This window comes from Jaculus jaculus, chromosome 7, assembly GCF_020740685.1.
Source record: "Jaculus jaculus isolate mJacJac1 chromosome 7, mJacJac1.mat.Y.cur, whole genome shotgun sequence".
NCBI classification, from domain to species: domain Eukaryota; kingdom Metazoa; phylum Chordata; class Mammalia; order Rodentia; family Dipodidae; genus Jaculus; species Jaculus jaculus.
This window is the reverse complement of record NC_059108.1, coordinates 119,267,469-119,338,851: the sequence shown is the minus strand read 5'-3', so window position 1 is coordinate 119,338,851 and position 71,383 is coordinate 119,267,469. Positions and strand designations below refer to the sequence as shown.

The 71,383-nt window shown below is 45.0% G+C and overlaps 1 protein-coding gene across 5 annotated transcripts; it reads right to left on the bottom strand.

The window, feature by feature from the left end:
* Positions 1-41,432: 41,432 nt before the first annotated feature.
* On the bottom strand, positions 41,433-71,079 carry Ppp1r36 (protein phosphatase 1 regulatory subunit 36). Of its 5 annotated transcripts, none has more exons than XM_012949502.2 (11): positions 70,981-71,079; positions 70,349-70,413; positions 61,114-61,200; positions 59,965-60,062; positions 59,806-59,872; positions 55,773-55,871; positions 46,390-46,524; positions 43,612-43,654; positions 42,676-42,854; positions 42,247-42,435; positions 41,433-41,686 (listed from the first exon to the last, which is right to left on the bottom strand). In XM_012949502.2, the coding sequence occupies exons 1-11, from the start codon at positions 71,047-71,049 to the stop codon at positions 41,506-41,508; spliced, it is 1,212 nt and encodes a 403-aa protein (XP_012804956.2). In that variant the 5' UTR covers positions 71,050-71,079; the 3' UTR covers positions 41,433-41,505. The 5 variants fall into 5 exon arrangements, with proteins under 5 accessions (XP_012804956.2, XP_045010723.1, XP_045010726.1 ...); XM_045154788.1 differs by having other exon boundaries at positions 42,322-42,435; XM_045154791.1 differs by lacking the exon at positions 42,247-42,435.
* Positions 71,080-71,383: the final 304 nt, after the last annotated feature.

Below are 71,383 nucleotides of genomic sequence, written 5' to 3'. Positions count from 1 at the left end.
AACAAGGCTCCTTAGAAAAAAAAAGTGAAAACTGGGCTGGAGAGATGTCTTAGCCATTAAGGCGTTTGCCTGCAAAGCCAAAGGACCCAGTTTGATTCCTCATTACCCACGTTAGCCAGATGCACGAGGGGGCACATGCATCTGGAGTTCGTTTGCAGTGGCTGGAGGCCCTGGCATGCCCATTCTCTCTCTCTTTCTCTCTCTACCTCTTTCTCTGTCAAATAAATAAATAAATAAATAAATATTTTTTAAAAAGTAAAAACCTTGATCCATTGTAAAGGTGAAACAAAAAGGAAGGATCCTACAGCACCCAAGAGGCCACCATCAGCACCCACGTTCTGTTCTGAGTATCACATCAAAATCAAAGGAGAACACCCTGGTTTAACCATGGGTGATGTTGCAAAAAGACAGCTGTAAGAGCTATGGTACACACTGCTGCCAAGGACCTGCAGCTTAGGGAAAGACGGCTGCTGAGCTGAAGGGAAATGACATGGATATTGCTGGCTCCAGGAAAGATTCCCCCAATGTAGCAAAAAAGAGACTTGTCATGGATGAAAAGAGCAAGAGAAAGAAGGAAGAGGAGGAGGACGATATGCTGGTTCTAGTGGTCTTTTTTCACATCTATAAAACAGTTAACCTCCCTGCACCCAACTTCCTTTAATATTTTATTTATTATTTAAAGGGGAGAAAGACAGAGACAAAGAGAGAAAATGGGCAAGCCAGAGCCTCTAGCTACTGCAAACAGAACTCCAGATACATGTGTCACCTTGTGCAGCTGGCTTTATTGTGGGTACTGGGAAATCAAACCCGGGTCTCCAGGCTTTGTAAGCAAATGCCTTTAACCGCTGGGTCATCTTTCCAGCCCCACAACTCCTTTTAAAGAAAAAAAAAAAAAAGAAATGTATGGATGTGCAAGATTTGTTTGTAAACTCTACAGTATCTTTTTGTGTAGTTAATACACTACCAAATGTATTTTAAAATTTTGAATACTTTATTTATTTGAAAGAGAGGCAGATCAGAATGGGTGTGCCAGGGTCTCCAGCCACTGAAAATTCCAGACACATGTGCCACCTTGTACATCTGGCTTACATGGGTACTGGGGAATCTAACCTGGGTCTTTATGCATCTCAGGCAAATACCTTATCATTAAGCCATCTCTCCAGCCCAAATGTATCTTTAAAAAATTTTTTTATTCATTTATTTATAAGCAGAGACAGCGAGAATGAGAGAGGGAATGACACACCTGCAGGGCCTTTTTTTGCCACTGCAAACGAATTGCAGATGCATGTGCCATTTGGTGCATCTGGCTCTATGTGGGTACTAGGCAATCTAACCTGGGCCATCTGACTTTGCAGGCAAGGGCCTTTAACCACTGAACCATCTCTCTAGACCCCCAGATTTATCTTTAATTAACCCTGTCCTGGTGGTATTTTCCTTAAACAAAATGTGAGAGACAGAAAGAATGGGTGTGTCAGGTCTTCCTGCCACTGCAAACAATCTTCAGGTGTATCTGGCTTCACATGGGGACGGGGAAATAGATCCCAAGCCATCAGGCATTGCGGGGAAGCACCTTCAACCTTTTAGCCATCTCTCCAGCCCCCTGGCAGTACTTTTCATTTGTTTGTTTTTGGTTTTCGAGGTAGGGTCTCACTCTAGCCCAGGCTGACCTGAAATTCACTATGTAGTCTCAGGGTGGCTTCAAACTCATGGTGATCCTCCTACCTCTGCCTCCCAACTGCTGGGATTAAAGGCCTGCACCACCACGCCTGGCCCTGGCAGTATTTTTTTCTTTTTTTAATTTGAGAGCGACAGACACAGAGAGAAAGTCAGATAAGGGGAGAGAGAGAGAATGGGCGCGCCAGGGCTTCCAGCCTCTGCAAACGAACTCCAGATGCGTGCGCCCCCCGGTGCATCTGGCTAACGTGGGACCTGGGGAACCGAGCCTTGAACCGGGGTCCTTAGGCTTCACAGGCAAGCACTTAACCGCTAAGCCATCTCTCCAGCCCCCTGGTGGTATTTTTAATAACCACTAAGCTTGCTTGGTACAATGTAGGGTTGTAAATTAGAATGGAAACATAAAACAGCTCTTGTTGGTGCGCAGAGTAAATTAGTTATATGTTGTTGGTAGTTTTCCCCCCCCCCCTTCATCATCAGTTGTCTCTGATGCAGCTGATACAAAATAATTGTTCAGTTAACTGAAGTTAACTGTAATTGCAAAAAGAATTGCAACCATTTTGTTGACATTCTGAAGGCTTCCAAGTAAATATAATTGTTTTTAGATCAGGGGGTGTAGCTTAGTTGGCAGAGTGCTTGCCTATCTATCATGTATGAATCCCTATGTTCAATTTTTAAAATTTATTTTATTTTATTTATTTGAGAGAGAGATTGAAAGAGGCAGATAGAGAGAAAGGACATGCCAGGGCCTCCAATCACTGTAAACAAATTCCAGACACATGCACACCATGTTATGCATCTGGCTTTCATGGGTCCTGGGGAATCAAACCTGGGTCCTTTGACTTAGCAGGCAAATGCCTTAACTGCTAAGCCATCTCTCCAGCCCCCTGTGTTCAACTGTTAATACCACATAAACTGTGAGTGGTCACACACACCTGTAACCCTAGTACTTGCTGGAGGCAGGTGGATCAGAAGTACAAAGTCATCTTTGGCTAAAAGTGAGTCTCAGACAAGACTGGACTACATAAGACTCAGTCTCAAAAAAACAACAACAACATAAAGAAAATCCTGGGCTGGTGATATGATATAGTGGTTAAGGTGCTTGCCTGCAAAGCCTAACGACCCAGGTTTGATTCCCCAGTACCAATGTAAACCATATGCACAAGGTGACACCTGTGTCTGGAGTTCCTTTGTGGTGGCTAGAGACCCTGGCACACCCATATTTATCTTCTGCTCTCTCTCAAGTAAATAATTTTTTCTTAAATCCCTTAACTGGGCTGGGTGTGGTGGTGCTTGCCTTTAATCCCATTACTTGGGAGGCAGAGGTAGGTGGATTGTGCTGAGCTCAAGGTCACCCTGAGATTACATAGTGAATTCCAGGTCAGCCTGGGCTAAAGCAAAACCCTACCTCAAAAAAAAAAGGGGGGGGGGCTGGAGGGATGGCTTAGCGGTAAGGCGTTTGCCTGAAAAGCCAAAGGATCTTGATTCGATTTCTCAGGACCCACATAAGCCAGATGCACAAAGGGGCCCATGTGTCTGGAGTTTGTAGTGGCTGGAGGTCCTGGCATGCCCATTCTCTCTCTCTCTCTCTCTCTCAAATAAATAAAAATAAAGTTTTTTTTTTAAAGTCCTTTAAGCAACTTAATTTAAATAATAGTTGATGGGGTGGAGAGATTGCTTAGTGGTTAAGGCATTTGCCTGCAAAGCCAAAGGATCCTGGTTCAATTCTCCATGACCCACATAAGCCAATGCACAAGGTGGCACATGCATCCGGAGTTCATTTACAGCAGCTAGATGCCCTGGTGTAACCATTCTCTCCCTCTCTCTCTCTCTCTCTCTCTCTCTCTTTCTGCCTCTTTCTCTCCTTAAATAAATAAATAAATAATATTTTTTTAAAAGTTAGAGTAGATTATTGTATGGACATAAGCATTTAAAAAGTGCTTACAGGGCAGTTTGGTGGCATAATATATGCATTTAGCCAGACAACAGCAGGTGTTACTTCCCTAGGCTCAAGACCTCCTCCACTATAGGCTTTTGACTAGGTTTTCAGTACCAGGCATGTATTCCCTCCCTTGGAGCAGACCTCCCAGTCCAATTAGAGAGCAGCTGGTTTACCCCATAACAGACATGCCACTATTGCACTAGTTGACACATTTGGCCTAGCTGTCCAGTCTTAAGGCCTGCACGGTCCACTGCAGTTTACCACCATTGATGACTTCTCTCCCACTCCCATAGGGCTGCATGCAGCATAGCTTTTTCCAGCTTTCTGACAGCTGGTCAACAGGGAGGAAGCTTCCAGCTCAGCTCCAGCTAGATTTCTTAGTGACCTGCAGCCCAAACATGTGAAGTCTTCAGCAATAGGGTCTTACTATCTAGTTCTGGTGGGCAAACAAGAGCTTGGCAATGGCCTATAATGTTTTGGGGCATCAAGGATTTGAATTGTTTTTAAAGATAGGGTCTACAATGGCCGAGGCTTCCTTTGAATTCCTGATCTTCTTTTCAAGTCCTAGTATTAAGAGTCATGTGATACCAGGCCCAGCTCTAACTATTTCATTTAGTCACACTGCAAGTAATATTAACATTTTTTTGTTTTTTGAGGTACGGTCTCACTCTAGCCCAGACTGACCGGGAATTCACTTTGTAGTCTGAGGCTGGCCTTGGACTCACCTCTGCCTCCAGAGTGCTGAGATCAAAGGCGTGCGCTACCACGCCAGGCCATTCCTTTATCCATTCACAAAATTACTGCTACAATCAAGATATAAAATATTTCTATTACCCTCAAAAGCTTCTTTTTTGTTGTTGTTGTTTTTTAAATGTTCTAGATTGTGAAGCTTTCTAAAAAAAAAGTTAAGGAACTTTATTTATTTGAGAGAAAAAGAGATAGAGGCAGATAAAGGGGAGAGAGAATAGGTATGACAGGGTCTTCAGCCACTGCAGATGAACTCCAGATACATGAGCCATCTTGTGTATCTGGCTTATGTGGCTTCTGGGGAGTTGAACCTGGGTCCTTTGGCTTTTCAGGCAAGCACCTTAACCACTGAGCAATCTCTTCAGCCCCCCCTCAAAAGTTTCCTTAGCCCTTTCTTAGTCAATTCCCTCAATCCTTAGCCCCAGGCTGCCCAAGGCCCCTTTTAAAAAAATATTTTGACTTATTTTCCAGCAGAGAGAGAGAGAGAGAGAAAGACAGAGACAGAATGGGTGTGCCAGGGACTCTTGCCTGTACAAATGAACTCCAGATGCATATACCACTTTGTACATCTGGCTTTACATGGGCATTGGGGAATCGAACCCAGGACATTAGGTAAGTGCTGAGCCATCTCTCTAGTCCCCAAGGACCCTTTCTAAACAATTTGGGTACTAATTAGTGTTGATAAGAATGTCCAAAAACCAAAATATATTATAGTTGTCAACTTCAGCCTTGGTAATTCCTGATTTAAAAAAAAATTTTTTTGGCCAGGTGTGGTGGCACACACCTTTAATTCCAGCACTTGAAAGGCAGAGGTAGGATAATCGCTGTGAGTTCAAGGCCAACTCCAGAGTAAGTTCCAGGTCATACTGGGCTAAAGTCAGATCCTACCTGGAATAAAACAAAAGAAAATGTAAATTTTTTCAGGCGTGGAGAGATGGCTTAGTGGTTAAGGTACTTGTCTACAAAGCCTGTGGACACAGGTTTGATTGCCTAGGACTCCTGTAAGCCAGATGCACAAGATAGCACATGCATCTGGAGTTTGTTTGCAGTGGCTGGATGCCCAGGCGTGCCCATTCTCTCTTTCTATCTTCTTCTTTCTCTCTACAATGCATAAATACATAAAATATTTTTTAAAATTTTAAAAACTGGGGCTGGAGAGATGGCTTAGCGGTTAAGTGCTTGCCTGTGAAGCCTAAGGACCTTGGTTTGAGGCTCGATTCCCCAGGATCTGTGTAAGCCAGATGCACAAGGTGACACATGCATCTGGAGTTTGTTTACAGTGGCTGGAGGCCCTAGCATGCCCTTTCTCTCTCTCTCTCTGCCTCTTTCTCTCATAAATAAATAACTAAATAAAAATTGTAAAAAGTTTTGGGTTTATAAGTAACAACAACACAAAAAGGCATTACTTGAAGAGCCTTTACTTAAAAGTCCCAGCCATACTCTGTAATTAAAATAGCCAGAATGCTCATAAACTCTCCTAGCCTATAGTAATGTTCTAAGGCTACAGGAATAGCTTTGAAGCATTTCCAAAATTAAATGTAAGTCCATCATATGTAGAAACAGAGAATAAAAAAGCCACTCTGTGAGGATATGACTAATAGAGTCATTAAGATTTTGTTAACCTAAATAAATTTAAGAAATAAAGAACTTCATGACTAACACCACCAGAAAAGATAGATGTGAACTATCTAGTCAAAAGTCTATAGCAGAGGAGGGGGCAGACTATCAATTCTGCTCAATAGGCAGAAAGTAAAACTAAGCCTTCTTCTACTGCAAAGGACTGGCACCCTGCAAGGAGCCAGGCTGGGGTGGGGAGGATTGACAAGCGGATTGTATTCAAATGCTTCCCTGTCAAGAATATACATACAGGGCTGGAGAGCAGTTAAGGCACTTGCCTGGGAAGCCTAAGGACCCAGGTTTGATTCCCCCGTACTCACGTGAGCCAGGCAGCACAAGGTGGGGCATGTATCTGGAGTTTGTTTGCAGTGGCCAGAGGCCCTGGTGTGCCCATTTTCTCCTCTCTCTCTTTCTCTTAACTTAAAATAAAACATACATACAGGGCTGGAGAGATGGTTTAGCCGTTAAGCGCTCGCCTGTGAAGCCTAAGGACCCCGGTTCGAGGCTCGGTTCCCCAGGTCCCACGTTAGCCACATGCACAAGGGGGCGCACGCGTCTGGAGTTCGTCTGCAGAGGCTGGAAGCCCTGGCGCACCCATTCTCTCTCTCTCCCTCTATCTGTCTTTCTCTCTGTCTCTGTCGCTCTCAAATAAATAAATAAAATATTAAAAAAAAACATACATACATATTTACTGATGTTTGCTGACACCTCCTATGGATGGATAAAGGTCTTTCCTACTCTGAGTAAAAAGGGATGGCTTGTCGGTTAAGGCACTTGCCTGTAAAGCCAAAGGACCCAGTTTTGATTCCCTAGGACCCACGTAAGCCAGATGCACAAGGTGGTTCATATGTCTGGAGTTTGTTTGCAGCGCCTGGAGGCCCTGGCACACCCATTCTCTCTGTCCCTCTCTCTCTCTCTCTCTCAAACAAAGATGTGGAAAAAAAAAAAAAAAACCTCAAGAAGCTAGTCTCTAAAATTAAACTCCCCGGAGTCTCCACAGCCTTAAGAGCATTTTAGGGGCAAAGCCACTTCAACTTATGAGTCATTTAAAGACTTAAAAGTTCTTTTCAAACAAAAAAGGAAAAGAGTATCTTCTTAAATGCAAAGATGATTCCCATTTCTAAACTTAGCAGTACTCGTCACTTTTGTGTTTCTTCCCTTTCTCTCTCACTCTCACTTTTTTTTCCAGTGTATTTGAGGGAGGGTCTTACTATAGCCCAAGCTGACCTAGAACTCATTCTGTAGTCGAAGTCTATACTCTATAGGAACACAGTAAGGATTAAAGAGACAAGACTTGTAACCCAGCAGGCAGTGCACAAGTGCCATTATTGCTATTAAGAACATGTGACCTATAATCCCGACACCTAGGCTGCCTTTTTCGGTGGTCTAAGCCCATCTGGCTTCTCACCTATGAAGTGGGATGAACCTCACACAGGCCTCAGATTCTCTTCGGAAGTTTGCAACAGGGGCAAGATCAAGCTCAACCTTGTCATATATAGGTATTTAGGAGGCAGGAAAGGTGGCTCACTTGTTAAAGGCACTTGCTTGCAAAATCCTGCCAGCCCAGGTTTGACAGGGGTTCAACTCCCCAGTACCCATAAAGTGGCACATGAATGTGGAATGCATTGGTAGCTTGAAGAGGCCCTGGCATGCCCATTCTCTCTCTCTCTCTCACACACACACACTTTGTTTCTTTCTCTCAATAATTAATAAATAAAATATAAAAAATAATAAAATAAAAGTAAAATAAAAAATAATACTAATAATAGAGATGTTTGTTGGGTATGGTGGCACATGCCTTTAATCCCAGCACTCGGGAGGCAGAGGTAGGAGGATTGCCCTGAGTTCGAGGCCAGCCTCAGACCACATAGTGAATTCCAGGTTAGCCTGGGCTAGAGTGAGACCCTACCTCAAAAAACAAAAACAAATAAAATAACAATAATAATGATAATGATGATGATGTTCAAATCCAGGCCAGAGACACAGCTGACTCCTGCTCACTGAGAGGAAGGCCTCTTGTCTGCGGGTCACAGCAAGGCCATTGAGTCATGGGCAAGATGCCTTCTCAGGTGTCCCTAACATCAAGGTGGTGTCTGGCGTGAGCTTCCATCATGACTGGTCACAAAAGCACACTTGTGTTCTGAAGCCAGGCGCGTGGGAAGAGGGGCTGGAGGGCGTCTGCTTTCAGCACCCGTCCGCTCTCCATGCGGAAGACATAGGAACGCTGTGTGCTTGCTTCTGTATTTTAGTAAACTCTCTCCAGTGTACACTGCTTCATAACCTGCACACAAAGCATACTAACTCGAACCAGGTGGACTTTACAAGCTGTTAGTATTTGAGATTATTTCACTCATTTCCAAATGTTTTCTAATTTCCTTGGTGGTCTCTTCTTTGAATCATGGGGTATTTAGAGATAAGTTGCTTAATTTCCAAGTTAGGGATTGTCTAATCTATTTCTTTTATTTATTTCTAGTTTAATTCCATTGTGGTACGAGAACATATTTTAATTCCAGTTCCTTTAACTTTTATAACTTTTTTTTTTTGGGGGGGGGTTTTCGAGGTAGGGTCTCACTCTAGTCCAGGCTGACCTGGGATTCACTATGTAGTCTCAAGGTGGCCTCAAACTCATGGCAATCTTCCTACCTCTGCCTCCCAAGTGCTGGGAAACTTTTATAACTTTTGTTTTTGGCCTGTTATAAAGGGAACTCCTGCATGCACTTGAAAAGAATGGGTGGCTACTGGGGCTCGGAGATGGCTCAGCAGTTAAGGTGCTTGCCTTAAAAGCCTAACAACCAAGAAAGGAAGGGAAGAGGGTACTTAATAGGTTGGTATTGTATATATGTAACTACAATGATTGAGATGGGGAGGTAATATGATAAGAATGGAATTTCAAAGGGGAAAGTGTGGAGGGGGAGGGAGGATATTACCATGGAATATTTTTTTATAATTATGGAAAATGTTAATAAAAATTAAAGAAAAAAGCCTAACAACCAGGGTTCTATTCCCCAGTACCCACATAAAGCCAGATGCATAAAGTGGTGCATGCATCATCTGGAGTTCATTTGCAGTGGTTAGAGGCCTTGATGAGCCCATTCTCTCCCTCTCTCTTATCTATACCTCACTCTGCTTAAAGAAAAGAAAGAAAGGGCTGGAGAGATGGCTTAGTGGTTAAGCGCTTGCCTGTGAAGCCTAAGGACCCCAGTTCGAGGCTCGATTCCCCAGGACCCATGTTAGCCAGATGCACAAGGGGGCGCATGCATCTGGAATTTGTCTGCAGTGGCTGGAAGCCCTGGCGTACCCATTCTCTCTCTCTCTCCCTCTATCTGTCTTTCTCTCTGTGTCTGTCGCTCTCAAATAAAAAAGAAAGAAAGAAAGAAAGAAAGAAAGAAAGAAAGAAAGGAAGGAAGGAAGGAAGGAAGGAAGGAAGGAAGGAAGGAAGGAAGGAAGGAAGGAAAGAAAGAGGACTACAGATATGGCTTAGCGGTTAAGGTGCATGCCTTGAAGCCTAAGGACACAAGTTTGATTCTCCAGGTCCCACATAAGCCAGATGCACATGGTAGCACATGCATTTGGAGTTTATTTGCAGTGGCTAGAGGCCCTGGTGTGCCCATTCTCACACACACACTCTCTCTCCCTGCCTCCCTCTCTTTGTCTCTAATAAATAAATAAATATAAATAAAATCTTTAAAAGAAAGAAAGAAAAGAGTGGAATGTGCCACACGTGTCAGTTGATATAGCTATTCAAGTCTGCACAAGCTTTCTGTTGGTTCTGTTGAAATCTCCATTTTTTTTTTTTTTTTGAGGTAGGGTCTCACTCTAGTCCAGGCTGACCTGGAATTCACTATGTAGTATCAGGGTGGTCTTGAACTCACAGCAATACTCCTATCTCTGCCTCCCTAGTGCTGTGATTAAAGGTGTGCGCCACCACGCCCGGCTTTCTATCTACTTTTTTTTTATTTTACTTTTTTCTCCTCTATTAGATATTATATATTTTTTATTTATTTGCAAGCAGAGAGAGAGAGAATATGGGTGTGCCAGGCCTCTAACCTCTGCAAACTAACTCCAGATGCATGTATCACTTTGTGCATCTGGCTTTACATGGGCAATAGGGAATCAAACCCAGGTCATTAGGCTTTGCAGGCAAGCACCTTAAGAGCCATCTCTCCAGCCCTAGATACTGTGTTATGTATTTTAAGGTCTGTGTTGTGTGAACTTTGCCTGGGGAGACATGAGCAAACATCTACTCACCCCAGGAAGGACACCAGTGTCAGGTGGAAAGAACAATTCCAACTGGGAACCAATGAGTTAACTGAAGTGCCTTACGGGAGCACAGTGAGTGGTTAGTTGCGGAAGTGCAAGTGGCCCCCAAACAGCGGCATCACTAGAAAGTCCTACTCCAGCACAGGTGACGACCTCCTTATAGCCGCATGGATGGATCCCTCCCCTGCAGCTCACCTTCCCGCTGACCATGTACTACCCCCTCCCCAGACCGCCCGGAAACTGGAGAAGAATTACATACAGTTGGGAGGGGTGCAGGAGGAAGGGTCTGGAATCTCCGGTGAGGATCTCCTGACCTCCCCACCCCCTCCTCCTAAGCGGCTAACCTCAACAGGCCTGATCTTGTTGAGGCTTCCCGCCGGCAATCATAGCTGCTCTGATGAAAATGGTAAGAGCTGTCAGATGCAGTTAAACTTGCAATTGTTGCTACTCCCCTGTCAAAATGTCAGGCCAGCTCTTATTTTGAAGTCTACTTCAGTATTTTTAAAAATAAGATTAATATAATTTACACTACTCTTATCATCTTAGTTGCATTTTATTTATTTATGTTTAAATATTTATTTATCTGAAAGAGAGAATGGGGGCACCAGGGCCTCCTGCCACTGCAAATGAACTCCAGATGCATGCGCCACTTTGTGCATCTGGCTTTACATGGGTACTGGGGAATCGAAACCCAGGGCTGTCAGACTTTGCAAACAAATGCCTTTAACTGCTGAGTGATGCCTCCAGCCCTTGTTATTTATTTTTATTTTTTGTTTTGTTTGGGGTTTTTGAGACAGAGTCCCAATGTGTACCTGGGCTGCCCTCAAACTCCTGATCCTCCTTCCTCAGCTTCCAGAGTGCTGGGTTTACAAGTCTGTGCCACCATGCCTGGCTCCCGCTGGCTTTTAATCTAGTTGTTTAAAGTATGTTTGTTATAGCAAATTAGAGTTGGTTGCAGCTTTTTCTTTTCTTCTTCTATTTTTTTAATTTTTATTTTTATTTTCAAGGTAGGGTCTCAAGATAGCCCAGGCTGACCTGGAATTCACTCTGTATTCTCACGGTGGCCTTGAACTCACTGCGATCCTCCTATCTCTACCTCCGAGTGCTGGGATTAAAGGTGTGTGCCACCACGAACCAGCCTTGGGCAATAAAGTGAGTTTTAAGTCATCCTTGGCTAGAGTGAGACCCTGTCTTGAAAAAGAACCAATAAATACATAAGTATTCAGTCTGAAAACCTCTGCCTTCAGAGTCTATGGAGTCTAGACTGTTTACATCTAACATAATTACTGATATTTTGGGCTTTATCTTGATTGTTGTTTTCTACTTGATCTTTTTGGTTCTTCCATTTCTCTCCTATCTTTTGCTACTTATTTATTTATTTATTTTTAGGTAGGGTCTTGCTGTAGCCCAGACTGACCTAGAATTCACTATGTAGTCTCAGAGTGGCCTTGAACTCACAGCAATCCTCCTACCTCTGCCTTCCAAGTGCTGGAATTAAAGGCGTGCATCACCACACCCAGATGTTTTTATTTTATTTTTTTACAAAACATCTAATTTTTATATTATTTATTTGAGAGAGTGAGAGAGGGAAAGAGGCAGACAGAAAGAGAGAGAGAGAGAATGGGCCTTTAGCCACTGCAGACGAACTTCAGGTGTGTGCGCCCCCTTGTGCATCTGGCTAACCCACGTGGGTCCCTGGGGAATCGAACCAAGGTCCTTTGGCTTTGCAGGCAAACACCTTAACCACTAAGCCATCTCTCCAGCCCCACAAAACATTTATTTATGTATTTATTTGAGAGAGAGGCGTAGAGAGAAAGACTAGGCCCTCCAGGGACTCTTGCCACTGCAAGAAACTCCAGCCACATGTACCATTTTGTGTATCGCTTTCTATGGGTCCCGCGAATCGAACCCAGGCCGTCAGGCTTTACAAACAAGTGCCTTTAATCATTGAACAATCTCTCCAGCCCTTGTCTTATTTTCAAAATAGGGTCTCGTGTATTCCAGTCTGGCCTCAACTTGCTATGTAGCTGAGGATGACCTTGAACTTATGATTCTCCTCTTTCTAACTCCCAACTGTTGGGAGTACAGGCATGTGTCACCATGCCTGGTTTATGAATTAAGACACATTTACAATTCTATTATATTTCCACCTAAACTATTTTTTTAAATTTTTTTGTTCATTTTTATTTATTGAGAGTGACAGAGAGAGAGAGAGAGAGAGAGAGAGAGAGAGAGAGAGAGAGAGAGAGGGAGGGAGGGAGAGGGGTAGATAGGTAGAGAGAGAGAGAATGGGCATGCCAAGGCTTCTAGCCACTGCAAACGAACTGCAGATGTGTGTGCCCCCTTGTGCATCTGGCTAACGTGGGTCCTGGGGAATTGAGCCTTGAACCGGGGTCCTTAGGCTTCACAGGCAAGCGCTTAACCGCTAAGCCATCTCTCCAGCCCCACCTAAACTATTTTATTGTGTGTGTGTGTGTGTGTGTGTGTGTGTGTGTGTGTATGTGTGGAGTAGATGCAGTGTGGTGTGTGGAGTTTGCACATGTGTATACCATATGCACACATCCTGTGTGCACGTGGGCGGAGGTCAGAGGAGAACATCAGGTACCCTCCAATATTGCTCAGCCACATATTTCCTTAAGACAGAATCTCTTTCTCAACCCAGAGCTGCCGTTTTGGGGTCAGAGAGTCCCAGGGACTTTCCAGACTCCACTCTCTCCACCACCTACTGGAATTACTGATGTGGGGGGCTACACCCAGCTCAGTATGTCAGTGCTGGACAATCAAAGTCATGTGATCTGAGGCCCTATCAGGTCCCGTGCTCACGCAGCAGGCGCTCTTACCTGCTGAGCCTTCTCTCTCCCCAGCCGCTGTACTGCTCTAGTCTGGGGCTGACCTTGAACTCACAGCGATCCTCCTACCTCGGCCTACTGAGTGCTGAGATTAAAGGTGTGCGCCAGGGCCTCTAGCCACTGCAGATGCATGCACCACTTTGTGCATCTGGCTTTATATGGGTCCTGGGGAATCAAACTCATGTTGGTAGGCTTTATGGGCAAGCGCCTTAACTGTGGAGCCATCTCTCTGGCCCCCTGAGTCCAGTTGATGGTGATTCTCGTGTCCGTGTATTTGCCAGCCCTTTCTTGGAAGGTTTTGTGAAGGCCAGACAGCAAAGGAGGGAAGACAATGCAAGCAGAGGAGCGTGGGCTGGTCTGGGCAGGGCCTGGGCGGTTTCATCAGTTCTCATTTCAGAACGGGATCCAACCTGTGATGAGGGTGTGGTGTCCTGTGACAGGTACCAACCATGCCTCCCCGGACCTGGGGTATCCTTTAACTGGAGAAGGACAAAAGAAGATCTGTCTTGCTTGGAACAAAAGCCTTGACCTTGTGTCAGAGGAAAGCACTGAGGACTCTTCATTCAGCGGCCTCTTTCCAGCCCAGCTCTGGCTTCAAATGACTTCCTGTGAGTGACACGGGCTGTTTGCCCTTCCAGAGACTTGCTGGTGCCCCGAGCATCCATGCGGCTTTGCGCCCTCGGAATCTTCAGCCTGCTGGCCTGGGACTGGCCTTATCAGTGGCGCCACTGCTGCCGTCCTGGTGACCCCAGGACAGGCTGACAGAACAGCTTTCACTCCTTATTATTTAGGAAAACACCTGTGAGAGAACAAATGGGCCACCCGAAGAGAAATGAAAAGCAATCCCTGTCTGCTGCCAGCTCGGATCTGCAGGGACACCTGGCGTCCTCCGGCTGCAGCTCATCCATCCCTGCCTCCTCCTGGTTCTCCGCTGTCTCCCCATCTTCCCTGTTGTGGACACTTGACAACATTCAGGGGGTGGGAGCTTCCTGAACTTAGCCCGCCACCAATTCAGAACAGCAACTGGAGCGAGTACCTACTTAAAGTATACTTCTCTGATTTGAGGTCTCTAGAATAGGGCTTAAGGCAAGAGTCTTGTTGTACTCTGTCTCAAACAGACATCTGCTGTTTTACCATCTAGAAAATGGTGGCACATGCTTTTAATCCCAGGAGACAGGGGGTGTGAGGATTGCTGTGAGTTCAAGGTCAATTTGGGACTACAGAGTGAATTCCAGGTCAGCTTGGGGCTAGAGTGAGACTCCACCTTGAAAAAAATAAATTAATTAAAAAGATAAAGAGAAGGAATGATAAACAGTGACTATAACTGGGCATAAACACTTACAGATGCACGCGGGGACCTACTCTGACATCTTTCTTCAAGGCAGGGGTATAGCCAAAACCCCTGGCTCCTGACTCCTCATTGCCTCATAAGAACGTCACAGCTCTGTGCAAGCCTTGCTTTGGCAAAGTAGTGATGGTAACAACAATAAAAATCCTCCACACATTACATCACATACAAGCCTCTGCTTTATGTGACCTGCTCTCATGCCACCCTCACCACAGCCTATGGGCTGGGTGTTAACAAGCTTCTGCTCAGACAGCTGACGTGCCAACCACTGCCCTACCCAGGGTGAGGCAGCTGGTACGTTGCAGAGCTGGGACACAAGAGCAGGTCTGGCACCTGATTCAGTCCTGCTGTGACTGTTCCTAATACATACAGAGGTGGCTCTTCATCTCCCTTGGTCACAGCTGTGACATACGGGGATGTTTTCTTGACCAAAAACTTCCTGGGCTGGGGAGATGGCTTAGTGGTTAAGGTGCTTGCCTGCAAAGCCAAAGGACCTAGGTTAGATTCCTCAAGACCCACATTAGCCAGATGCACAAGGTGGCACATGTGTCTGGAGTCTGTTTGCAGTGGCTAGGGGCCCTGGCACTCCCATTTTCTCTGTCTGTCTGTCTCTCTCTCTCTCAAATAAATAAATAAAAATAAAAATAACTTTTTAAAAACAACAAAAAATAACTTAAAAAAAAAGCAACAAAACTTCCTGACCCAGCAGGTTTGGGAAAAAGTAGGGACCCTAAGATATTACATAGTCCAACCCTGGAAGAGTAGGTGCTAACAGTCTGGAGGTGTAGCCTGCTGCCATCAGAAGTGGCCCTTGTGTCTTCAGCATGCCTATGCCTCCAGCCCTACTGTGTGCAGAACCTGGACCTGCTGGAAATATTAAGTCCCAGCCTTCCATACAGCTTCACCTCAGGAAGAGATCTCCTCCCTCTCTCTCTCTCTCTCTATCACCAGTGCTCACTGAAGTGTCTGGGTTTTCCCCCAGGTAGAAGCCATCAGCGAAGCCCTATGCTTCCATAGTAATTTGTACTTGGAACACAGCATCGATCACATGATATATATGAAACTATTTCTGTTACTTGTTAGATCATGACATCTAAATGCAGAGAACAAAAGTTATTTGTCTTTCTAAAGACATCTCATAGATAGATCCCTCAATAAGGGTTAGTTGAGCTGAATAGAATTTCAGTTGAACTAATTGGCTTGCTAACACAGAATTCAAACATGAATAGATTCCATGGTACATTGTGAATATTATTCGTCAGTAGCACCAAGTAAAAGCTCTTATTGTTGAAGACACCACATGCTTTGGCTGCAGGACACTGAGAAGTCAAGCTGGAACTGAACTGGAAGCCTCCTCTGGGCTGGTCGTGCAGGCTGCTGAGGGAGAAAAATCATCAATGGTCTCAGCTAGTAGGGGACTCTGCAAGCCAAACAACCAAGCAGCCAAGCAACCAAGCAACCTGTGCTCACTAGTGCAACCGTGGCATGACTGTTACGGGGGTAACCAACTGCTCTCTGCTTGGATTTGAGTCCTGCTCCATAGAATTCATGCCTGCTACCAATATCCTCGTCAAAAGCTCATGGCGGGCTGGAGAGATGGCTTAGCGGTTAAGCGCTTGCCTGTGAAGCCTAAGGACCCCGGTTCAGGGCTGGACTCCCCAGGACCCATGTTAGCCAGATGCATATGGGGGCACATGCGTCTGGAATTCGTCTGCAGTGGCTAGAAGCCCTGGCACGCCCATTCTCTCTCTCTCTCTCTCTCTCTCTCTCTCTCTCTCTCTCCCTCTCCCTCTACCTCTTTCTCTGTCTGTCACTTTCAAATAAATAAATAAAAATAAACCAAAAAAATTAAAAAAAAAAAAGCTCATGGCTGTGAAAGTCATAAACTCTAGGAGGGAAGCTACTACTGCTATTTGGCTAAAAGGATATGTTGTGCCCATCAAATTGCCCTCTAAATATGTATGTTTATGCCCATAGCTTAGTGCTTCTTTTACCTTTGGTCAGAGAAGCTCCCCTCTGTAGTTGGCAGTGACTGCTGGGGAGACTACGAACTTGTCAAAGTACTGAGAAGAAGTGACTGTTGAGTGCTCAGGGCCAAGTGAGACATCTCTACCATGCCCTGCAAGGCTCAAGGAACATTGTGGAGGAAGGGACAGAAAGAATGTAAGAGCCAGAGGCTGGGGAGGAGAGCTAGGACATGCCGTCTTCTGGACACAAAGTGGTTGCTGTGTTCATGGTCTCACAGGGACTACTGTCACCTGCACAAGACCTACACGATATTGAACTCATCAACAGTCTGTCATGGATGATGGAGGAGGGAGAAAAAAGGATATCAAAATAGGAGGACTAATTATAAGAAGTTTAATAAAAGAGGAATGGTGAAGGGGGGGAAGAAGGTAATAGGAGGGAATTATGATCAAAATACAATGCATACATGTATAAAAACTCAATAAAAAATTAACAAAACAGCCAGGAACAAATATCCTCACAAGCCATATCCACACCCAGGTTTTATTGTTATTATTATTATTTTTTATTGACAACTTCCATGATTGTAAACAATATCCCATGGTAATGCCCTCCCACTCCCCACGTTCCCCTTTGAAACTCCACTCTCCATCATATCCCCTCCTCCTCTCAATCAGTCTCTCTTTTATTTTGATGTCATGATCTTTTCCTCCTATTGTGATGGTCTTGTGTAGGTAGTGTCAGGCACTGTGAAGCCATGGATATCCAGGCCATTTTGTGTCTGGAGGAGCATGTTGTAAGGAGTCCTACCCTTCCTTTGGCTCTTACATTCTTTCCTCCACCTTTTCCACAATGGACCCTGAACTTTGGAAAATGTGATAGAGATATTGCAGTGCTGAGCACTCCTCTGTCACTTCTCAGCACCATGGTGCCTTCTGAGTCATCCCAAGGTCACTGTCATCTGAAAAGAGAAGGTTCTCTAACCAAAAGTGAGAGTAGCATTAATACAAGGGTATGAACATTAAAAGAAGTGCTTACTAGGAAGTTTGATAAGCACAGTGTATACTTTTAGCCAGACAGCAGCAGGTGTTATACCCATAGGGCTCATGACTACTCCTGTTTTCACTATCAGGGAGGTATTCCCTCCCATGGAGCGGGTCTCCAGTCCAATTAGATGGCAGTTGGTTTCTCCCATAACAGACATGCCACTATTGCACCCGTTGCCTCATTTGGCCTGGCTGGCCAAATATAAGGCTTGCAGTATCCGCTATTGAGTATCTTCACTGGTGACTTCTCTCTCTCCCATTAAACTGCATGCAGCATGGCTTTTTCTAGCTTTCTGTCAGCTGGTCTACATGGAGGAGGTTATCAGCTACATTCCAGCAGGATTTTTCAGTGGCCTTGCAGCCCAAGTATGTGGAGTCTTCAGCAATAGGATCTTACCGTCTATTCCTTGTGGGAAACCAAGAACCTCGGCAATGGCCTGTATTGTTTTGGGGGCATCAGGGACTTCCCTGGCCAACAACTCACTGGAAGATATCCCATCCCTGGCACTGAAAATTTTCTAGTAACAATCTATGGCTCCTGAGTATTCCATTGTCCAGAAAAGTAGGTTTCCATATGACTTATTTATATCCTGTTAGATTTTAATTAGCTCTCCCTCCATCTCTCCTTTACTCAATCTCTTCCCCTGACCTCACCTTGGGCCTTTTCACCCCCATTAATCTGTTCTTCTACTTACATATATACAATACCATCCTATTAAACTCCCTCCCTTTCCATTCCATTTATATCTCCTTTCTAGCTTACTTGCTAGAAAACCCATCTGGTTGAGCTGGACAATGCACAGATATGCAATCCCAGCTACTAGGGAGGCTGAGGGGGAACATCACAAGTGCAAGGCAGTTTGTGCTATATAGTGAGTTCAAATCCAGCCTGGTCAACTTAGTGAGACCCTGTCACAAAAAAAGGACTAATTCAGCAGTTAAAAGTGCTTGTTTGGGGCTGGAGAGATTGCTTAGTGGTTAAGGTGCTTACCTGCAATGACAAAGGACCACAGTTCAATTCCCCAGTAGCCACATAAGCCAGAGGCACAGGGTGGCACATGCATCCGGAGTTCGTTTGCAGTGGCTAGAGGCCCTGGTGCATCCATTCTCTCTCTCCCTCTTTCTCTGTTCCTCAAACAAATACATTTTTCAAGTTGCCTTTTAAAAAAAAAAGTGCTTATTTGCAAAGCCTGTTAGTCCAGGTTCAATTCCCTAGTACCCAGGTAAAGCTAGATGCAAAAAGTGGCATATTTCCAGTTGTGTCCTCTGTAGAACAGAATAAAAGATATTCAACACTTTTCTAAAAAAAAAAACAAAAAACTCATCATGAATATTTGAAGATAGTTTTTAAGTTGCTTCTGTATTTTTCTTCTGCTGTTTAAAAAAATACCAAGTAGCTGAAAATTCCCCCAGGAGCTCTACTATTCCCATATTTTGGGAATCCACATTTTTCAGGGCATACTTTCATGTTTTTGGATAGACTTCCCAAATTATGAAAGCCCAAAAGTAGATAGGAGCATTGTCCAGCTAATGCCTGATGAATACCATCTATGGGAAAAGGATGCTGGGAGTTTTGCTTATCTTTTCCTCATTAACATTCCAGCATAAACTGGTTGTGGTATATGTTTGTCATCCCAGCACTTGGGAGGCTGAGACAGGAGGATCGCAAGTTTAAGGCCAACTTGGGCTACATTGTGAAACTTTGTCTCAAAGACTAGACCAGTTTTCTATGTTGTTGTTTTTTTTAATTTATTTTTTGTTTATTTATTTCAGAGCTACAGACAGACAGAGAGAGAGAGAGAGAGAGAGAGAGAGGGAGAGGGAGGGAGAGAATGGGCGCACCAGGGCCTCCAGCCACTGCAAATGAACTCCAGACACATGCGCCCCTTTGTGCATCTGGCTAACATGGGTCCGGGAGAAGCGAGCCTTGAACCAGGGTCCTCAGGCTTCACAGGCAAGTGCTTAACCGCTAAGCCATTTCTCTAGCCCTGTTGTTGTTGTTTTTCAAGGTCAGGTCTCACTCTAGCCTAGGCTGACCTGGAACTCACTCTGTAGCCAAGGCGGGCCTTGAAACTCAGCGATCCTCCTACCTCAGCCTCCCAAGTACTGGGATTAAAGGCATGTGCCACCATGGCCGGCTGCGACAGTTTTTAACCCTGCCTCTTAGCAAGCCAGTTTTCACTTGCACTGTGATAGGGCCCTTGTTTTTCACTCACGGTGTCGAGGCCAGGCTAAAAGGGCCATGGCTAGTTTAGTCCTCACTGGAATGTTAATAACCCCACCTAATTTGGTATCATCTACCAAACACAAGACACTTGCTCTCAACTCTACCATGTGGGTCACTGAAGAAAGTATTTATATAAGCCTCTTTTCCCATAGATACACTTTCCTGGCTTTCAGATCGCTTGGGTGTGGGCGCCAAGCTCACATTTTAATCCTTTTCAAGAGCTGCAGTTGGTTATCAGAACTTATGCCTTTTCATGAAGAAACAATCGGGATTCATTTCCAAATCTGAAGAAATACTGACACTTGGCCACAGCTCGGCTCCTGGAGGGCAACCAATGCTGGATTTATTCTAAATACAAGAGGACAGCCACGTTCCTTGGAAGCCAGGGCTTGGCCTGGCTATGTGGACACCGCAGGGAGGCCTCCACCCTCCCCATGCCTGCTCCGACAAGCCTTTTCCTTACTGCCAAACAGGGCAAAGTCGCAATCTGGTAGCCTGACAGGGCGGCTATAAATGGAAGTGCTGGGCATCTCTAAACACAGGTTGCTAGTGTTTCGTTGTCTTTTGTCTCCTAGAAAAGTAAAGACAAGTTTTGTTTTGTTTTGTTTTTTTCTTAAGAAATGTCTGGGATTTTTGTTTGTTTTCATTTTGTTTTCTTTGGGGGCGGGGGGAAGAATGTTTTGAAGCAGGGTCTTGAAGTCCAGGCTGAGCTGGAAATCACTCTGTAGCCCAGGCTGGTCTCGGACTCAGCATTTCTTCTACTTCAGCTACCCTAGTGCTGGATGTAAAGGTGTGCGCTGCCTCTCCTGGTCGGCTTGCGTGTGTGTAGGGCAGTCTGGTACTGCTATGTGAGTTGGTCTCACAACTGCTTGATGATTGGATCCAGGAGTGGGGGGGGGGGCGTGGAGTTTTGGGAAATGTATCTGATTAATCCTCCCTAGATTCATGAATCTCCAACACGGTGATGCTGTTGACAGGTGGAGGCAGGACATTATTATCATTATCATTATTATTTTATTTGCAAGCAGAGAGTGAGAGAGAGAGAGAAAGAGAGAGAGGGAGGATGGGTGCACCAGGGCCTCCGGCCGCTGCAAATGCACTACAGATGCATGCACCACTATGTACATCTGGCCTTTAAAATTTTACTTTTAGAGAGCGAGAGAGAGAGAGAGAGAGAGAGAGAGAGAGAGAATTGATGCACTAGGGCCTCAGCCACTGAAATTGAACTCCAGATACTTGAGCCACCTAGTGGGCAGGTGCAGCCATGTGCTTGCCTCACCTTTGTGCATCTGGCTTACATGGAATTTGGAGAGTTGAATATGGGTCCTTATGCTTCGCAAGCAAGCGCCTTAACCACTAAGCCATCTCTCCAGCCCACATTTGGCTTTATGTGGATACTGGCGAATCAAACCCTGGTGGCTAGGTTTCGTAAGCAATCATCTCCATGGCTGAGCCACCCCTCCAGATCCTATGACTTTATTTTAAATCCTCAAGCTCGATATATTCATTATGGTTAAAGCTATGTAGCAGAATACCAAACAGCTGATTTAGAAATGAAATAAATCTCTGTGTGTGTATTGGTCTAGGTGCTTCACTACAATAAGCACCAATCAGAAAAAAATGCCACCTGTAGTGCCAGAGCACCCGTGCCTGTCTGGTAGGCACAGTTTACAGGAGAGAGGATCCCGGGGCGGGGGTGGGGGGATTGCTTATCTTTTCCTCATTAAGTGGTTGTGGCGCATGTTTGTCATCCCAGCACTTGGAAGGCTGAGACAGGAGTCAGCAGTGTTTTAAGCAGATTTTTGTTTGTTTGTTTGTTTGTTTGTTTGTTTGTTTCAAGGCAGAGTCTCGGTCTAGTCCAGGCTGACCTGGAATTCACTCTGTAGTCTCAGGGTGGCCTCCACCACTCATGGTGATTCTCCTACCTCTGCCTCCCAAGTGTTGGGATTAAAGGTGTGCGCCACCATGCCCAGGCTTTTTAGTTGTGTGTTTTTATTAAAGCAGATATATTTTTTTAATATTTTATTTATTTATTTATTTGAGCAAGAGAGAGAGAGAAAGTCATATATATAGAGAGAAAATGGGCACGCCAGGGCCTCTAGTCACTGCAAATGAACTCCAGACATATGTGCCCCCTTGTGCATGTGACTTACATGGGTCCTGGGGAACTGAACTCGGGTCCTTACGCGTTGCAGGCAAGTGCCTTAACCACTATGTCATTTCCCCAGTTCTTAAGCAGATATTTTTATTAAACTGTGGTGCCATGCACTGATAGCCTGAACTTCAACTTAGATCCAGATGAAGTGTGACTAAATCTGAATCACTGGCCTTAAGAGGATTATTTTCCCCTTTCCAGTGCTGATGACTGAACCCAGGGCCTTGTGCACATGAAGTGAGTGCATTCCCACTGGACTACATCTCCAGCTCTGAGATTTTTGTTGTAATTGACTATCCATGTCAAGGAATTCCAATCACATATGTCAGCTTCCTCTAAGCAAGCAACTTGAAACATGGTATGGTTCACCAAGATTCTAGAGGAAAAAAACAAATACCTAAAGCAAACAAAAACCAAAGTTAGAATTGCAGTGGTTTTCCTAACAAGTTAGGCATCACAAGCATATATGAGAATTTGAGCCCATTGAATCCACCAAGATGTCACGTAGCATTTGCAAGTCTCGCTGGCTTCTTCTGGGCCACAGAGGAGTTTGTGATGGGAAGTGAAGGAAGGAGAACAGAGTGTTAACAACAGTATGGTGAAAGGAGGTGATCTTCATTATGATTATAGACTATCCAACTATACTTCCTAGAAAAGGCAAAAATTCAGAGGAATGAAAACTTATGTTCACACCAAAACCTGTGCACGAACATTTGCAGCTTTACTGGCAAATAGCCACACACTAAAATCAATTCAGATGATCTTCAAAGGATGAATTTAACCATCTGTGGTCTATCTATGTCACGGGACACTATTCAACAATAAAAGTGAATAAATTGGGCTGGGGAGGTGGTTCAGTGTTGAAATAAGGCACTTGCTTGCAAAGCTTGATAACCTGAGTTCAACTCCCTAGTACCCACATAAAACCAGACTTACAAAGAGGCGCATGTGTCTTGGAGTTCATTTGCAGTGGCAGAGGCCCTGGTGTGCCCATACTTTTTCTCTCTCTTAAATAACTAAAGTATTAAGATATGCAACAACATAAATAAATTTCCAGGAAACGCTGTTGAGAGAAAGCCAATCTCAAAGCAAGTGTGATGGCTCACATCTATAATCTGAGAACTGGGGAGGCTGAGGCTGGGGGATCAAGAGTGTGAGACAAGCTTGGGTTGCATAGCAAGACTCTGTCTCAAAAACACCAAAAAAAAAGAAAGAAAGAAAAGAAAAGAAGAAAGCAAAATAAAGGGAGAGTGGGGGAGAAGATGAAGGAGGAGGAGGAAGGGAGAAAGGGAAGGAGGGAGGATGGAAGGGAGGGAGGAAGAAGCGGGCATGGTGGCACATACCGTAATTGCAGCACTCAAGAGGCTGAAGCAAGAGGATCAGTGTGAATTTGAGACCAGCCTGAACTACACAGTGGGGCCCTTCTTGAAAGAAAACAAAAATTAAAAAGCTCAGTGTAGTGGAACACACCTGTAATCTCAACACCCAGGAAGGCGAGGCAGGCGGGTCACTGTGAATTCAGAGACACTCCGACTTACATAGTTCACAAGAGCCTGGCCCAGACTAAGACCCTGCTTCAACCCTTCTCCACCCCCATCACCCCTAAAAAAAAGGAACACGAGAAAGAAAAAAGGTATTAGCAACAGAAGCATGTAAAAATAGACTAAAAATGGAGTGATCACCTCTGATGGTTGAACATTAGCTTTATCTTTGTGCTTCCTTGGGGCAAAAGTAAAGAAGCAGGGCTGGAGGAATGGCTTAGAGGTTAAGGCATTTGCCTGCAAAGCCAAAGGACCCAGGTTCCATTCCCCAGGACCCACGTTAGCCAGATGCACAAGGAGGCACACGCGTCTGGAGTTCGTTTGCAGTGGCTGGAGGCCCTGGCAGGCCCATTCTCTCTCCCTTTCTCTTTCTCTCTCTCTCCCTCTCTCTCTGTGCCACATAAATTAATAATAATAATAATAAATTAATAAAAATAAAATATTTAAAAATACAGTAAAGAAGAAACCATGGCAGTATATATTTTTGTTCCCTGATGAGATGATCACAATACAATTTTAAATGAGATAATCTTTCCCTTGGAAGTCAGTTTTGAGAGAGAGAGAGAGAGAGTGACTGAGAGAAATAAACCTTTTCAAAATATGACCCACAGAACACAAAGCGAGGTCCCCATGGCTAGGCAGGACAGAGATCTGGGTGTTCCATTTAATGCTTGATAATCTGTGACTTGGTTATTTTAAATCCTAGAGAAAAATCGACAGGATACAGCTTTCAGGCCTGGCTAGACCCCTAAGTGGAATAGGTCATCACTCAGAAAAAGTGGCTTCAAGGACATCAGAAAAAAACACCAGAGCTCAGCTGTCTTTCCTATGTGAGGCATCAGATCCCCCCTTCGGGGACTCACTTGTTTCTCTTAAGAATGCTTACTCTCTGGGATGCTTCCATGGAAAGAGAGCTCGAGGACGAAGTTGTTCCGGTGCTGCATAGAGAGGGGCCTCTGGACAGCCAGGAGCCTCTGGAGAACACAGGAAGACTGTCACAACTGCCTCAACCTGTGCTTCCCATTCAACCCTGTTACCTCTCCAAGCCTTCGCCTCCTAGAAGTACCCTTTTCCTGCATATCAGTATTTCCCCAGCCACATGCAAATGTGTTCTAGTATCTCCTACTTCTTTTATATGAAGTCTTTATTGTACAACTTTTTATATTCATTTATTTATTGTTTGGGAGACAGAGGGAATGGGCATACCACGGCCTCTAGCTACTGCAAACAAATTCCGGACACATGTACCACCTTGTGCATCTGGCTTTACATGAGTCCTGGGGAATCAAACCTGGGACCTTAGCCTTTGTAGGCAAGTATCTAAACTGCTGAGCCACCTCTCCAGACCCCTTATACAAACTTTGATTGGGGTCTTTAATGTATGATTATTATACTGCAAGTTGGTCATATTCCCAACAGGTTATCCTCTTTTATCCCCTCTCCTCAGTGAGGGTCTCTGTGCCCTCTGTGGAGTCATGACTGCACCAGTTAATTCCAGGGAGGAGGACCCTGCCTCACAGAACACCTTCCCACCCTGTGGCTCAAACATTTTTTCTGCCCCAATTCTGCAGTATACCCTGAGCCTTGGAGGGGGTGTTGCAAGTCTACCCTAGTGTGGAGCCACCTCTAATTTTCTGCTTCGATGAATTTTTGAGTCTCTTCAGTGTCTAGTGTCATCTCCCAGGAAAAGATTCTCTGGTTAGCAGTGAGAGCAGCGCTCATATCTAACCCACCACCCCCCTGCAGTGTCTCCCGGGGCCCTGGTGGGTGTGATAGAGATGACTCACCCAGTGCTAGACACTCGGCTTTCTCCTGTCATTTTGACAGATCGTGGTTCTCTCTGGTATTCATCACTGTCTATAAAAAGCAGATTCTCTAACCAAGAGTGAGAGCAGCATTGATCAAAGGGGATAAACATATAATTAGAAGACTTTTTAAAACTTTGTTTGCAAGTAGAGAGGGAGAGAGAGAATGGGTGCGCCAGGGCCTCTAGCCACCACAAAAGAACTCCAGATGCATATGCCACTTTATGTGTCTGGCTTTACATGGGTACTGGGGAATTGAACTCAGGTTGTTAAGAGTTTGCAGGCAAGTGCCTTAACTGCTCACTCCTTCAGGCCCCTTGAAGGCTTTTGGCTGTGCATAATCGCTCCATTCTGCCAAACAACAGGGGAGGCTTCACTCTAGAGCCCATGACCTTCCAAGCCATAGACTTCTGACTTGGTTCTCAGTGCCAGGCGCGAGTTCCCTCCCACTAAGCAGCCTCATACCCAACCAGAAAGCACCCATTAACTTTTGTGCCGCAGTTGCATCACTGGTGCATCTTGCCTGGCTAGTTGATTTCGTAGCTTGTAGGATCCACCCCTTGTTCACACTATTGATGACTTCTCCCTCCCCCTACCCCGCAGCTCTCCCCAGTACTGTGACAGCTAGCCAGCAGGGAGATGGCCTCCATCTCAGTTCCAGCTTGATTTCTCAATGTGCTGTGACCACAGCCTGGGGTGTCTTAAGCAATTGGTCTTACCATCTAGTACTGGTGGGTCACCAAGTGCTTTGGCAATGGCCTGCATCGTTTAGGGGGTCTCGTAGGCTTCTCTGACCAACAGCTTACTGCCAGGGGATGACCCTCTCTGGCAACAGGATTTACCAGTAACAACCTATGGTTTCAAAGTAGAACTTTCTCCTCCTCAGCAGAGTACTTCTGCCCAAATTATCTCCCCCTCTCTTTGTAAGAGTCTTTTTTTTGGGGGGGGGAGGTTGAGGTAGGGTCTCACTCTAACCCAGGCTGGCCTGGAATTCACTCTATTCTCAGGGTGGCCTCGAACTCATGGTGATCCTCCTACCTCTGCCTCCCTAGTGCTGGGATTAAAGGTGTGCGCCACCACGCCCCACTAGTTACATCTTTTAATTAACTAATGAAGTTACTTTCCATAGGACTTATTCATACCATCTTTAGTTCCTTGTATCCCTCTCCCTCCCTCCCTCCCTTTGCCTTATCTCCCCCCAAAACCTTTCTAGCCCTATATTCGGTCCTTCCACTTGCCCATCTACCATATCTTTCCCTAATCCCTCCCTGCTTCTCCTCTCTATGCCTCATTCTGGCTTTCAGACCAAAACTGCTTATGCTTATGACAACTTATAAACAAATCAAACTATTGCAAGTTAGGATCTTCATATGAAGACAGCACTTGTGGTGTGTGTCTTTCTGAGCCTGGGTAATGTAACTTAGTAGAAGGTTTTCTAGGTCCATCCAAATTTTTTCTGTGAAGTTCATTTTTTTCTTACCATTGACTAGAAGTCCATTGTGCACATGCACCACATCTTCATCCACTGATGGGCAGGTAAATTTAAACTACTTGGAGGGCTGGAGAGATGGCTTCGCAGTTAAGGCACTTGCCTGCGAAGACTAAGGGCCCAGGTTCGACTCTCCAGGTCCCACATAAGCCAGACGCACAAGGTGACACACACACGTGGTCGCACATGCACACAAGGTGGTGGACACGTCTGGGGTTCGAGTGTGGTGGCTGGAGGCAAACCAATTCTCTTTCTCTCTCTCTCATAAAAAATTACAAAAAAATAAAACTACTTTGAGATTCCATCTTGCTCAGGTCAGAATGGCTGTCATCAAAAAAATCAAATGATAACCAATTCTAGTGAGGCTATGGGGAAAGAGGAACCCTCATTCACTGCTGGTGGAAGTGTAAACTTGTACAGCCACTATGGAAATCATTATGGTGGTTCCTTTTTTAAAAAAAAAATTGTTCATTTTCATTTATTTATTTGAGAGTGAGAGAGAGGGAGAAAGAGGCAGATAGAGAGAGAGAATGGGCGTGCCAGGGCCTCCAGCCACTACAAACGAACTCCAGATGTGTGGGCCCCCTTGTGCATCTGGCTAACATGGGTCCTGGGGAATCAAGCCTCAAATGGGGTCCTTAGGCTTCACAGGCAAGCGTTTAGCCGCTAAGCCATCTCTCCAGCCCAAATGGTGGTTTCTTAAAACCTAAAAATAAAGCTGGGCATGGTGGGGTATGCTTTTAATCCCAGCATTCGGGAGGCAGAGGTAGGAAGATTGCTGTGAGTATGAGGCCAGCCTGAGACTACATAGTGAATTCCAGGTCAGCTTGGGCTAGAGTGAGACCCTACCTCGAAAAACAAACAAACAAGCAAAAAATCAAAACAAAACCTAAAAATAGATCTAGCATATTACCCAGCTATACGACTCCTGGGCCTATACCCTAAAGACTACAGTTTATAGCCAGGCCTGGTGGCACACACCTTTAATCCCAGCATTCAGGAGGCAGATGTAGGAGGATCGCCATGAGTTCGAGGCCACCCTGAGACTACATTGTGAATTCCAGGTCAGCCTGAGCTACAGTGAGACCCTACCTTGAAAAATCAAAAAAAAAAAAAGGAAGACCACACTTTACTATGGAGAAACTTGCTCGGCCCTGTTTGCTGCTGCTCTATTTACAATAGCTAGGAAATGGAATTAGTTTCTCCTATTTGTGTAAAGCCAAGCACCTAAACACCCCAACAGCCAGGCACTGTGGCTCATGTCGGCAGTCCCAGCAAGTGGGAGGCACAAGCAGGGGGATTCGGAGTTCAGGGTCAGCCTCAGCTGTCTACCATGTTTGAGGCCAACCTGGGCTACATGAAACCCTATATCAACCCTCCTGCTTAAAAGAACCCCAAAAAGCAAAACAGAAAAAAAAATCCAACAAAGAATTCCACCACCCTGCTCCATCCCATGGCAAGTGCAATCTTTCTCTTTTTAAAAAAAAAATTAATTATTTTTATTTTAGAGAAAGGCAGAGAGGGAAAAGAGAGCGAATTGGCACACCGGGGTCTCAGCCACTGAAATTGAACTCCAGATGCTTGTGCCATCTAGTGGGCGCGTGTGATCTTGCACTTGCCTCACCTTTGAGCACCTGGCTTACATGGGATCTAGAGAATCAAACATGGGTCCTTAGGCTTTGCAGGCAAGTGCCTTAACTGCTAAGCCATCTCTTCTGCCCTGAAATCTTTGTTTTTAGATAATTTTATTTGTGTTATGTGTGTTGCAAAACAAAATACACATAAAACATTTCTGTATCTAGGCTTTCCATGGGTCTTGGGTAATTGAGCCTGAGCCAATAGGCTTTGCAAACAAGTGCCTTTAACCACTGAGCAATTTTCCAAGCCCCCCACACTCTTTCTTTCCATCCCCTCCTAGCAAGTTTCAGCTTGTTGTATAATCTTTATCTCCACTTTCTTTTCTTACTTTTTTTCAAGGTAGGGCCTTGCTCTAGCTGATCTGAAATTCACTATGTAGTCTCAGGCTGGCCTTACGCTCACAGGGATCCTTCTACCTCTGCCCACCACGTTCTGGGATTTAAGGTGTGCACTACCACAGCTGGCTTGATCTCTACTTTCTTGCCTGCTTTTCTCTACTCAACCTTGGAGGATTCCATCCCTCCAAGTCTGTAGAGGGGCCTCCATGATCCCAAATCGGATGGTTATTTCTCTGCGGCCATTTCACTAATTGTCTCTGTAGCATTTCTACTCAACTCCTTCTCTTCCCTTTGCGGCACATTTCCCCTTCTCCTTCCTTCACTGCTTTTGGCAAGGGGTGACGCTATTGGAGGAGGTAAGGTCTTATTGCATGTTCCTTCTCCTTTTCTAACATGTAGAGATCCTTCAGCTGTGTCCTCTGTCTTCTCCTCTACCTGGATTCTCTCCACTCACCATATCCTCCACTCTTCATTCGCTGCTTCTCCCTCCAGCCTGCTTTCCATCCAGCAGCCAGAGGAGTTCTTTTAGCCACAGATTGGATCAAATCATTCCTTTGCTGAAAACCCTCCATCTGTTTCTCAACTCAGTAGTGTGTAAATCCCAACACTCTACACACCTACAAAGCATGAGTCATCTCTCCCTACTAACTTCCTTTCTTTAAAAAAAAAACTTTTTAAAAATACTTTTTAACTTTATGTATTTACTTGAGACAGAGAGAGAGAAAGAGATAACGGGCATGCCAGGGCCTCTAGCTGCTGAAAACGAACTCCAGATGCATGTGCCACCTGTGCATCTGGCTTATGTGGGTCCTGGGCAAATCGAACCTATGTCCTTTGCTTTGCAGGCAAGCGCCTTAACCACTAAGCCATCCCTTCAGCCCCTAACTCCCTTTCATTCATCCAAACAGGAAAGGGCCACACCTGCTTTGTGATGGGGCAGCGGCATTCTCAGGGCTTGTGTAACAGGTGCACAACAAATATTAGTGAATCAATAAACCAGTGATTTAGCAAGACAGATTTAACAATTCTCTACTGATAATAACAGCTCTGTGGCTCGGAATCCAACCTGAAAAGTTGGCATCTATAACCACTACTTTTTCTGGTTGGCTGTGAGAATTCCCAGGGACATTGTTTAGTGTTACGAATCTACACAATAGTTCTTTGGTGGCATGTGTTGTCATGTGAGGCCTGGAATGACTTTTGGGGTTCTCCCTCGTGAGTCTTTTAGTGCAGTAACAGACGCAAGTCCTCACATAAACGCTCTGTTTGTGCCTGGTCTGCATTGGCCTGTGATTATCAGCACATGTGAAGGGAAGTTTAGGAAAGGAGAGGTGAATGGGAGGAGATAATTACCCCCAAGTGAAGCAACAGTATTTGGGTAGAAACCAGCACATTTACACAGCCAGTTCTCAGAGAAGCCACACACACAATCCCGGAAGTAATAAGTACCTGTAAATCCACAGGCACATCAACCAAGGCCCCATGCCCTGCTGCTGCAGCCTGCTGGTGATTCCAGCATGCTGAGCGCTAGGAGACATGCTGCATTTTGTTTTCATAAGAGTATGCTTTGCTTTCTGGGTTCTAAAAAATATTTTTAAGGCTATTTTTTGGGCTGGAGAGATGGCTTAGCTATTAAAGCGTTTGCTTGCAAAGCCAAAGAATCCCGGTTCGATTCTCCAGAACCCACATAAGCCAGATGCACAAGGGGGCACATGTATCTGCAGTTTGTTTGCAGTGGCTGGAGGCCCTGGACACCCATTCTCTCTCTCTCTCAAATAAATAAAATAAATATGCTAAAAGAAATTTTTAAAAGAATATTTTTATTTATTGCAAGCAAAGAGAGTGAGAGAGAGAATGGGCACACAAGGGCCTCTGGCCACTGCAAATGAACTCCAGATGCATGTGCCAGGTTGTGCATCTGGCTTTACATGGGTACTGGGGAATTGAACCTGGGTTGTTAGGCTTTTCAGGCAACTGCTGAGCCATCTCTCCGGCCCTGGTTTGTTTTTATATTCTCATTCATGCTTTGGTATGTGCTTGATATAAAGTAAAAATACTGAATAAAGTGTGGTGGTATACACTTTTAATCTCAGTACTCACTTGGGATGCTGAGGCTCACTATGAATTCAAGACCAGACTGGGCTACAGAGTGTTTTAGGTCAGCCTGGGCTAGAGGGAGACCATGCCCTAAAAAACAAAATTGAACAACAGGGCTGGAGGATGGCTTAACACTTGAGGCATTTGTCTGCAAAGCTAGAGGACCCTGGTTCAATTCCCCAGAACCCACACAAGCCAGATGCACAAGGGAGCGCATGTGTCTGGAATTTGTTTTCAGTGGTTGGAGGCCCTGGCACGCCCATTCTCTCTTTCTCTCTGCCTCTTCCTCTCTCTCACTCTCTCTTAAATAAATAAATAAATATTTTTAAAATATCAAAAACCAGACTAATAATTTAGGGAAAAGGTACACTACTTAACAGGCAATCACATCCTGGTGTTTATGGAGCGTTTATAAGGCCTCTTTTCCGTCATCTGCCCCTCCTCCAACCGGAAACATGCAGGACTGTACTTTAAAAGTAGGAATGAAAGTTTAAAAGTCATGTTAGTACATGTAACCAACAATTTCTTAATATCCATATCCCTTAGGATTAAATTTTCTCTTATATATTAAAATAATTTAGTTTGTTCAAATTAAGACCCAAAGTCTATACACATTGCATATGACTAATATACTAATATGTACTTTTTTTTTTTTTTTTTTGGTTTTTCGAGGTAGGGTCTCACTCTAGCCCAGGCTGACCTGGAATTAACTATGTAGTCTCAGGGTGGCCTTGAACTCATGGCGATCCTCCTACCTCTGCCTCCCGAGTGCTGGGATTAAAGGCGTGCACCACCACGCCCGGCTAATATGTACTTTTATTTTTATTTATTTTAAAAATATTTTATGTGGAGAGAGAGAGAGAGAGCGAGAGAGCTCAAGAATGGGCACCTCAGTGCCTCTTGCTGCTGCAGACAAAACTTCAGACATATGTGCCACTTTGTGCATCTGGTTTTAAGTGGGTACTGGGGACTTGAACCCCAGGATGGCAGCTTTGCAAACAAGTGCCTTTAAATGCTGAGTCATCTCCCCAGCCCTTCTTTTATTTTTCTAAACAGCGTTTTGCTATGTAATCTGGTTTGGTCTCCAACTCATCATCTTTTTGCCTCAGTCTAAATGGCAGGATGACAAGTGTGTGTCACCACTCACTGCTCTACTATGTCCTTGAAGCCAATCTCTCTCCTTCTCCTTCTCCCTCTCCCTCCTTCTCTCTCTCTGTTCACTGCATGCCTACAGTATCATTTAACATATTCCGCTTCCCCTGAATTCTCTAGACAGGATGTTCAAAGATCTGTCCTGTGCAGTTTTATTTCTTGGTGGGACTACTTCTGAGATCCTGTACTCCCCTGGGGTGGGGCTGAGCACAGGAAGCCCAGGGGTCTCTTGTGATGTCAGCTGAGTTGGGAGTCATTGCTTAGAGCCATTATTCCATTAAGGATTGGCAAAATAATAATATTTTAGCTGTGGCATCACTTTTTAATTAGTACCTAGATTTGGTTCTATAAAGAGAATGTTCCTTCGTCAACTATTTAGGCTGCCCTGAAGTGCAGTTTGAAAAGGGAAATTACTGCCCGCTGTTTTGAGATTTGTTAGGTTGGAAAGAACCAAGGAAAGGATCAGCAGCTGTGCAGGTCAGGAAGTATTACCAAAGCTCTGGGGAGGGCGGAGGCGTGACCAGTGACTCAGTCCACCTCACCTCTGCATGAACGGGCTGGCCCACTGCTAAGTCCCTGGTCTCTGCCTCGCAATTTCTCCTTCCCTGCATGCTTGCTGCCTTGTTCCGACCTCCTCGTTCGGCTCTGAAGGCTGCAAACCCACTTTAAGCCCTTGAGTTCTTCAGAGACCTGGCGAGTCACAAAGCACCGAGTAGGTTATTAATCCATGACGACTGCTTCGAAGTCCACTTACCGTCATCGAATCATTCTCTCAAGGACTTCTGAGGTGCCTACCGGACTGGGCTGGATGCAGTGACATAGCTTCATCTCTCAATGAGCTTGAGGCAATAATGGACAAGAGGATCACGGGTGGACATGAAGGAACCAGACATAACTCAGTCAATGTGCTTGAAGGGTAATACATATGTCACTACCGAATTGCCTCCCAAGAGGCTCACATTTTGCCCTCTGCCATGGGTGAGAACCCCTACCCACTACTCACTTGCTGGCATCAGTCATCATCATTTCTTTGAATTTATGATTTTATAGGTGAAAAGAAATTATATTTCCAATTATATATCTAATTTATACTTCCAGGTAGTAGCGATTACCTTTTCAAATTGGTCATTCATATTTCTTCTTTGGTTGTTGAATATTCATATCTTTAATTTATAGATATTGAGGTCTCTGTGTACTACTTCATAGTGGTGGGACTAAATGTCACCACCGTGCAAGGATCAAGGACACTTCATTTAAATGTATTCATTTGGGAAGCCGGGCATTGTGGCGCATGTCTTTAATCCTAGCACTCGGGAGGCAGAAGTAAGAGGATCGCCGTGAGTTCAAGGCCACCCTGAGACTACATAGTGAATTCCAGGTCAGCCTGGGCTAGAGGGAGACCCTACCTTCAAACCCCACCACCACCACCAAAAAAAGTATTTATTTGGGACTAGAGAGATGGTTCAGTGGTTAAGTGTGCTTCCTGAGCAAGCATGAGGGTCTGAGGGGACTCAGTGTAAGTCTCCAGATCCCACATAAACAGCTGTGTGTGGCCTTATGTGTCCATAACCCCAGTCCTGCAAAGGGCAGCAGAGACCAGGGAATCATGAGTACCAGTAAGCCCTGTTATCAGTAAGGAGTCGCTGATGTAAGCACAGGCAGCAGAGAAATGCAGCACCCTCACATCTAAAGACTGAATTTTATCTATTTTGAAAATAAATGTTTCTCACTACATAGAAGTAACAAACATGGTAGTTTTTTTTTGCATGTGTGCATATGTGTGGTGATATATATGTATGGATGTATGTATGTGTATGTGTGTGTATATATATATATATATACACACACACACATACACACAGACATATATATAAAATGTGTGGGTACCTATGTGGCTGCAGGTGCATGTGGAGACCAGAGGACAGGCAACCTCAGTTGTCATTCACAGCTATGCCACCCCCATTTCCTTCCTTCTTTCTTTCTTCCTTCCTTCCTTCCTTCCTTCCTTTCTTTCTTTCTCTCTTTGGCTTTTGAGGTAGGGCACTCTAGCTCAGGCTGACCTGGAATTCACTATGTAGTCTCAGGGTAGCCTTGAATTCACAGCCATCCTCCTACCTCAGCCTCCTGAGTGCTGGGATTAAAGGTGTGCACCACCATGCCTGGCCCATCTTTCTTTTGAGACAGGGTCTCTCATTGTCCTGGAGATTAGTTAGTCTAAGACTGACTGGCCAGTGGGCTTAAAGGATTTGCCTAGTTTTGCCTCCCTAGGACTCAAAGAATTACAGGTGTGAGCCACCATGTGGGTACAGGAGATCAAACTCAAGTCCTTGCAAACACTTGCAACTGAGGGATCTCTCCAGTCTGGTAGTCAGTTTTGTATTTTGATTTTATTGGTAGAAGGAATGTTATCATAATTTTCAGAGTATGCGTTCTTCATTGGAGTTTTTTTTTTTTTTTTTTAAGTTTTTATTTATTTATTTGAGAGCGATAGACACAGAGAGAAAGGGGAAGATAGAGGGAGAGAGAGAGAATGGGCGCGCCAGGGCTTCCAGCCTCTGCAAACAAACTCCAGACGCGTGCGCCCCCTTGTGCATCTGGCTAACGTGGGACCTGGGGAACCGAGCCTCGAACCGGGGTCTTTAGGCTTCACAGGCAAGCGCTTAACCGCTAAGCCATCTTTCCAGCCCTGCAATGAGCTTTTTACGACACAAGGGTCAGTAATAGGAAAAGCTCCATCTTACGGGTACAAAAACCGAGGCTTAGAAAGACTAACTCGAGCTGGAGGGATGGCTTAGCGGTGAAGGCGCTTGCCTACAAAGCCAAAGGACACAGGTTCGATTCCCCAGGACCCACGTAAGCCAGATGCACAAGGGGAGGGGACACAAGTGCATCTGGAGTTCCTTCGCAGTGGCTGGAGGCCCTGGCATACAGTTCTCTGTGTCTCTCTCAAATAAATGAAAATAATATTTTTTTTTAAAAAAAGAAAGGCTAAGTAAACCAATTTACACAACAATTACGAGTCAAAGTGGAGGTGCAAACCTGAATTTTTCTGCTTTTAGCCATTGCATTTATTGAAACAACTACAAGCATGTAGGAAGAGCGTGTGGTGGAACCAAGTTAAGATGGGCCACACCCAACGGCCTTACTCAGCTCGAAGAGGCCAGACTGGTCTCTGCCCCAACCCCCTATGGTACTTAGGGTTACTTCTTTAGTTTTAATTTTGTTTATTTATTTTATTTATTTATTTGAGAGCAACAGAGCGAGAAAGAGGCAGAGAGGGAGACACAGAATGGGCGCACCAGGGCCTCCAGCCACTGCAAACGAACTCCAGACGCGTGCGCCCTTCATTGGAGTTTTTTGTATTGCTGCTTGCAAATAATGCATTTCCAAACTTGAAATAAATATGAGTAATGTGTACCAAAAAATATGAATCACAAACTATATTCACAAAATGAGAAGCACAGGCCAACCATGAAAAAGTATTCATCTGGCCAGGAGTGGTGGCACACGCCTTTGATCCCAGCACTCAGGAGGCAGAGGTAGGAGGAAAGCCATGAGTTTGAGGCCACCCTGAGACTACATAGTGAATTCCAGGTCAGCCTGGCCTAGAATAAGACCCTACCTCAAAATTCCCTCCTGCAAAAAAAGAATTCACCTGTACCACTGATTGGAAATATAAATTAAAACAAGCATAAGTTTCTATTTTTTTCATTTCATAGAACAAAGGTACAACAATGTCCTGGGCTGACTAGTGAGAGGAAGTGAGCATACTGAATGAAGGGAATGTGCTTTGGGGAAACTTCCAGGCCCACACATCTTCAAGAGCCAACTCTATGCCTGCAGCCTCAGCACTTGGGAGGTGGAGGCAGGAAGATTGGGAGTTCAAAGCCATCCTACACAAAAGTGTTGGGGGGTGGGTGCTGGAGAGATGGTTTAGTGGTTAAGTGCTTGCCTGTGAAGCCTAAGGAGCCTGGTTAGAGGTTCGATTCCCCAGGACCCACGTTAGCCAGATGTACAAGGGGGCACATGCGTTTGGAGTTCGTTTGCAGTGGCTGGAGGCCCTGGCATACCCATTCTCTCTCTCTCTCTCTGCCTCTTTCTCTGTCACTTTCAAATAAATAAACAAACATAAAAATTTTTTTTTAAAGTGTTGGGGGAGGTTGGGGAGATGGCCCAGTTGATAAAGCACTTGCCATGCAAGCATGAAGACCCAAGTTCTGATCCTTAGCACCCATGTAAAATGCTGGGCACAGCAGTATGTGCCTGTAATCCTAGCCCACACTGGGGAAGCAGAGGCAGGAGGATCCCTGAGACTTGCTGGCTAGCTAATTTAGCCAAATCAGTGAGTCCCAGGTTCAGCGAGAGAACCTGTCTCAAAACAAGGGGAAGGCTAGAGAGATGGCTTAAAAGTTAAGGTGCTTGCCTTTGAAATCTAAGGACCCAGGTTCAATTCCTCAGTACCCATTAAGCCAGATGCACAAGGTGGCACATGTATCTGGAATTCGTTTGCAGTGACTAGCGGGCTTGGTATGACCATCCTCTCTGTCTCTCTATCTGCCTATCTCTCAGCTAAATAAATAAATACATTTTTTAAAAGGTGGAAGAGCATTTGAGGAAGACACTGATATATCAGCCTCTGGATTCTACACATTTAGAAACACACATACACATATGTATGTACACCATACACACATGCAAAAAAAAAAAAGAAAAAGAAAAGAAAAGAAAAGAAAAGAAAAACAGAAAGGAAAGGAAAACCTAGGAAAGATAGTTCCAAAAGTTTCACAAGTCCTACATGTTATTTTTTAAAAGATGTAGCCAAGACCAAAGCCAGGTTAACAAATTCTAGATAAAAATGTATTATGAAGTCGGGTGTGGTGGCGCACGCCTTCAATCCCAGCACTAGGGAGGCAGCAGTAGGAAGATCACCGTGAGTTCAAGGCCACCCTGAGACTATGTAGTGAATTCCATGTCAGCCTGAGCTAGAGTGAGACCCTACCTTGGAAAACAAAACAAACAAAAGTATTAAGACAGAGAAGATTATAACCAAATTCTTGCTACATCAGTAAGTCTATCAAAGGTTAGCTGGTCATCTAGACTTTAAGTAAAACTACTGGTTTCACAGAAGAGATAATGGGACTTGAGACAGGTGACAAGAGGTGGGGGTGAAGGCTTTGGGCACCACCACAGAAGCACCCCATCATTACCCGAAGGCTGGCTCTGGTAGTGTTCTGCTCCCGAGGCTAAATCTGTCCTGTTTGTCCACAATCCTGAGTGCTGAAAGGAGGATTTTCGTGTTTGCATTACTGGGGCCACAGAGAGGCACGCTCGGTACAGTCTGTGAGCGTGTTCCTGCACATGCGTGCTGGCGGTGCATGCTTTAACTTTCCACCTCATTGGAGGTGGGGCCTGGCATTTTCGTTCTCTGATGCATTCACCAGGCGAGCTGGTCCATGAGCTTCTGGAATATTCTCCACTCTCCACCTCCCATCTCACTGCCAGTGTGCTGGGAATACAGCCCATCATGATTTCTGACTTTTTTTTTTTTTTTTTGGTTTTTCTAGGTAGGGTCTCCCTCTAGCCCAGGCTGACCTGAGATTTACTATGTAGTCTCAGGCTGGCCTTGAACTCACAGCAATCCTCCTACCTCTGCTTCGTGAGTGCTGGGATTACAAGCATGCATCACCATGCTTGGCAAGTTCTGGCTTTTACATGGGGTCTGGGGATTCAGACTCAGATACTCAGACTTGAATGGCACTTGCTTAATTCACTGAGCCATCTCCCCAGCCTTCAATCTAGTTTTTTAGATAACTAAACTTCATCCCAGTATGCAACTTTTTTTTTGTTTTTTCGGGGTAGGGTCTCACTCTAGCCCAGGCTGACCTAGAATTCACTATGTAATCTCAGGGTGGCCTCGAACTCACAGCGATTTTCCTACCACTGCCTCCTGAGTGCTGGGATTAACAGCATGCGCCACCACGTCCAGCTTCCAGTATGCAACCATTATGTGACCAGCAGTTCAGTCTTCCATCTAACAAGCTGGTTCTCTTAGCAATCCCTAATCTTCACTGCTTGCTGGCTGGCTGGACACTCAGGCTCACCTGCCTCTGCCTGTCCTTCCATGACTCCCCGCTGCACACGCTATGCAGGGCCACTTCTTCCTCTCAGTGCCTTTGCGTTTATTCCCCCGCCAGCTACAAGTCCCCTGCGTTAACAGCCAAGTCCTCCAAAACCAAAGTCAATCAGAATTCTCCTAGAACCTGGAACATGACTGTTCCATGGTTTTTCCTCTCGAGTCACTCTGTGTCCACCTCTCTTATGGCCACTAACAAGATTGTGCTTGCATTTCATTGGTCTTCTGTGCAACACAAATCTGGAAGATTCATCATTCTCAATCATTTATAAAAATATTATAGGGGCTGGAGAGATGGCTCAGCGGTTAAGGTGCTTGTCTGCAAGGCCAAAGGGCCCAGGTTCGATTCCCTAGGACTCACATAAGTCAGATGCACAAGGGGGCACACGCATCTGGAGTTCGTTTGCAGTGGCTGGAGGCCCTAGTGTGCCCATTCTCTCTCTCTCTCCCTGCCTATTTTTCTACCCCCTCTCAAATAAATTAAATAAAATTTAAAAAATACAAACTAAAACATATTATAGGGCTGGAGAGATGGCTTAGCAGTTAAGTGCTTGCCTGTGAAGCCTAAGGAGCCTGGTTAGAGGCTCGATTCCCCAGCACAAGGGGGCGCATGCGTCTGGAGTTCGTTTGCCATTCTCTCTCTGCCTCTTTCTGTCTTTCAAATATATACATAAATAAATAAATTTTAAAATAAATACATATATATTTTTCTGATGTTTTTGTTTATTTTTATTTATTTGAGAGCAACAGACAGAGAGAAGAAGGCAGAGAGAGAGAGAGAGAACAGGTGTGCCAGGGCCTCTAGCCACTGCAAATGAACTCCAGACGCATGTGCCAACTGTGCATCTGGCTTTATGTGACTACTGGGAAATTGAACCAGGGACCTTAGGCTTCACAGGCAAGGACCTTAACCATTAAGCCATCTCTCCAGCCTGTTTTTTTTTTTAATTTGCAAGAAAGGATAGGAGAGAGAGAGAGAGAGAGAGAATGGGCACACCAGGGTATCTAACACCTGTAAATAAAATCCAGATGGATGCATGACTTTGTGCATCTGGTTTTATCTGGGTACTAGGGAATTGAACCCTGGTCATCAGGCTTTGCAGACAAGCTTAATAGCTGATCCATTTCTCCCCATCATCTTTTTTTTTTTTTCTAATAGGCTAGCACAAATCTTTGGATTGCCAGGTCTATACATATTTGTTATTAAAGAAATGAGTGCTGGGAATGCACTCCTGCAGCCCTGAGTTCCATCCTCAACACCGCATAAGCCAGGTAGGGTGATGCACACTTGTAATACTAGCACTTGGGAAGTAGAGGAAGAAAGACCAGAAATTCAAGGTCATCTTTGGCTACACAGCCAGTTTGAGGATAGCCTAGGACACGTAACAACTTGTCTCAAATAGATAAATAAAATAAAATAAAATTTAAAAATAAAGGTATAAATGAATGAATTGAATATATGTATATCAAAAGGCTTTTAAATAATCAGATGTACTTTCTATTTCAATGCCAATAACAATATAGTCATAATTTTGCTGGGTATGGTGGTGCACACCTTTAGTCCCAGCACTGAGGAGGGGAAGGTAGGAAGATTGGCTGTGAGTCTGAGGACAGCCTGGGACTAGAGTGTGTTCCAGGTCAGCCTGAGCTACAGTAAGACCCTGACTTTAAAAAAAAAAAAAAAAAGGATGGGCTGGAGAGATGGCTTAGCGGTTAAGCGCTTGCCTGTGAAGCCTATGGACCCTGGTTCGAGGCTCGGTTCCCCAGGTCCCACGTTAGCCAGATGCACAAGGGGGCGCACGCGTCTGGAGTTCGTTTGCAGAGGCTGGAAGCCCTGGCACGCCCACTCTCTCTCTCTCCCTCTATCTGTCTTTCTCTCTGTGTCTGTTGCTCTCAAATAAATAAATAAAAAATGAACAAAAAATTAAAAAAAAAAAGGAAAGCCAGGCATGGTAGTACACACTTTTAATTCCAGCACTCGGGAGGCAGAGATAGGAGGATCACCTTGAGTTTGAAGCCACCCTGAGACTACATAGTGAATTCCAGGTCAGCTTAAACCAGAGTGAGACCCTACCCTGAAACACCAAAGGAAGGAAAAGAAAAAAGGAGAGTGTGGTGAGGTTAATGGTAATATATTTTGCTCTTTTTTTAAGTTTTTTTTTTTTTTAACCTGCCTAGAACTCTGACCATTGTTTTGTGGTCCCATTTTAAGACCTAGATCTTTTGGAGAAAGCAAGATTTTTTTTATAACTACTAATTATTGCCATAACATATATTCTGTATCAGATAAAACTTTTTATTGTTCCTTGTATATAATAAAATGTATATGCACATATTTTTTGTTGTTAAATTTTTAGCCTTTAGAAGGGCCCCGGCATTTTCAATGTGACAGCTGTATTTGAGATGCTTCAACATGAACAAGAATACCTAGAAGGAATATATGCAAAGAATAAATGTGTACACATAAAATAAATAAATAAATAAAGTTCTTTTATTTCTTAAATATTTTATTTATTTATTCATTTGTAATGGGGGGAGAAACGGATATACAGAGAGAGAATGGAGAGAAAGAATGGATGCTCCTGGGCATCCAGCCATTGCAAACAAACTCCAGATGCACATGCCATTTTGTGCATGTGGCTTATGTGGGTCCTGGGGAACCAAACCTGAGTCCTGTACTTTAACTGCCACATCATCTCTCCAGCCCTATTTTGCTTTTTTTTTTTTGTTTATAAAATTTTATTCACCTACGTCCTAAAGATGTTCTCTCCCCTAACACAAAGGCGAACTTAAGAAATAAATGACAGAGTGTTTCTTCAGTATATTAAGGTCTAAAGCACTACTATAGATGACGACATAGGAGCCATGAAGGTAGAGCCAGCTATAGTGGCACATACCTTTAATCCCAGCACTCTAGGCTGCACAGTGAGTTCCAGCACAGCCTGAGCTAGAGTGACACCCTGCCTTGAAAACAAAAAAGTCAGGGAAGTAAATAAGAAACAAATCAAACTAGTAAATTTGTATATTTTCAGTTTCTATATGCTATATCATCCACTTGTGATTTTCTAGTCAAAGCATTTTAATTCACTGTTAAAAACTAAAAAAATAAAATTGTCAGGAGTTTTCTGAGATTCTTTTTTTTTTTTGGTTTTTTGAGGTAGGGTCTCACTCTAGCCCAGGCTGACCTGGAATTCACTATGTAGTCTCAGGGTAGCCTTGAACTCACAGCGATCCTCCTACCTCTGCCTTCCGAGTGCTGGAATTAAAGGCGTGCGCCACCACTCCCGGCTTAGTTTTCTGAGATTCTTTAACAATATACTTTTGAACACTTAACAAAACTATGTGGACAAGAAACTTAAAGCATTTAAAAAGCTATTTTAACAAAAAAATAAATCTTAGTGCTCTATAAAGTAATTAAGTCAAAGCAGTTTATTTCAAATCCAAGGACCTGATTCCAGAAATGGGGGGAAGTGGAATTCCTAGGGCCGGGAATTTTGAGAGGACATGGTTCTCATGACTAAATCCAGTGTGTCTTGAATCTTCATGTTATTTCTCTCTATTATGGAAGAGTTTCTGCCAGTTTGTTTCACTTCTTCTGGTTCAAGGGGGAGAAGGGTATGAGGTTTGAACAAGCTTCGAGGTTCCCCTAAGATGCCAACTCTGTGAAAAGAATTATTGTTCATTCAGTAAGTGGTAAGGCCAAGGACTGAGGTTCGAAGTTGTTATGGTGGCTATGGTTGCCAGTGTGTGAGTACTAAATCTAAGAAACACACACACACACACACACACATTCTCTCTCTCTCTCTCTCTCTCTCTCTCTCTCTCTCTCTCTCTCTCTCTCTCTCTAAAAGCCTGTATCTGTTATCTTGCCACCACCACGGTCTTACACATGGGTCCAAAACCCAGCGCATAGCAAAGTTCTGTCCTGGCTCCTCCCACATTTCCCCCAAATGAGTCTCTGGCTTAAAGACCCTGTTGCTCACTCCTCCGGCCTAGAACTATCTGGAGCCTAGCATAAACTTCCAGCAATGTTTCTTTTCTAGTCCACATAAGCAGAGATGCTCTGGACAGGAAAGAGACAAAGAAGCACTATGGGTAGCGGGGGGAACACGTGAGTGTCTTCCTCTTTCTCGTGAAGGAGTCTTGAGTCCCTGCCTCTCTCAGGCCAACCTAAGAGGCAACACGTGGGGTACCCCTGCCTCCCTCCTTGGGCCACTTACACTGGCATGAATACGGACTCCAGGTTGGCCAACTGCTTGTGCGTGTCGGCCGGGATTCTGATGCCCGCCCCGTACTTCTTTTCAACGAGATGCTGAGCTTTTTCTCTGAGAGAAGGCAGCAGTGTAGATAAGACTGGAGAGCGCATGTCGATGGCTTTTTTAATGGCTGGGCGTTTTGCCATCATTCTCCTAGGGGAGAAGAAGGTGACAGGTCGTGTCATTATGTTCGTGACAAATTTCCCTGAGCTCCGGAACGTCAAAAGGTCATGCCTGCGCCAGACGTGGAGGTGCATGTCTGCAATCCCAGCCATTTTGGAGGCTGGAGGAGAAGGACTGCAAGTTTGAGGCCAGCCTGGTTATGTGGTGAAACTCCTATCACCAATAAATAAAGAAAAAGAAAAAGAAAATAAGGAGAAAGAAAGGCCGCACCTGAACTGTACCAAAGTCATGTGCTTCCTCTCCCCTCCTGACTCCTCGTCCTCACGCTTCCGGCGAGGGATGTTGAACATGTTGGTGCGGAAGAGCCTTCCTATTTCTTCCTCAATCTCTGTCAACTGCTGACGCCGGAAGACAATCCAAGCTATGTATGTGCAGAAAGTATAAAAGGACTACAACAAGAACAGAGGAGAGGAAAATGTTAATAAAAAATTTTAAAAATAAAATAAAAAAAGAACAGAGGAGAATCAAGATCCCTACAAGTGATTTCCACCTCTAATGTCTTGGTCATCCTGCTAAGTAGAAACAAACCCAGATGACCCAACTTCTCCGTATCCACAGGGAAACTCTGCAAAATTATATGTGCACTCATGCTCCCAGGGAGAAATTAGACTCAAATCCCAAAGTGGGACAGATGGTGTGTTAGCACCCTTATTAGAAAGGAGATCCTGAGCCAGGCGCGGTGGTGCACGCCTTTAATGAGGCAGAAGTAGGAGGATCGCCATGAGCTCGAGGCCACCCTGAGACTACGTAGTGAATTCCAGGTCAGCCTGGGCTAGAGTGAAACCCTACCTCGGGGAAAAAAAAAAAAAAAAAGGAAAGAAAAGAAAGGAGATTCACTAAAATAAGTGCCTATCAAATGGTTGTGGGTTTCTACTATATTTTGTGTTTGTTAAAATATATTTTAATTTATTTATTTGCAAGCAGATAAGAGTCAGAGAGAAGAGAGACAGAGAGAATGGGCGCACGAGGGCCTCCAACCATAGCAAATGAACTCCAGATGCATGTGCCACTTTGTGCAGCTGCTTTTTTGTGAGTGCCAGAAAATTGAACACAGGTTCTTAAGCCTTGCAGCAAGTGCCTTAACCGCTGAGCCATCTCTCCAGCCACGGTTTTATGTCAAAGAAAAGCCCCAACCATGTGACTTACCTCAAAGAATTTCCAGTCTTTTTGTGTGTCCGATATTTTCTCCCTGCAACATAACAAATCCCAACTGTATTCTGCGAGGAAGTTCACCTTCACAAACAGCAGGACCAGGACCTATGGCCCTGTTTCAGTTTGGATCTGCAAGGTCCCCAAAGGCATTAGGTAAAGGCTTAACTGCCAGCTGAGGGCACTACTGGGAGGTGGTGGAAACCTTGATAAGTGGTGGGCTCTAATTGACCGATAGGTCATTAGGAATGTGCCCTGGAAGAGAACCTCATCCCTTTCTCTCTCTGCTTCTTGGCTGTTGTGAAGGAGGCAGGCTCGGCTCTGCCCAAGCCACCACGCTGCTCTGCCTCACCACAGGCCCAGGACCGTGCTAAGCTCTCTGCGCTGCTTTTCACATTTTCTCCTTAGGATAGCCCTATGAAGTGGTCAGCACTGTCATTTCCACTTTGCATTTGAAGAAACTGAAGTTGGAATTGAAGTCTAAAGAGATATATGTAATTAGAGACACATCTATTAAAACTGAAACTTGAACAGCCGGGCGTGGTGACACACGCCTTTAATCCCAGCACTCGGGAGGCAGAGGTAGGAGGATCGCTGTGAGCTCGAGGCCACCCTGAGACTACATAGTGAATTCCAGGTCAGCCTGGGCTAGAGTGAGACCCTACCTTGGAAAACCAAAAAAAAAAAAAAAGAAGAAGAAAACTGAGGCCTGCTTATAAGGTGTACCTTCTACCTTCGGAAGCAGAATGCAAGACAAGCAAGCTTGTTTTCCAAATCACTGGAGAAGAAAATATTGACTAATGACTGGGCATGCTACCACATGTCTGTAATCCCAGCATTCAGGAAGCCTAGATGAGAGGATCATGAGTTCAAGGTCAGCCTGAGCGACACAGACAATTCAAAGCCAGCTTGGGCTGCATAGCAAGACATTATCTCAAAGCAACAAAATGTGAACACCCTGCCCGAAACCTTTTGGGACAAGCTTCAGCATTTCTTTGGTGCCACTTGAGGCCTCCGCTGAAACAATTTTTGCCCTTCTGAGTCCTCCATGCTGTTGAAACCAGAGACCACGCAGACCCTCCACACTGAAGCAGAAAAATCAAACAGCTTCTGAGGACCGGCAAGTCAGGGTGTATTCCAGCAAGAGCTTACAGCAGAGATTACCTGCGGACAGCCCACGCAGGCCCCGAGCAATCTGACGTAGAAATCAAACACAGGATGTCGGGAGCTGCTTCTTGTCACTCTGGCTGACTTAGCCATGCGAATGAAACTGAGGAGTCCAAGAAATGGGGGGGCTCACGGCTTAAATCTCTGTAGATTTGTCTCTTTCCTGTGTATGCGGTGTAAGGTCAGAGGTGGATGGCTTTCTCACTCACACTCCATCTATTTCCCGGGGCAGGCTCTCTCACTTGAAGCCAGGGCTCATGGATTTATCTAGTCTAGCCAGCCAGCCTGTCCCAGGGATTCTGTCTCCATGTCCTGGGTTCTGGGGTTTCCAAGCTGGACGCACAGCCACCTTCCATTTCTGTGGGTGCTGGGGATACGAACTCAGGTCCTCACACTTGCCTGGCCAGTGCTTACTTAACCTGCTGAGCATCTCCACAGTCCCAGATGCTAAACTGTACTTCATTTATTTTGTTTTATTTTATTTTTCGAGTAAGGGCCTCACTCTAGTCCAGGCTGAGACCGTAGCCCCAGACTAGCCTTGGACTCACAGTGAACTCCTACCTCATCTTCCTGAGTACTGGGACTAAAGGTGCATGCCACCGTACCTGGCTTTGCCAACTTCTCAATCCCTGATTTTAAATGTCTCTTTACTGATGCCCAGCGTTTATTGATTGATTGCTTGTGTGTGTGAGTGGAATGGCACATGTGTTTGCATATGTAAGTGGAGGCCAGAGGTTGATGTTGTCTTTCTCACTCCTTTTCCACATTATTTATTGAGGTAAGACTCCTTCGCTGAACACAGGGCTCACTGATTTGGCCAGTCTAGCTGGGCAGCTTGTCCCAGGATCTGCCTCTCTCTACTTCTCACAGAACTACAGGTGCACACCATCACATCCAGTTTTTTAAAAAATACTTCTATTGATTTGAGAGAGACAGATAGACAAAGAAAGTGAGTATGGACACGCCAGCGCTGCTGCAAACAAACTCCAGATGCCTATGCCACCTCGTGCATCTGGCTTACTAGGGTCCTAGGGAATTAAACCTGAGCCCTTTGGCATTGTTGGCAAGTGCCTTGACTGCTAAGCCATCTCTCCAGCCCCCTAAATATGCATGCTTTTTGACTCAGGAATTCTACTTCAAGAAATTTACCTTCAGGGCAAACTAGAAACTTGTCTCAAATAAGCAAGACTGCCACATAGTGTCTCCACAGTGACCGGAGCAGGCTCTGGCTGTCAAGTCCTCACTTCCCGGGCTTGCTCCCTCCCTGGGCAGACCCTGGCTCTCCTGCCATCGGTCCTATGCTGTCGACATTCTATGACGCTGGTCAGCCACCTCTGTTTCCTAACTGATGGCACCTTTGCTAGACAGACTGCACACTCCTTGAAGGCGGTTACCTCTGAACAGTTTTTACTCTTATTTACTTAAAAAATATTTATTTATTCATTTGTGTGTGTGAGAGAGAGAGAGAGAGAGAAAGGGAGAGGGAGAGAGAGAAGAGAGTGTGTAATGGGTGCACCAGGGCTTCTTCTCAAGTATTTGGTCACAGCAACAAGAAAGGGACATAACACAGGAAGTGACGCTCTAACGACATCTGAAGCGCATGCTTACTTTCCACAGCACATGTGGTGCTTATCCGGCATGCCCTCGCCCAGCACCAGGACACAGTACTTCTGCGCCAAGTACTCCTGGGCAGCTTCAAGCTTATTTATAACCTGCTCCATCTCCTTTTTCTCTACCAGGCCTCTGTGGGGGGAAAAGATGAGATGAGTAAATTCTGGCAATATGACTATATTAATTAGCAACAAGTCAGAATTACACTAGGTTGAAAGAAATACTAGCAAGTCAACAAATTTCACTTGCCAATTAGTTTTTGTTGTTGTTGTTTGGTTGGTTGGTTTGTCGTGGTAGGGTCTTGCTCTAGCCCAGACTGACCTGGAATTCACTATGTAGTCCCTAGGATGGCCTCGAACTCACAGCGATCCTCCTGCCTCTGCCTCCCGAGAGCTGGAATTAAAGGCATGCACCACCACACCCAATGCCGGTTACTTTTACTTAAGCTAACCCAGGCCTAGGAAAGTCCCCAAAGACCCTTAATGATCATTAATCACTGGAGACAGCACCTGAAAGCTCTGGTGGGTTTTCACTCATCTATAGAGTTCTTACACTTTAAGCATCCTCACTTTTATTGTATTTATTGTTTAGTGGGTGTGTGGGTGTGCATGTGCATGTGTACAGGCACATGTATGGAGGTCCAAGGACAACTTCTGGATTAGTCCTCACCTTCCATTTCATTTCGAGGTAGGGTCTCTTATTTGCCATTCCAGGAAATTCTCCTGCCTCTGCCTCCCTTCTCTCTTCAGGGGCACACTGGGATTACCAAAGCCTTCCCACTTCTGGGTGGGATCTGGGCATCTGAGCTCAGGTACTCAGAGGTGCATGGCAAGCACTTTACCACTGAGCCATCTCCCCAGTCCTGCAGCCTCAATTTTCCATGCAGCTAGTCCTGATTCCTATCGAAGATGGGGTGCTTTGAATGTGGGATGTAGCCTTGGTAGTTTGAATAGGTGGCCTCCAGTATATTCCGTGTTTTATTCCAGTTTGTAATTTAGATCTGCAGCCAACTAGCTGGAGGAGGTGGACCTTAGGGTCCAGCCCTCAGGTGTGGTGGTGGATCTGAAATTCCAATCTAAAGATATGCAACTTCCCAGAGCTCCTCCTGGACTTCCTGAAGTGTGCTGTGCTGTGTGGCTTTTGGCCTGTGGCTTCTCTCTCTCTGCTTGGACCTGTGAAAGGCCAGCTTCTTCTGCCATTATGGAACTTCCCCTGGATCTGTAAACTTCCATATATATATCCCTTCCTTCATAACTGTGCCTGGTTTAGAAGTTCATCTGAGAGAACCTGAAGCTGCCTGGTATGGTAGCTTCCAGTATTTGTGGTTAAGCCTCCTACTTAATCGTGGCTGGTGGAGCCTTGCTGGAGGAAGTACGTCACTGGGGGCGGGCTTTGCGGCTCACTAGGGCAGCACTACTGGGTGTTCAGAGCTTGCGCACACAGCCAGCCTTCCTGTTTCACTTGGAGACATGATACCCACTCTGGCTGTCTGTCCTCCTGCTGGTGTATGAAGATGTGAGCTGGTTGCCATGTTTTCTCCACCATGATGAAGCTTCTCAACAGAAAACCTGAGATGAACCCTTTCCTTCCATTAGCTGCTTCTGTCTGGGGGGGGGGGGCTGTGCCCCAGCAACAAGAAGGTAACTGCTACTGTACACTCAGGTAACAAGTTACCTGTGCTGATTGCTAAGGCAGCTCACATTTCTGCTGTTTCAGAAAGCTGCCAGGGCTTCCTCCAGGCCCGCGAGGAACTACTGAGTTTGAGGGCTCCGTGCATGCGGGCCTGCTCTTAGTTGTGACCTCAGCACTGTTTGGTGAGCAGGCATTTGCTGGCAACTACTGGCATCAGTGATAAAAATAAATAAATAAACAAACATTGCTTCCCTGTGAAAATATGGCCCCAGCTCTAGTTGAATTACAAATGAAATTTTCTAAAAGACAATCTGTTGTTAAGTCACAGCAGGTCTGAAACCCAACTTGAAAATTTTTTTTAGGGCTGGAGAGATAGCTTAACGGTTAAGCGCTTGCCTGTGAAGCCTAAGGACCCCGGTTCAATGCTTGATTCCCCAGGACCCACGTTAGCCAGATGCACAAAGGGGCTCATGTGTCTGGAGTTCGTTTGCAGTAGCTGGAGGCCCTGGCATGCCCATTCTCTCTCTCTCTCTCTCTCTCTCTCTCTGTCTCTTTCTGTTGCTCTCAAATAAATAAATAAATAAATTTTTTAAAAAAGTTTTTTAAAAATTTAATTTATTTATTTGAGAGAGAGAGAGAGAAAAGAGATAGACAGAGAGAGAGAGAAAGAGAATGGGCATGTCAGTGCCTCCAGCCACTGCAAACGAATTCCAGATACATGTACCCCCTTGTGCATCTGGCTTACATGGGTCCTGGGGAATTGAACCAGGGTCCTTTGGCTTTATAGGCAAACGCCTTAATGGCTAAGCCATCTCTCCAGTCCCCAACTTTAAAAGTTTTTGAAGTACAAAATAGTAGGAACTAATGTTGACAACACATTCCTATATGCTGCTATTGAAAACAGAAGTATCACCAGAAATCAAATAAAATGCACTCTAAACAAAGGCAAATCTCTGCTCCTTATGGGGTTAATCCCTAGGCTGACTATATAAAGGCAGGCCATGAGAGGAGAGGGATGGGGCTACAGAGAGTGTGGATGTCTCAAAGCACATGTCATCACCAGTGAAGGCTTGTGAGTCACCAGAATAAAATGAATTTCTGGAATGAAGAAAGCAGGCTTCAAGTTTCAGTGCCCAGTGTCCCATTACCCAAGCTCACTCTCACATGCGCCCACGGCCCTGCCTCCTTCAGTACCCTTCCCTCACACTTTGCCAGAGGGGCCACTGGCTAACCATCTTCCTCATGCTACCAAAACCAAAACAAACCAAATGACCTCCAGGAGATGCTTTGAAACACTATGGCTAAGAGTCCTCAGGTTTTTGTAAATTATGAATTATGGAAAACATTCCTGGGGTAGTGCTAAAAGTACAGGTTTCCAATGCAGAGCCCATGGAAGTGAATACAGCCACTCCAAGTGGTCGTGAGGCAGATGGTCCTTGGACCACGTTTGGAAATACACACAAAGCACCTAAGCTCTGAGATGCCACAAAGGAAAAAGCCCTGGGGAGTAGGTGGGGTGTAAAGGGAAGGGATACAGAATTCCAGGCAGAGCTGTCCTGTCTGCATCAAAATTCCATGTCTGAAAAACGACCCCTCACACTGTATTAGTGTTCTCACTTCATTGTGTAACACTGCCTTAGACATTCTGTAGTTTTTTTAAAAAAATTTTTGTTCTTTATGTATTTGAGAATGACAGTCACAGAGAAAGAGGCAGACAGAAAGAGAGAATGGGCACACCAGGGTCTCTAGCCACTGCAAACAAACTCCAGAAGCATGCGCCCCCCTGTGCATCTGGCTAACGTGGGTCTTGGGGAATCGAGCCTCAATCTGGGGTCCTTAGGCTTCACAGGCAAGCGCTTAACCGCATAAGCCATCTCTCCAGCCCCATTCTGTAGTTTTTAAAAATATTTTTAAATTTATTTGAGAGAGAGAACGAGGCAGATGTGCGTGTGTGTGTGTGTGTGTGTGTGTGTGTGTGTAGTGAGAGAGATAGAGAATGGGCATGCCAGTGCCTCTAGCCTCTACAAACAAACTCCAGCTGCGTGGGCCACTTTGTGCATCTGGCTTACGTGGTTACTGAGGATCGAACTTGGGTCCTTATGCTTTGCAGGCCTGTGCCTTAACCATTAAGCCATCTCTTCAGCCCTGCTTTTTTTTAAAATATAAGGTCTCATGTAGCCCAGGCTGGCCTCAAACACAGCTGTGTAGCTGAGAATGACCTTGAACTTCTGATCTTCCTGCCTCTACCTTCCAAGTGCTAAGATTATATGTCTGTACCACCACATCCAGATTATATGCTGCTAGGGACAATCAGGGCTCTGAACATGCCCAGCCCTTACCCACTAACCCAGTGTGAGGTTCACATGAATGCTTTCACAATGCACATGAGGGGATAGGGCATAGTCAGGAGTATTCATGGGGGTAGCCTTGGGTTTGATTCCTAGCACTAACCCACTCTCTCTAAATTGTAACATTGACAAAACGCTATTGAAAGTGATATATTACATATTGTTGGTAACATAAAATTGAAAGGATCCTCTGAAAAGAACATTTGAAAAGAATTTAAAGAGGACAGAAATGATTATCAATTTTTGGCCTAATAATGTCTCTCTTGGAAATATACTCCTTTTATAATTATTTAAAATCAGACAGGAAATTTTGTATCTGCAGAGACTCAGTACTGATCCCAGCACAATGCCTATAATCTCAGAATTTAGAAGGTAGAGGCAGTAGGATTAGCAGTTTAATGACAACCTCAGCTACCTAGTGACTTCAAGGCCAGACTGTCTCTATGTCTCTAAATATGTCTCTAAGAAACTTAAAACTGAGCTGGAGAGATGGCTTAGCGGTTAAGCGCTTGCCTGTGAAGCCTAAGGACCCCGGTTCGAGGCTCGGTTCCCCAGGCCCCATGTTAGCCAGATGCACAAGAGAGCGTACACATCTGGAGTTTGACTGCAGTGGCTGGAGGCCCTGACTCACCCATTCTCTCTCTGCCACTTTCTCTCTCTGTCTGCCTGTCACTCTCAAATAAATAAATAAAAATGTAAATATAACAGAATAAAAACCTTAAAACTGACTACCAGACAACTGGAAATGAAAGGTTATCATGTATTTTCAGAATCAATAATTTAAAAAATATTTTTTCTGTTTTTTGAGGTATATTCTTACCTTAGCCCAGACTGCTCTGGAGTGTACTATGTAGTCTCAGGCTAGCCTTGAACTCACAGTGATCCTCCTACTTCTGCCTCCCAAGTGCTGTGATTAAAGGTGGGCACCATCACAGCTGACTTTAAAAATATTTTTATTTGCAAGGAGCAGGAGAGAGAGAAAATGGGAAAACCAGGGCCTCTTGCTACTGCAAATGAACTCCAGACCACTTTGTGCATCTGACTTTATGTAGGTACTGGGGTATTGAACCCAGGCTTTGCAAGTAAATGCCTTAACTGCTGAGCCATCTCTGCAGCCCTAGAATAAATAGTCTTGAAGCTTCAACTGTTTGTTAAAAATATTTTTTACTTACTTATTTGATAGAGAGAAGGAAAGGGAAAGAGGCACATACAGAGATATAGAGAATGGGCACACCAGGGCCTCTAGCCACTGCATATGAACTCCAGATGCATGCACTAACTTGTGCATCTGGCTTTATGTGGGTACTGGGGAATTGACCCTGGGTCCTTAGGCTTTTCAGGCAAATGTCTTAACTGCTGAGCCATCTCTCCAGCCTGATTGGTTTGTTTTTGTCATTCTATACAATTTCTTCTACAAAATCATAGTACCATATTCTAGTAAGTTTTAGTGCATTTTAAAAATAACTAAGCAAGGTGTGGTGGTTCATGCCTTTAATCCTAGTACTTGGGAAGCTGAAGTAGGAGGATCGCTATGAGTTTGAGGCTAGCCTGAACTACAGAGTGAGTTCCAGGTCAACCGGGGCTAGAGTGAGACCCTGCCTCATAAAACAAAACAAAAATAAATAAAAAGTAGTAATAATTAGCCAGGTATGGCAGCTTGTGCCTTTAACCCCAGAACATGGGAGGCTGAGGTAGGAGTTTCACTGTGAGTTCTGGGCTAGCCTGGGCTACAGAGTAAGTTCTAGATCAACTTGGGCTACAGTGAAACCCTGCCTCAAAAACAAGAAGAAAAGCCGGGTGTGGTGGCACATGCCTTTAATCCCAGCACTCGGGAGGCAGATGTAGGAGGACTGCCGTGAGTTCGAGGCCACCCTGAGACTCCATAGTTAATTCCAGGTCAGCCTGGGCTAGAGTGAGACCCTACCTCGAAAAACAAAACAAAACAAAACAAAACAAAAGCAAGGCGAAAGAAAGAAAGAGGATGAGGAGAAGGAAAAGGAAGGAAGGAAAGAGGGGAGGGAGGGAGGACGGAGATTAAGAAAGGTTTCTGCTCTATTACCTATAAATGAATGTATATAAAACAAATCTCGGGCAAGAGAGATGGCTTAGCAGTTAAGGCACTTGCTTGTGAAGCCTGAGAACCCAGATTCAATTCTGCAGAACCCATGTAAGCCAGATGCACAAGGTGGTGCATGTGTCTGGAGTTTATTTGCAGTGGGTAGAGGCCCTGGCGTGCCCATTCTTCCTCTCTCTCTCTCTCTTTCTCTAATAAATAAATAAATATAAATAAAAATATTAAAAAAAAATATCTCTGCTAGATTACTGAGAAGCCTCAGAATTAGAAGAGATCATATAAAATAAAACAAGCCAAAATGCCATCAGAATCTACTGAGTTGGGTCCGGGAATGGTAGGACTCCTCCAGCCTTCTGAGCCGTGGCTGGCGTCAGCTCCTGCCTCAACCAGAGAAGCTCCCGTGCTCTGGGTGTGCTGCTGAGAAATGCCACTCTGAAATAACAAGCATGCTGCTTACCATGCTGGCGTCACAGGAGCAGCAGTGCGCACTGACCGACTGGGTTCTTTACATAACCGTTATGTTTCCCAGATTGTTTAGCCGTCCATTTCCCAAACTGCTTGAACGTACACAAGAGCTTAATGGTTTAAAGCATTCTGCAGCTACAAGCTAATGGCGCTACCCGGCATTCCTAACAGCTCAATCACTGGGTTGTTTCCACATGTACTGGGGAGGGCAGACTGGACACTTGGAAAGTTCCAGGGCTTGTGAAAGGTCACCAAGCCTGAGAGGCATTGTTCTGCTCTGGACTCTGAGTTCCCAATTCTTGCCCAGGGTGCACAGCTCTGAGCCACTTCTGCCTAAAGCAATTAAATTTTTAACAAGTAGCCTAAGAAACCTTAGAGTTTTTCTTGTGATGTGGAATGTTATTTTGGCCAAATTCTTAGCTTTTTAAAAATTAGCTGCTTACAAACCCTTCATCAAAACCTCTGTAAGCATAGAAAAAGCATGTAAGGCTGAAGTAATGGTTTAGTGGTTAAAGGTACTTGCCTGCAAAGCCTAAGGACCCAGGTTTGATTTTCTAGGACCCACGTAAACCTAGATGCACAAGGTAGCTCATGCATCTGGAGTTCATTTGCGGTGGCTAGAGGCCCTGATGTACCCATTCTGTCTCCCTTTCTCTCTCTATCTCTCTCAAATAAACAAATAAAATATTTTTAAAAATTTGAGGTAGGATTTCACTCTAGCTCAAGCTGACCTGGAATTCACTATGTAGTCTCAGGGTGGTCTTGAACTCACGGTGATCCTCCTACCTCTGCCTTCCGAGTACTGGTACTAAAGGTGTGCGCCACCAAAAACCCACTTGTACCTGCCTGGTTCTGCACTGAAGTCACTAGCTACATGTCAGTTCTGTGCCTTCCAGAGTTCATCTGAATTGAGATATGTTATGAGATATCAGACTTCAAAGGCTTATTTCAAAAACACGTAAAATCCCAGGCTCAGGGTCCATTGTGGAAGAGGTGGTGGAAAGAATGTAATTGCCAAAGGAAGAGTACCACTCCTTACATACAACTGTTCAGACAGAAATTGGCCTTGATATCCAAGACCTCGCAGTGCCTAGCAATACCTACACAAGACCCTCATAATAGGAGAAAAAGATGATGACATCAAATTAAAAGAGAGACTAATGGAGAGAGGGAGGGGATATGACAGAGAGCAGAGTTATGAAGGAGAAAGTGGGGAAGGGGAGGGGAGGAAAATATCATGGTTTGTTGTCTGTAAGTATAGAAGTTGTCAATAAAAAATTATATATATATATATTTAAAAAAGTAAAATGTCCCATTAACAACTTCCTAGTATTGACTGCATATTGTGCAATGATATTTTTGAGTCATTAAGTTAAAATAACTACTAAAATTAATTCCACCTGTATTTTTTTACTTTTTTTTTTTTTTTTTTTTGGTTTTCAAGGTAGGGTCTTGATCTAGTCCAGGCTGACATGGAATTCATTATGTAGTCTTAGGGTGGCCTCAAACTCCCAAGTGCTGGGCTTCTTTTTATACTTTTAAAAAATGGTTACTAGCCGGACATGGTAGCGCACGCCTTTAATCCCAGCACTCGGGAGGCAGAGGTAGGAGAATCACTGTGAGTTCGAGGCCAGCCTGAGACTACATAGTGAACTCCAGGTCAGCCTGGGCTATAGTGAAACCCTATGTTTAAAAAAAAATGGTGGGCCGGGTATGGTGGTATATACCTTTAATCACAGCACTTGGGAGGCAGAGGTAGGAGAATCACCAAGAGTTCAAGGCCACCCTGAGACTACATAGTAAATTTCAGGTCAGCCTGGGCTATAATGAGACCCTACCTCAAAAAACTGAAAAAAAAAAAAAAAAAAAAAGGTGGGCTGGAGAGATGGCTTAGCAGTTAAGGCATTTGCCTGCAAACCCAAGGACATTGGTTCAATTCCCCAGGATCCACGTAAGTCAGATGCACAAGGTAGTATGTGCATCTGGAGTTCGTTTGCAATGGTTGGAGGCCCTGGCATGCCCATTCTCTCTCTGTGTGTCTGCCTCTCTCACATAAATAAATAAGAAATTTTAAAAAAAGGTCACTAGGAGAATTTAAGCCCTAAATAAGCCTTTCATTATTGAACACTATTGTTTTATGTTAGCCGGAATATTCTGTTGCACAAATTTCCATATGAATTGTTCAGTGAGCTTCAAAAATGGTCAAAATCTTCTGCATAAAATGTCTTAGTATACCAGAAGAATGTGAAGTATGTCATCATGTACTGAAGGGACAAAGCTCCAGTGGCTGGGATGGCTCAGTGGTTAAAGGCACTTGCTTACAAAGCCAGCCAGCTGGGGCTCAACTCCCCGGTAGCCACGTAAAGGCACTCATGGGCCAGACTTGTCTGCAGCAGCAAGAGCCCCCATCTCAAAGAATGTGGAACACAGACAACTCTGACCTCCAAGCGTGTGCCCATGGCACACATACGCACACATGAATAAATAAATAAATAACAGTTTTTAAGAGGGGCAGGGCTGGGGAGATGGCTCAGCACTTAAAGGAGCTTGCTTGCAAAGCCTGTTGACCCAAGTTCAATTCCCCGGCACCCATAAAGCCAGACACAAAGTGGTGCATGTATCTGTGATTCCCAACTTGTCTGTGGCAATGGTAGGCAAAGCCAGGAGAATCGGAAGCTTGCAGACCAGCTAAATTGTTGTTTGTAGCAGCAGCAAGAGATCCTGTCTCAAAGAAGGGAAAAGGAAAGCACTCATGCCCAGGGGTTGTCCTCAGATCGCCGTATACATCCTGTGTCACATGCTTGTACACACACACACGCATGCAAACAAATAAAACAACATATTACAAGAATCTTACTTACACCATGTAGCTTTGGGGTTTCTTCTCTAATGAGAGTTTTTCCAAGTAATAAGACAAATAGTACAATAATGCCATGAGAAATTGGTCAAAATTCTTATTTCTGCGGGGAAATATTAAGAAAAAAGAAATCAACATTGACCTATTTCCAATATCAGGTTGTTAATAAAAAATAATGGGACACAGCAGAAGACCCAATAAACATACAGGTCATACCTGTCACACAGCTAAGTTACCACTGAAATTCTACCCACTAACTGCTGGAGATGTAAATCGTGTGTGTGTGTGTGTGTAAGAGAAAAAGTACTGGCCTATCAGGATATCTTGCCACTGCAAATGAACTCCATATCCATGAGCCACTTTGTGCATTTGACTTTATATAGGGACTGGAGACTCAAACCCAGGCCAGCAGGCTTTGCAAGCAAGTGCCTTTAACCACTTAGTGATTTCCCTAACCCTAAAAAATCTGATTGTGTGTGTCTGTGTGTGTGTATCCAGACTAAATTCTTCTAGTAATATTTTCTATTGTTTTCCTTTTTTAAATTAACTTTTTAAAATTTGCAAGTAGACAGACAGACAGAGAGAGAGTGAGAAAAGATATGCCAGGGCCTCTAGCCACTGCCAATGAACTCCAGATGCATGTGCCACTTTGTGCAACTGGCTTATGGGGGTACTGGAGACTCGAACTCAGGTCATTAGGGTTTGCAAGAAAGCAACTGAACTGCTGAGCCATCTCTCCAGCCCATACTTTTCATTTTTACAAATTTTTATTATATAAATAATGTGTTTCTGTGTTTCCATTATTAAAAAGAAATGTGCCAAGTATAGTGACACATGCTTTTAATTCCCTGCACTTGGAGGTAGAGGTAGAAGGATCACCATGAGTTTGAGGCCAACCTGGGAGTACAGAGTTCCAGGGGCTGGAGAGATGGCTTAGCAGTTAAGGCACTTGCCTGCAAAGCCAAAGGACCCAGGTTCAATTCCCTAGTACCCACATAAAGCCAGATGCACAAGGTGGCACATGTATCTAGAGTTTGTTTGCAGTGGCTAGAGGTTCTGGTCTCTCTCTCTCCCTCATAAATAACTATACTATATATTAAAAAAACACAAAAATACAGAGTGAGTTCCAGGTCAGCTGACCCTATCTTTAAAAAAGAAAGCAAAAAATAAATAAAAATTTAAAAAATGTACAGGGGCTGAGAGACGGCTGAGTACCTAACTGCTTATAAAGCCTACTGGCTTTGGCTCAGTTCCCTTATACCCATGTAAAGCCAGATGCACAAAACAGCACATGTCTGGAGTTTGTTTGCAGCAAGAAGAGACCCTGGCCCATTTTATCTCTCTCTCAAATACATAAAAATATTATAGGCCAGGTAAGATACCTTGTGCCTATTATCTCAGTATTTTGGAGACAGAGGCAGAAGGATTGTAAGCTCAAGTCCAGCTGGGCTACACAGCATGCCCTGTTTATAACAAAATAAAAGTTTAGATATATACAAACGAAACCATTCTCTTCCCTCAGCCTTTTGTCACTATCCTATTCCATAGTGGTGCAAATGAATTCTGAATTCTTCCTGAACTTTCTATTTTGTTTTGTTTTGCTTTTGGTGGAGCTAGGATTCGAACAACTGCCTCACATATGCTAGGCTAGCACTCTCCCACTGAGCTATATTCCCAGCCCCTTTCTTTCTGAACTTTTTAAACATTTAAAAAATTTTTAATTCATTTTACTTATTTGAGAGAGAGGCAGATAGAGAGAGAGAGAATGAGCACACCAGGGCCGTTAGCCTCTGTAAACCAACTCCAGGCACATGCCACCTGTGCATCTGGCTTACATGGGTCCTGGGGAATTGAACCTGGGTCTATCGGCTTTGCATGCAAATGCCTTAACTACTAAGCCATCTCTCCAGCCCTCTTTCTGAACTTTTTTTTTTTTAAATTTTTATTTATTTGAGAGCGACAGACACAGAGAGAAAGACAGATAGAGGGAGAGAAAGAGAATGGGCACGCCAGGGCTTCCAGACTTTGCAAACAAACTCCAGACGCGTGCGCCCCCTTGTGCATCTGGCTAACGTGGGACCTGGGGAACCGAGCCTCGAACCGGGGTCCTGAGGCTTCACAGGCAAGCACTTAACCGCTAAGCCATCTCTCCAGCCCTCTTTCTGAACTTTTTTATAGCAGATACTTATGTGTAACATCCTCTCTTACCAAAATATGCATGAATATAGCCTTAAAGTTTTAAAATATATTTTATTTTTAATTAGACAGAGAGAGAGAGAAAGAGAATGGACACAGTAGGGTCTCTAGCCACTGCAAATGAACTCCAGATACATGTGCCACCATGTGCATCTGGCTTATATGGGGATGTGGGGAATCAATTCTGGGTCCTTAGGTTTACAGGCAAATGCCTTAGCCACCAAACTCTCTCTCCAGCCCTAAAGTTAGTTAGTTTCTTTCTTCCTTTGTTTTTTCTTTCCTTCCTTCCTTCCTTCCTTCCTTCCTTCCTTCTTTCTCTTTCTTTCTCTCTTTCTTTCTTTCTTTCTTTCCTCTGGTAATCAGCGGGGTGGGTGCTGCACACTCAAATCTTTGCTATTTGTCTTAGTCACTTATGTAATTCCGTCCTGCAGGGACTCTGGGAGACAGTGCAGGAAACATCTGCACAGCTGTCCTGACACAAGGAAGCTGGGATATTTATCTACCAACACCACTCTAACATGCAGCCAACCTGGTTGTCCTGCTGAGAGTAAAGCTCAGGTGTTCACCATTAGCAGCCTTCACGTGACTGCTGAGGGGACATGGGAGCGGTGCCAGTGGCATCAGGTAACCAAGTCCCTCACAAGTGGGAGTGTCACATGAAGTGTGGCCACATGTGTCATACAAAGATGGAGACAGAAACTGACTAGGCAGCTTAGGGTAACACCACCCCTGAAGTGAACAGCTTTCTCCTTGGCTAAATTTTGGAAGTATCCTTGAGCCTATGAGGAGAATGTGCTTGTTACCTTCTCTCTTTCTTTCCTGGATAATTAAGATTGCACCAGAAAGAATCACCCCCAGGCTGGAGAGATGGCTTGGCGGTTAAGGCACTTGCCTGCAAAGGCTAAGGACCCATGTTCGATGTCTCTCCAGATCCCACATAAGCCAGACACACAAAGGTGAGGCACACGCAAGGTCGCAATGCCCATTGGGTGGTGAAAGCATCTGGAGTTCGAATGCAGTGGCTGAAGCCCTGGTGTGCCAATTCTCTCTCTCTCCCTCTAAAATAAAAATATATTTTTTAAATTCTTACAAAAAAGAATTACCCCCTTTCCACAAGATTCCATATTTTCCTGGGTAATTAATATTCCTGGGAAGATCCCCCCACCCCACTTACTAGGAACTTGATCCCTTACCTCAAAGCCTGGTGAACCTGGTTTCTCCTTCCCTAAAGGAATTCCCCTTCCCATAAGAACCCCAAGCAGAGTCACCAGCTGGCTTCTCCTCCTTACCTCTGGGGACCCCTTCCCATCCATCTCAACAGGAGTCTCCCCCTTCTCTCAAGCTCTATAATAACATCTTAATCTCCTATGGTTTCTGAAATTCAGAGTCCAAAGCCCACTGGCTCAGTGGAAGCTCTGTGTGACCACGACTGTGACCGCCTGGCACCTTAGCCCGAGTTACTGGCCACCCAAGAATGGAGAAAGGCTCCGTTACTCTCAGAGGCACTCTTCCTTCCCCGTATTGTGGTTGCAGAACTTGATGCCTAGAAAGGCAAAGAAATGCCCAGAGTCATGCAACTAGAAGTTACTGTCTTATTGGGATTGCCCAGCAGAACTGCCAGAAAATAACAGCTGCCCAGTAAATGGGCAGATCTTCTGCATATGATGCAGATACAGTGTGGTCCATGTGGAGCTGTGCCCACATGCTGGCTCACCCTCTGTCTTGGGCCTTTCAGGGCCCTGTGACTTCCCAGTCCTGGGTGGATGGCTTACACAGAAACAGCCTTGAGCTCCTTCTCTAGAATCAGACCCAAGAGTTCTGCCGTGCCTCACCAGCATTACCTCATAAATGTTGTGAAAGAACAGATCCGCTGCATCTCAGTGTCTTGCAGTAACAGCAAAGCCACAACTGGAAGGAGAGAAGAGGGGACGGTTGAGAAGACAAGCCGCCGCCGAGGCTCTGGCCAGGTGACGACGTGGGTGAGGAGAAGGGTTACTCACACTTCACATCCTCCAGCGTGACATTGCCCTGCTGACCTCGTTTCTCTAAGGACTTCGCTGACTTTTCATCCCGGGAAACATGCTTCTTATCTGTCAACCTGTTTTGAGAGACAACAGTCTCTGGCAGTGTTTTGAAAGATTTCATTTGTGGGCTGGAGGGATGGCTTAGCGGTTAAGGCACTTGCCTGCAAAGCCAAAGAACCTAGGTTCGATTCCCTAGGACCCACGTAAGCCAGATGCACAAGTTGGTGCATGGGTCTGGAGTTAGTTTGTAGTGGCTGGAGGACCTGATGTGCCCATCCTCTCTCTCTCCTTCTCTCTGTCTGTCTTTCTCTCAAATAAATAGATAAAAGAAAAATATTTCATGAAGCATTTATTATAAAGCAATGAGAACCCAAGTGTCACCCATGAATTTTATTTAATGTAGTATCATTTTTAGAGTATACTTTATTAAACATTGTATTTATGATGCTAGAGAGAGAAGCATGAGACTGTCTAACATGTAAATATAAATAGAAAATTTAAACCAGAGCTGGGCACAGTGGCACACACCTTTAATCCCAGTACCTGCAAGGCAGAGGTAGGTGGATCACTGTGAGTTCGAGGCCACCCTGAGACTACAGAGTGAATTCCAGGTCAGCCTGGGCTAAAGTGAAACCCTACCTCAAAAAAAACCCTAAATAAATAAAAATAAAATGTAAATCATTTAGTGGGTTGATGATGATGTTCAGTAGTAAAGTGTTTGCCTAGCATGTGTGAGGCCCTTGGTTTAATCCCAGGTATTGAAACAAACAAACAAACAAAAAAAAAAACCAAAAAAACACTTGGTTCTGGTGTAGCTGCTTAATTTTCAGATTAAAAGCAAAAGTAAGAAGTTGAGAATTTGCTAATAGCCACATTTTATAAATATATATATATATAAGTATATATATATATATATATATTTGTGTATGTATGTATGTATGTATATATACACAAACTATTTGTAGCACCAACTGTCATTCTGAAATACTGTTTGTTTGGGATTTTTTTTTTGTGTGTGGGTATCTGCAATTCAAGAAAGGCGACAGGGCTAGTTTGTAGAGGCTGAAGTAAAAGAGCTGAGAGGCGCCACCAAGGAGCACTGGCTTGGATGAGAAGTTCAGGCACCTTTCAGAAGCCGGGCCATCAGCTTCAGCAAAGTGAACCGCCTTGCCTTTCTTCCCTTTCTCCTTCAGTTCTATTGTAGGTGTGAAACTGCAATGGAAATGAGACAATTAGGGACTTGACCTCCAGCCCCACCCCACAGAAAACTACCTATCATGACCACAGTTCCTAACAATGTATATCAAGAGTGGAGGCTAGGGCTGGAGAGATGGCTTAGCGGTTAAGCGCTTGCCTGTGAAGCCTAAGGACCCCCGTTCGAGGCTCGATTCCCCAGGACCCACGTTAGCCAGATGCACAAGGGGGCGCACACGTCTGGAATTGGTTTGCAGTGGCTGGAGGCCCTGGCGCGTCCATTCTCTCTCCCTCTCTCTATCTGCCTCTTTCTCTCTCTGGCTGTCACTCTCAAATAAATAAATAAAAGTAACAAAAAAATTAAAAAAAAAAAGAGTGGAGGCTGAATCTGTTCAGGCACAGCAGGGTTCATCTCATCTGTTTGCATATGGAGTCACTAGAGAAAGATTAGCAGCCTTCATCACAAACAAGACACACACACACACACACACCTTCTGTCTGAAGATCTTAGGAAACTTAGCCAAGTATGGCACTGTGCATGCCTGGACTCTCAACACTCAGGAGGCAGGGACAGGTGGAGTTTTGTGGGTTCAAGGCCAGCCTGCTCTGTATAGTGAGTTCTGTGCCAGAATGGGCTTCCTGCAAGACCCTGTTTCAAAAAGCCATAAAGAAGGAAGAACCGGGCGTGGTGACACATGCCTTTAATACCAGCACTCAGGAGGCAGAGGTAGGAGGATCGCCGTGAGTTTGAGGCCACCCTGAGACTCCATAGTGAATTCCAGCTCAGCCTGGGCCAGAGTGAGACCCTACCTCGAAAAACCAAAAAAAAAAAAAAAAAAAAAAAAAAAAAAAAAAAAGAAGGAAGGGAGGAAAGGAAATGTTTAAATGTACAAGTGCTTTTAGGTACAATCTCATTTACCACATAGCAACTTTATGAGGAAAAGATTACTATTACCATCATTTTCACATGTGAGGACAACTGAAGTTTAAAGATGAAGCAACTTGACTGAGATTATACAGCAACTGGTGAAACCAGGATGGCGCCCGTTTCCTGTAGCCACAGAGCTATGTATTTAGCCACCAGGCAGCTCTGCCTCCCAAGTGCCATGTCAGGAGTCAGGATCACTCTGTGACCCTTCTGAAGGCCTGCTCTTTCTCCAGGGAGGATTTAGCACCTGTTTTTGTTTGTTTGTTTGTTTGTTTTTGAGGTAGAGTCTTCCTGTAGCCCAGGCTGACCTGAAACTCACCCTGTAGTTTCAGGCTGGCCTTGAACCCACAGTGATCCTCCACCTCTGCCTCCTAGGTGCTGGGATGAAAGGTGTGTGCCATCACACTTGGCAACTCAGAATTTCTTAAGCTGTACAAGATCTATGAGGGAACAATAAGTCTAACCAGCAACCGACCACAATAAGCAGGAAATATATACTGAGACTGTGCTATGTGAGAGGAACTGCTATGACCCTGAACATAGGTAGTGTCTAATTAAAACACAGAGCACACAGTCCGACTCGCAGGAGTGTCTGAACCCTTGCTGCCTGCTCAACACACTGGTTTGGGGGCCCGCTGCGGGTGACTTACTTTCCTGCCTGAGACAGTGCTGCATTGTAACCCAACTGGAAGCTTTACCTCTGCCCAAAGTCATGTGTCTCTCTATCAAACCTAAGCATAGGTATAGTGAGAGAACTTTCCCCCAACTTCACTCATTCTCCAAAGATGGACATCAATCCCACAGACCCATTACCTTCTTGTCAAATCACACAAGGAGCTCATCTGAGAGAAATCCCTCCCGCCACAGAGTACTAAAGTTAGCCTGGTACTTCTCCCAGGAGGCCTTGCCAACCTCCTGGCAATATTCATATGGTAATAATAGGTTAGCTCCCAAGCAAGTACATGATGTCACCTCATCAGAATGCTTATTTTCTGGGTGTGGTGGTACATGCCTATAATCTTAGCACTTGGGAAGAGAAGGAGGCAGGAGGATCAGGATTTAACGTCATCCTCAGCTACATAGTAAAATCAAGGCCAGCAGGGATTACCTGATACTCTGTCCCCCCAAAAAAAAAATCCAGACAGGAGCTGGTAAGATGGCTCAGCAGTTAAAGGCATTTGCTTGTCTGTCAGCCTGGGTTCAATTGCCCAGTGCCCATATAAAACTGAATGCAAAGTGGGGCATGTGTCTGTGATCCCAGCAGAAGGCAGAGTCGGGAGAAGGCAAGGCTCATGGGCACCTGGTCTGGCATCCATCCGCACTTACAGAAGAACCCACCTGGAAGAAGGCAGAGCGCGGACACCTTGAGGTTGACCTCTGACCTCTACATGCACACTGTAGCACACGCACGTCTATCCATACACAAACACGTGCACACAAATATTTAAAAATGAAAAAAAAAAAACAAAAGGAATTATGATGTGTGCTTCTCTTCACTTCTTTGTTTTCACCATTGGCACCAAATTAATCGGTGGGTGATTGCTAAGATTTCCATTCTTTCTGGTGCTCCTGTTTTTTGTTTGGTTGGTTTTTTGTTTTGTTTTGTTTTTGTTTTTTTCAGGGAGGGTCTAATTCTAGCTCAGTGTCTCCTGGAATTCACTCTGTATTCTCAGGGTGGCCTCAAAGTCACGGCGATCCTCCTACCTCTGCCTCCTGAGTGGGATTAAAGGTGTGCACCACCATGCCCGGCTTTCTGGTGCTCCTCTTATGGCTGCCCAGTTAGGCTTATGGGAGTGGGATGCTGAGATATTAGGGGTAGGGAAGCAAGGAAAAGATAGAAGGAAGCCGGGTGTGGTGGCTCATGCCTTTAATGCCAACACTGAGGATGAGGATCACTGAGTTCAGGGCCAGCCTGGGCTATAGAACGAGTTCCAGATCAGCTTTGGCTAGAGACTTACCTCAGAAAAGGAAAAAGCCCCGCCCCAATGATTCACTCCAGCTCTCACAACTCATAACCCACAACTCCATGCTGAATACCAGCAATCCCACTGAGGAGGGCCCTCGGTGGAGTGGGGACAGGGAGCAAGGAAATGACGGCACTAACGCATGGATGTGTCCATACAAAGGTTCTGTTTAGTAAAAAAAAAAAAAGGAAAAATATTAAATGGCAATGGTGGGACAGTGAGGAAGTTATCTTCTACAACTGCTGGACTTCTGCATTGTTTGCCTCTCCTAGGAATGTGTTCATTTATTAACTGCACAACCTGAAAATCGTTGATAGAGAAAGACAGGAAAAAATCATGAAGTTGGTGCCTCCTCATGGCAAACCATTCAGCATCTTCAAAAACAAAAAAATCAAATATTGAGTATTCTAATGGCTCTTGCTGAATTTCTAATATGCATATCACTACCACTGTCCTTAATATAGCCATTTTAAAAAAAAGAACTTTCGGGGCTATAGAGATGGCTTAGTGGTTAAGGAACATGCCTGTAAAGCCAAAGGATCCGGGTTCGATTCTCCAGGACCCACATAAGCCAGATGCACAAAGAGGCATGTGCATCTGGAGTTTGTTTGCAGTGGCTGGAGGCTCCGGCATGCCCATTCTCTCCCTCTCTCTTTCTCTTTCTCCCTGCTTCTTTCTATCAAATAAATTAATTAATTAAATTAAATTTTTTAAAAAAGAGCTCTCTATTTTTTAAAGATTTATTTTTATTTATGAGAGAGAGAGAAAGGGAGAATGGGCATACCAGGGCCTCCAGCCACTGCAAACGAACTCCAGACGCATGTACCCCCTTGGGCATCTGGCTTACGTGGGTCCTGAAGAATCAAACCTGATAAAAAAGAAAAGGTGCCAGGCACGGTGGCGCACACCTTTAATCCCAGCATCGGGAGGCAGAGGTAGGAGGATTGCCATGAGTTCGAGGCCACCCTGAGACTCCATAATGAATTCCAGGTCAGCCTGGGCTAGAGTGAGACCCTACCTCAAAAAACCAAAAAGAAATAAGTAAATGTTAAAAATATATTTTTTTAAAAGCTGTCCTACCCCATCCTTGCTGGGTCTCTTCCAGCTGGGAATGAATGCACTTGAGATAGAAGGACTAGAACTACTGACACTGACCAAGAGAAGAAGACCTCACAGACCAACATAGATGTGGCTTGTGGACAAAGGTACTCCCTTGTTTAACACACTAGGTAGAGGGACCCTGGGAGATGGCTCAGTGGGTGAAGCCCTTGTGCAAGTGTGAGAACTCAACGTCTGGACCATCAGCACACACATGTAAATGCCGGTCGGTTGGATGGCCTCTGATAATCCCAGAGCTTTGGAGGCAAAGATGGGGGTCCCTAGGGCAAACTGGCTGAGTTGGTGAGCTCTGGGTTCAAGTGAGAGATAATAAATACATACATACATACACACACACACACACACACACACACAAAGTGTACAGCAATCCAGGAAGACACCTGACATCAACTTCTGGCCTCCAACATACACACCTACTTGCATATGCATAGGCATATACACACATGCGACCTCATGTGTACACATACCCATGCATACAACACACATAAAGGAGGCAATGTTAAGCCAGACATGTACCTTTAATCCCAGCAATTGGGAGGCAAAGGTAGGAGGATCGCTATAACTTTGAGGCCACCCTGAGACTATACAGTGAATTCAAGGTCAGCCTGGGCTACAGCGAGACCCTACCTCAAAAAAAAGAAAAGAAAAGAAAAGAAAAGAAAAGAAAAGAAAAGAAAAGAAAAGAAAAGAAAAGAAAAGAAAAGAAAAAGAAAGAAAGAAAGAAAGAAAGAAAGAAAGAAAGAAAGAAAGAAAGAAAGGAAAAGAAAAGAAAGCAATGTTGATGAACTATGCAATGCTTTACTCCTCCTGAGGCATTCTTGGCTTATGTCACACGGTAGGTGCTAGGTGTTAGGGAACAGGACTCCAGAGAGACAGAGTCGTGTCAAAGGGTTTACTAGAGAGCTGTCAAAGCAACAGGGTCTGAAAGGAGCCTGAGCCCACCCAGGGGCAGCACAGCTGGATATTTTAAGGTCCCTTTTGAGACAGCTGGGGGGAATGCCACAAGTAAATGGCTCCAAGGACAGCTGGCATCACCTTACTAGATTTCCAGCTGGCTGAGGCAGATGTCTGAAAAGTACCAATGACATTCCTGGATAGGGCACCTGGAAAAATAATCAGACTAGTTGATATGAAACGTATGTAATGTGATAGTGGTCAGGCTGTCTCTGAGCTAAGCAGGCTGAGTGTGTGACCTCAACCTGCCTGTAGCCTTCTCCACTTAGGGTTTTGCTATCTGAAAGGGCTCCTTCCCAAGAAGTGGGGCCCTTTGTAGCAGGACCTAGGTCTGGATTCTAACCATATGGCTCTGAGAATCAGTGAAGCTCAGTGTCCAGGGCAAATGATCAGCACTTAGTAAGTGGCAGAGGTAGGATTTAAACTCAGGTGTCCCTCTAATCCCACTCTCTCTCTTCCTGAGTTGCCTAGGGAGGAGTAATGACCACCTTTCCGGCTTTCAGGTTCTGGACACCCTGATGCAATATACCCCTGAGGTGTCACTTGATCAGGCCAGGCAAGATCTGCTGGGGAGTAGAGAGCTGGGTCTTCTCCCAAGGGTCTGATCTCCCGTCACCCAGCCAGTAAGGATGCCAAGGCTGCAAGGTTGGGGAGGAGAGAGGTCCACCTTCCCTCCATTCGCACTGGAAGTCTCGAAACTCCTCTCGGCAGTGGGTATCAAAATTAGCCTGCCCTATGCAGAGGAAGACTAAAACCCTGGGAGAACTTTCCAGATCGTATGCTGATGGGACAGAACTTGAGAGCCCCTGAGAACAGGCTGTGGCCTGGCAAACCAGATTCTCTGCATTCAGGACACTTCACATTCCTCCTCCTCTCCCTGAAAGTTCTCCGTCTTCTTCAAAAGCTCCTTTTCAGGTATATGTTCCTTACGTAAGGGCCTGTATGCATGCAACCGTCACACTTCATTCCTTCTTGGAGGAATTTCACACATTCCGCTAACAATTTCTTCAATAAATCTTGATTTTTTTTATTTTGGAGGGTCTCACTCTAGATCAGGCTGGCCTGGAATTCACTATGTAGTTTCAGGGTGGCCTTGAACTCATGGTGATCCTCGTACCTCTACCTCCTGAGTGCTGGGATTAAAGGCGTGCGCCACCACGCCCGGCATAAATCTTGAATTTGCCAACACCCCTTTCTTCCCACCGCCACCAACTTAAGTCAACTGAATTTCTGCAACTGTTTAACTGAACTCCTCATCTCCAGTCTAGCAGTCGTTTTGTTAGTAATTACACATTATTTCCCTGCCTCCATGGCTCTTCTTTGCCATCTAAAGGTCAAATCCCTGAGCATGGTATGCAAGAAGTTTCATGATCTGTTTTTGACTTAGATATATTTTTGTTTTGAGGTCGGGTCTCACTCTAGCTTGGGCTGACCTGGAATTCACTATGTTGTCTCAGGCTGGCCTCAAATTTTCAGCAATCCTCCTACCTCTGCCTCCCAAGTACTGAAATTAAAGGCCTGTGTCACCATGCCCCAGCCAAATTAAATTTATTATTTATTTATTTATTTATTTGAGAGAGAGAGGGACAGAACTCCAGGTACATGCACTATCTTGTACATCTGGCTTATGTGAGTCCTGGGGAATCGAACCTGGATCCTTTGACTTTGCAGACAAACACCTTAACTGCTAAGCCCTTTATATTTTTATTTTTATTTACTGATTTGAGAGAGAGGGGGAGAGAGAAGAGAGAATGAATGGATGCACTAAGCCTCCAGCCACTGCAAATGAACTCCAGACGCATGCACCATCTTATGCATCTGGCTTACGTGGGTCCTGGGGAATCGAACCTGGGACCTTTGGCTTTGCAGGCAAGTGCTTTAACCGCTAAGCCATCTCTCCAGCCCAAGTCCTTAATTTGTTTAAAATATTTTTTTAATCATTTTTATTTATTTGACAGTGACAGAGAGATAGAGAGACACAAAGAGGCAGATAGATAGATAGAGAGAATGGGCATGCCAGGGCTTCCAGCCACTGCAAACGAACTCCAGATGCGTGCGCCCACTTGTGCATCTGGCTAACATGGGTCCTGAGGAATTGAGTCTCGAACCGGAGTCCTTAGGATTCACAGGCAAGCGCTTAACCACTAAGCCATCTCTCCAGCCCCTTAATTTGTTCTTTAATATTCCCTATATCTGCCTCCTGCCTACCTAATCACTGCAGTCCCGTGTGTCTGAGGTCGTTTCAGGGTGGGACTTTCGCACGTGCTTGTTCCTTGTGTCAAGAACACACCCTCAGCCTCCCCAACCCAATCACCTCACCAGCCCCTCTTCTTTCTCAGGTCAGAGGCTGAATACCACCTCTCCTAGGAAGTTTTTCCTGTCCTCTGCTGTTCACTGTTCAGGACACTTAGGCTCCACACATGGATCAGCCCTGTCCAGTCCAGTGGGGCGGCAGTGACGCCTGATGTGCGGACCTTCATCACGCGCCTGCTTTCAGGGCTGGAGAGGTGGTTCAGTCAGTAAAGCGCTTGCCTTGCCTTGCAAGGATCTGAGCTCCATCCCCAGTACCCACATAAAAAATGCTAGATATGTGGGGGGGGGGGGCGGGAGCATGGTGGCGCACTTCTTTAATCCCAGCACTCCGGAGGCAGAGGTAGGAGGATCACCGTGACTTTGAGGCCACCCTGAGACTACAGAGTAAATTCCAGGTCAGCCCGGGCTAGAGTGAGAACCTACCTTGGAAAAAAAAAAAAAAAAAACACTAGACATGGCCCAAGTGCAGGGTGGGTGGACACAGGAGGATTGCTGGAGCTTGCTGGCAGCCAGTCTAGCCTGATTGGTGAGCTCCACACCACCAGTGAGTGAATCTACCACAACACTGGTGGGTGATGTTACTAAGGATGACATCTCCAAGGAGCAGAGAACATTGAGGAAGAGGTGGTGGAAAGAATGTAAGAACAAAAAGATTGGGGGGGGGGTTGGAATGGTGCATTCACGACCTCACAGCAGCCGTCATTACCTGCATAAGACCTGCAGAATACTGGACCCCTCAACATGTTGTCATGGATGTTGAAGAGCATTGTTTTTTAAAAGTGTCAAAACACCATGACCTCAAAATAGAAGAGAGTCTGGTTGGAAAGAAGAGAAAGTTAGTGAAGGGGGTATGAAGGAGGGAGGACCGAGGAGGGGGAGGGGAGGGGAGTCTGATGGAGGCACAGCGTGTACATTTATGTTGCCAATACATTAATTTTTAAACCTGGAAAAATAAATGAAGATATTAATGGATGCCTCAATAGCTGTTGTAAGGACTAGAAAAGTTTCTAAGTTTGGGCTGCACAGGTAGCTGAGCGGCAGAGCGCTGCCTAGCATGCTCAAGGCCCTAAATTAGCCCGAGCACAGCAACAACAACAACATTTTACTTATCATTTAAAACATATTTTTATTTATTTATTTGTGTGAGTGAGAGAGGCAGAGAGAGGGAGAGAGGAAATTTCAGAAATTTTTAGAATGCTAAGTTACTGTAGATTTTATTTATTTGAGAGAGAGAAGAAAATTACAGCAAGGCAAGGGATCTTTACTACTTTTTTTATTTGAAAAAGTGTATGTGAGAGAGAGAGAGAAAGAGGGAATGAATTATAACAAGGCTAGGAATCTTTACTACTTTTTATTTGAAAATGTATGTGAGAAAGAGAGAAGAAAATTATAGCAAGACTAGGAATCCTTACTAATTTTTTTAAAATTTATTTGAAAATGTGTGTGTGTGTGAGAGAGAGAGATTGGGTGGGTGGGAGAAGAAAATGCAGAAAGGAATTCACTATGTAGTCTCAGGCTGGCCTTGAACTCACAGTAACCCTCCTAACCTCTGCCTCCCAAGTGCTAGGATTTAAGGCGCGACTCACCATGCTTGGCCACTACATCTGCTTCCCCCAAATCATCTAGCCCTTGGAAACCCGAATCCCATATTGGTAAACTGGATTAACATTCAGCTGCTTTAAAGGAGTGCTTATGCTTGCTCAGCACAATAGCTAGTTCACAGAGCAAACTGAGGACTAGGCAGAAAATGATGCCTGAAAGGCTGCTCAGCATCATGATTACCTCCAGGTAGCGGATTGCGCTGGAATCTTTGTACTCTTATATTACCTTTCCCCTCAGGGTCACGTAACCATTATAGAAGCTCTAATGAAGTTCTGTGAAGACTTACCTTCTGAATTCCAGACCTCTTATGTCATCGTTCCAATACCACATTCCTAATTGCAAGCCGCATTGCTGTGAATGGAATTGATGGCATGAAAAATAAACATAAAATTTACAACGCATGTGCCACAATAAAACTTTAATAAGGAGCACACCTTTAATCCCAGCACTGGAAGCAGAGGGAGGATGATCGCTGTGAGTTCGAGGCCACCCTGAAACTACCAAGTGAATTCCAGGTCAGCCTGGACTAGAGTGAGACCCTACCTCAAAAAACAAAAAACAAGAAACAACAACAAAAAAACCCCAGAGCTTTAATAACTTCAACTACTCATTCTCTAATTCCCTAAGGCGTAAAATGTTCAAGTGCTTTCTGTTTAAACTTGATTTTATCCTGTTAGGTTCTTAGGGGTGGGTTCAGGATGGAAAGGCAGCGCAGCAAACCAGGGAAGAGTGGAAGGAAAGCTGAGTTAGTCTAACCCTGGCCCGCTCTTAGCCAGCAGGTCACTCCCGGGGAGGGAGCGGGGGAGGGAGGGCAGCCCGCGCAGGTTCCCGCGGGGGAGCGCGGGGCGCGGCGGGGGCCACGCCAGGCACTCCGCCCGCCGCGGCCCCGGGAGTGGGGGCAACCCGGGCTGCACTTACTTCCAGCGGGGTAGGGGTCGGCTGGTTCAGCTGCCTCCTCCTGGTGTAAAACTCGGGCACTCGGAACATGGCTTCTTCGTACGGGGCGTCTCGGGCGTTGTCCGGGCTACCGACCCCCCGGGGGCCAGTGCCCCCGATGGGGTGGAGGGGCGGGGCTTCTGCGGGCGGGGCGGGGCTTCCGCGGAGCGGGGCTCTGATAGGACTGCTGGCCTCGCCTCCCATCCTGTGCTCAGGACTGGACTGCCCCGCATCCCACCCACCAAGCAAACGTGCCTGAAAGGAGCCACTAGACGCGGTCCTTCCAGAGAGATGCTTAGCGCTGCTGTGAAGGCTGAGCTACGTTCATGGGGGGGTGGGGGGTGGACGTGGGCTGGCAGGGAGGAAGTAAACGTGTGGGAGACAA

What these genes read in the sequence shown, in the direction of transcription:
- Ppp1r36 (XM_012949502.2), bottom strand. Translation starts at nt 71,049, where the DNA reads ATGTTCCGAGTGCCCGAGTTTTACACCAGGAGGAGGCAGCTGAACCAG. An exon ending in AGAGGTCTGGAATTCAGAAG is followed by an intron (nt 61,201 to 70,348) that starts GTAAGTCTTCAC and finishes TTTCCATTGCAG; the next exon opens with TTTCACACCTACAATAGAAC. An exon ending in GATGGCCCGGCTTCTGAAAG is followed by an intron (nt 60,063 to 61,113) that starts GTGCCTGAACTT and finishes CTCTCAAAACAG; the next exon opens with GTTGACAGATAAGAAGCATG.